The following is a 71,656-nucleotide window of genomic DNA, read 5'->3' as shown; positions in this document are numbered from 1 at the left end:
TAGTACATCAAAATCCAGGATTGACTTCTGGCTAATTTCTGCTTCAATGATGTGTTCTGTCTCAGACTGCTGTATGTCAGCAGCTCCTCTGTCTGATCACTCGGTCATCAAGTTGGCCTTTAAGCCTCCTGGTGGCGGCTGCAGAAATAAGGGCTATTGGAAATTCAATTCATCTTTATTAAATTGTCAAGCATATTGTGATGGCATTAAATCTCTAATTACTGAAGTGATGACTGACAACACTATAATGTCCTATGTTTCAAAGTGGGAGTTTCTAAAATTCAAATTTCGAGAATTCTCCATTCATTTTGGGAAATCATTTCACAAAAATAATAAACTAGCAGAACTTAATTTAATTAAAGAAATAAACATTCATTGTAATAAGGCATTACCAAATGATAATGATAAACAGAAATTACTAACTCTACAAACACAACTTGATGAGATTTATCTCAAAAAAGCAGAAGGGGCCTACATAAGATCCAGAGCTAAATGGATTGAAGATGGTGAAAGAAGCACAGCTTATTTCTGCCGATTAGAAAAAAGATGGCAAGAGAGAAATTCAATTAAAACTTTATTAATTCAAAACGCCTCGGTTACGACTGTAACCTCGGTTCCCTGAAGAGGGAACGAGCGTTGCGTCGAGAATGACGCTATGGGGAACGCTTTGCGTGATGACGTCTTGAAGCACATGTAAAATCAGTCCAATGGTGTAGCGGGACGTCAGAGGCGGGTGACGTCACGTACCAGGAAGCTATAAAAGCCGGCCCGAAACAGAAAACGAAAGCTTCGTAAAAGTCTGAAGTCGAGCTGACAGGCATGAAGGAGATATGGCAAGGCGACGCAACGCTCGTTCCCTCTTCAGGGAACCGAGGTTACAGTCGTAACCGAGGCGTTCCCTTTCAAGGGAACTCCCGTTGCGTCGAGAATGACGCTATGGGGAACGTCTATACCAACGCCTCCATAGCTACGAATGTCTGTCCTGTGTGTAATCTAATAGAGCAGCACTAGGATGACAAAACATGAGACCCTGGAGCAGAGTCTAGATCCAAAGAGTAAAACCTGACGAAAGTGTGCGGTGAGGACCAGCCTGCCGCATCACAGACATCCTGTAGTGAAACTCCTGAAATAAGGGCCTTAGAGGCCGCCATACTCCTTGTAGAGTGCGACCGGACAGCCAAAGGAGAAGGCTGCCCAGCCGCCTCATAAGCAAGTGAGATAGCCTCGACCACCCACTTGCTCATTCTTTGCTTAGACACCGGCCCTCCCTTGTTAGGGGAGCCAAAGCAAACAAACAACTGATCACTTCTGCGCCACAGGGCAGCTCTGTGGACGTAGGCGTCTAACGCCCGAACTGGGCAAAGCAAATTATTAGCCTCCTGGTCCGCATTCTGGAAGGGAGGAGGACAGAAGGCCTGCAGAATAATAGGTCTGGCCACATTAGTGGGGACCTTGGGGACATAACCCGGTCTGGGATGGAGAAAAGCTTTCACCATACCCGGAGCAAACTCTAAGCAGGACGGAGCAACCGACAATGCTTGAATATCCCCAATTCTCTTAAGAGAAGAAATGGCAAGAAGGAAAATAGCTTTCAAAGTCAGAAACTTTTCCGAAACCTCCTCAATGGGCTCAAAGGGGGCCAGGGACAGGCCTTGTAGAGCAATGGACAAGTCCCATGGCGGAACCCTAGAGCGGACTGCAGGCCTCAGCCTCCAAGTGCCACGAAGGAAACGAGATACCAGAGGGTCCTTCCCCACAGACATTCCACCCAAAGGAATGTGGTAAGCACCTATGGCCGCCACATAGACCTTTAAAGTGGACGGGGTCAGACCTGCAGTGAACCGGTCCTGCAGGAACTCCAGCACTGTACCAATTGGGCAGTGGACTGGGTCCAACCGACGGTCACTACACCAAGAAGTGAATACTCTCCACTTCAGGGCATAAAGTTTCCTCGTGGAGGGAGCTCTGGACTGTAGAATGGTCTCAACAACCTCAGTTGAGAGACCTGACTCTATGAGCTGGGCCCCCTCAGAGGCCAAGCCCACAGGTTCCACAGTTCTGGGCGGGGGTGAAATATTGAGCCCCCTGCCTGGGACAGAAGGTCTCTCCTGACGGGTAACTCCAGAGGATGCCCGTCGAGGAGGGAGACCAGATCGGGAAACCATACTCTGCCCGGCCAACGCGGGGCTATTAGAAGCAGGCAAACCCGGTCCCTGCGAACTCTCTCCAGAACTCCCGGGAGCAGAGCAACTGGGGGAAAGGCGTACAGACGTAGCCTCGGCCACGTCTGAACCATAGCATCCAGTCCCAGAGGAGCTGGATGCGTGAGGGAGAACCAAAGTGGACAGTGAGACGTCTCTCGAGACGCAAACAAATCCACTTGTGCTTGGCCGTACTCCCTCCATATCAGCTCCACCACCTCGGGGTGGAGCCTCCATTCCCCGGGCCTCGGCCCCTGCCTCGACAGAGTGTCTGCTCCTATATTCTGAACCCCGGGGATGTAGGCTGCTCTGAGTGACAGCAACTTCCCCTGGGACCACAAGAGGATATGGCGTGCCAGATTTGATAATGGGCGCGAGCGCAAACCCCCTTGGTGGTTGATGTAGGCGACTACCGACGTGTTGTCCGTATGCACTAACACATGGTGTCCCCTGAGGTCTGTGACAAAGCTCCTCAGAGCCCGGAAGACAGCTAACATCTCTAGGCGATTGATATGCCAGGAACGATGATGGTCTTCCCACAGACCTTGAGCTGAGCGACCCTCCAGGATCGCTCCCCAACCCGTGAGGGAAGCATCCGTCGTTAGCAGTCTGCGACGACAAGAAGCTCCCAACACTGGGCCCTGGGACAGGAACCAAGGTTTCTTCCACATAACGAAGGCACGTAGGCATCGCCGCGTGACCTTGATTGTGCGAAATGGGTTGCCCCTCGGGGAAAACCCCCTGGTCCTGAGCCACCACTGCAGGGGCCTCATGTGCAGCAGTCCAAAAGGTATCACGTTGGAAGCTGCTGCCATGAGACCCAACAGTCTCTGGAACTGTTTGACAGTGAGTAGCTGGCCTAGCTTTACACTTTTCACAGCTGCAAGGATGGACTCTATACGTGGCGGTGACAGGCGCGCCTGCATCGACACTGAGTCCCAAACCACGCCTAGGAAAGTGGTTCTCTGGAGTGGAGAAAGCACACTCTTCTTGGCGTTCAGCCGTAACCCCAGCTCTTTCATGTGGGCGAGAACAACATCTCGATGTTGAACCGCCAACTGATGCGACTGAGCTAAAATCAACCAATCGTCGATGTAGTTCATGATGCGAATCCCCTGAAGGCGCAGAGGCGCCAGAGCTGCATCCATACATTTCGTGAAAGTGCGGGGTGATAAAGCTAGGCCGAATGGAAGAACACGATATTGGTATGCTTTGCCCCCGAAAGCAAACCTCAGGAACTTCCAATGACACGGACGGATGGAAATATGGAAATATGCGTCCTTGAGATCTATCGTGACAAACCAGTCCTCGGACCTGATCTGTGGCACGATCTGTCTCAATGTCAACATTTTGAACTTGAGCTGCATGACTGACTCGTTCAGAACTCGAAGATCCAAAATGGGACGCAATCCCCCGTCCTTTTTTGGAACTATGAAGTACCGGCTGTAAAACCCGGTTTCCCTGTCGGAGGGAGGTACATATTCTATGGCCCCTTTCTCTAACAGAGTGTTTACTTCCTGTTCCATAACCAGAACCTGCTCGGGGCCCACCACTGTGGGTAGGACCCCCATAAACCGAGGTGGGCGTTTCTTGAATTGTATCTGATACCCTTTTTCTACGGTCTGCAGGACCCAACGAGAAACATTTGACAGTAGCTTCCACGCTGTCAAAGATTCTACTAGAGGTACCAGCCTCTCGAGACTGGTTTCTGGATTTTGTTGTTGTTGAGCAGTCAATTCGACGCCCTGTAACGGCGCACCGGCAGGGAGCGACCGAACAGACTGCTCTAACACCCTCCTCGGAGGGGGCGGGCATCCCGAGGCCACTACGTTTCCGGGTGGTCCTTGAGATATGTGCTCGCCGGAGACCGCTGCGCCCTGTAACACCGATGGCGGCAGGGTTGGCAGAACGGTCCCCTGAGGGTACCGAAGAGAGACGGGCACCGTAAAAAGAGGTGTTAACCGCTCTGCTTCGGGGGGGACTACCCTCATTAATCCTGAGCCCTCGGACGTCAGGATTTCTTCCCAGCAGCCTTCTTGGCGGTAATAACGGTCCGCAGATCCGTTCTACCCCTCGAAGACTGCTGGGTTTGAGCGCGCCCTCCGTGTCCCCGAGATTTTTGTGGGGGAGCACGGGAGGACACGCTCTGCTTCTGAGTGGCACGATGCTCAGCACCCTTTTTAGAGGAGTGAGGCTGCTCCCGCTCAGCAGCCTCATAGAAAGAACGGCGGGGAAGAAGCTTTTGAAGAGCAGATGCTTGTTTAGCGGCTTCTTGTGATTTTGCAACCGCAATATTTACTGCATCCCCAAATAACCCGGCAGTGGAAACCGGAGCGTCTAACAGAACATGCTTTTCTTTGTCCTTAATATCGCTCAGGTTGAGCCACAGATGCCTCTCAGTAGCCACCAGGGCTGCCATAGACCGCCCGATAGATTTAGCGGTCTCCTTGGTGGCTCTGAGAGAAACATCCGTGGCTCTGCGCAGTTCAGCCACAGTGTCGGGACCGATTCCCCCGCCCTCCTCTAAATCCCCCAATAATTCTGCCTGATAGGCTTGTAAAATAGACATCGTATGCAGACACGCTGCAGCTTGACCAGCGGCTGCATACGACTTATTAATCAGGGAAGATGTCAACTTTACTGGCTTTGAGGGAAGTGTAGGAGCCTTCAGGGAAGATGCCGTTGCTGGAGAGAGATAGCCCGCGAGCGTCTCTTCCACCTTCGGCATCTCCCCATAACCATGCTCTTTATATTGTGAAATAGTGGAATATAGAGAGGTGTGTGGTGTGTAAACTCTGTAAGAGACTGGTCTCCCCCACGATCTCGACACCTCGGTGTGGAGATCGGGGAAAAACGGCAGGCTCCTACGCTGGGGCTGAGCACGAGATGGCAGGAAGCGTTCGTCGAGTTTGCTTTTTGAACGAACGTCCTGCCTATCCTCTGGCCACTCAATAGACAATCTGTCAACTGCTCTCGTGATCACATCGAGCAGTTCTTCAAAAGCATGAGACTGAGGTGGCGAATCCTCAGACTCAGCATCAATACTTACAACATCCAACTCCTCAGAGCTGGATAGTTGCAGTATTGGTGCCTCTATCGGGGGGGAAGAAACCGCAGCGCGTGCTTCCACACCCTGATGAGAGGCACTGGATCTGTCAGTAAGAGGCTGAGATAAGGCAGAGCCCGCCTCAACATCCACTGACAGATCCATTTGCGAACCCCAGGTCTGAGATCGCCGCCGAGCCTCAGCCGCGGCGGGACCCGAGCCCTGGGGAACGTGGTCGGGATTGAACCGAGCCAACCGGGATCGGAGCGTCCGCAATGGAAGCGCACAGCAATGCACACAGTCACCACCCTCGAGTGCTGACTGGGCATGCTCCTCTCCCAAACAAACAACACAAAGAGTGTGTGTGTCACCTCCCGTTAAATAACGCGGGCAGGGATGGACACACACTCGATACTGCTGCTTGCTCGCCATATCTGAATAAATATATATATATATAGACAGACAACACCAAATAACAAGGACAGATTTCAACACAGAGCGCGACTGAAGACTCAGAAAGCTTTCGTTTTCTGTTTCGGGCCGGCTTTTATAGCTTCCTGGTACGTGACGTCACCCGCCTCTGACGTCCCGCTACACCATTGGACTGATTTTACATGTGCTTCAAGACGTCATCACGCAAAGCGTTCCCCATAGCGTCATTCTCGACGCAACGGGAGTTCCCTTGAAAGGGAACCAACTATGTACAGATCCAACCTTGATCAAAAAGGAATTGACTTCTTTTTACAGTAAGCTATACTCGTCTACCTTCTCTGCGATTGATTCAGACTCTTTTTTCAACCATATTAAGGATCTTATACCCTGTATTGATGACGATTTTGTAGAGTTATGTGAAGCTGATATCACTATTCTTGAACTAGACAGAGCTGTAGAAAACCTGTCTTTAAATAAATCTCCCGGCTGTGATGGCCTTACTTCCAATTTCTACCGACACTTTTGGGATCTATTAAAAAATCCGTTCATTCTCATGTTAAAGGAAGCAACCAATAATTTATCTTTTCCGCCCACTATGAAACAAGGCATAATTACTTTAATCCCAAAACCCGGTAAAGACTCCAAAATATTGGATAACCTTAGACCTATCACGTTATTGAATACTGATTATAAAATTGTAACCCTTGCTTATGCTAATAGATTAAAAAGTAAACTAGATACAATTATAAGTGACTCCCAATTTGGATTTATGAAAGACATAAAGTAAATAATTTTTACTGTTTGGTGATCGATCTCCTAGATTATAATCATTTAATAGAGGATGATGGTTTTATTTTATTTCTCGACTTTTATAAAGCCTTTGACTCTATCGAACACCCTTTTATTTTTCAGTGTTTAAAACTTTTAGGCTTTGGGAACAAATTTCGAGCCACCATAGAGTCTCTTTATGATAATTCAAATAGCTCCATTTCGTTACCAAGTGGTACGTCACCAAGATTTGCTATTAAACGGGGGGTCAAACAAGGGTGTCCTATCTCTCCTTTTCTCTTTATAATTGCCACAGAAATGCTTTCTATTTTTATTAAAAATTCAGACATTGCTCCATTGAATGTTATGGGGCTACCTGTTGTCATTAGCCAGCTTGCAGATGACACGACCATCTTTATGAAACACCTAACTGAGACCCCTAAGATAATACAAGCAATTAATACGTTCTCCAATGCCCCTGGGCTTAAACTTAATTTGAACAAATGTGAATTAATGCCAATTCATCAAAGTGACTTAACAGAAGCATACAACATTCCTATAAGATCTGTTGTCAAATACTTGCCTGTTGCCTTTGGCTTGCTAAGTTGGGGATATTTTGGGGATATTTAATTTTATTCTGTCAATCAATAAATTCCACTAGAAACAAACTTTGTTGTATTATTTTATTTTAATTTAATACTGTGAAGCTGCTTTGATACAATCTGTATTGTGAAAAGCGCTATACAAATATACTTGATTTGATACTTAGGAATTCACATATCCAGAAACCCAGCTGAAAGTGAAAATTTGAATGTGTGGAGAATAATAACCGAATGTCAAACTAAACTTAACTCCTGGTTATTGAGAGACTAAGAAGGAGGCCTACAGGCTATTGATTTTGATTTCATTAATGGAACACTGAAAATTAACTGGTTGAAATCTTTCCTTAACAATAAGAGCTTTTGGTATCATATCCCCAGTGAAATCTTCAAAAAGTTTGGAGGTATCGACTTCCTGTTAAAATGTGATTTCAATATCCAGAAACTTCCGGTCAAATTGTCCCTATTTCATCAGCAAGTCCTTTTATATTGGAAACTTTTGTACAACCATAATTTCACCCCGCACAACACGCCGATTTGGAACAACAGATACATTACAGTTAAAAACAAATCATTATATAAAAAGGACTGGATGGATAAAGGTATTTGGTCCTTAATTCATTTCACTGATGGAAATGGGCGTGTGATGACATACGAAAATGTTTGTCTTAAATATGATTTTTTAGTTGATCGCAATTCCTTCCCTTCCATAATGAGAGCCATTCCCATTCCTACATTAAATTTGATTCAAGAGATTGTTTTGAACTCAACTCAAATTTCCCCTAATCTTCCACATCTATTAGTTGGAAACTGTGATTTCAAGAGTATGAAAATTCCTAATAAAACGATTAGAAAGATGCTTGATGATATTACACACCCTTTATTGTCTTTTCGAAACTCAATTAAACACATCTTCACCAAAGATACTATATATTCATTACGCTCTAAATACTTAAAATTTCCCATAAATCCAAAAGCGAAAGAAATCCATTTCAAGGTTTTAAATGGTGTGTATCCATCTGGTGAACTATTACGACAGAGATGTGGTTTTGAAACGAACAAATGTGTTTTTTGTGATGATATTGAAACTTCTGTTCATTTATTTTTTCAATGTATGCACTCTGAAGATCTCTGGACTGATATCCACGACTGGCTGCACACAAAGATCCGTATTGAACCTTTTTCTCAGAATGACATTGTTTATGGAGTTGTATTGGACAATAATGAATGGGACTTCCTGGTAAATAATATAATTATTCTTGCAAAATTTTACATTCACAAATGTAAATATATGAAAGTGAAACCTAGGTTCTATGTATTTCATAACGAGTTTCTTTCTTTCACCAAAGCCCTTAACATAATGGAAAGTAAACAAGCAATGAAACTTCTTAATTTATTTGAAAAATATACTATGCGATCAAAGCCCTAGCTATAATTTTATTTTATTATTTACTTATTTTAATTATAATTTATTTTTATTTATTTATTATTATTATTATTATTTTTTGTTGTTGTTGTTGCACCTGCTCCTGTGGAATGTTGAAAAGGATGTAAGCCATATTGTTTGTACATGAGTTTGTTGAATAAAAAAAAAAATAATGATAAATATTTCTCTCTGTCGCACTCTACTGTGCGACAGAGAGTCGCGTGGTTATGACGCAATCGTTAGCCTATTTTTACAAAAACAGCTTCTACGGGGCCATAACGTAAGATACAAGGTAATGGAGCCTTTTATACATTGTCGTGTTTATAATGTGTGTAAATAATGGACAAATGGAGTCTTTAAACGTCTCAGATGTAAAGTTATTCGCTGTCAAAGTGACGCCAAAATGAATGGGAGTCAGTGGCATGCTAACAGCAGGTGATGGTCTGCTAATCAATGGCGGCGCCCGGGGAAGCTTCAATGTTTTCTGAATGATTGCCCCCCTGGTTCTCACCGATTTAAAAATAAAATGATGCTCAACTAAATCAAAAGCTTTATAAAACTCCAGGAAAATAATAAAACTGTTATGTTCCACCAAATTGCTATAATCAAATAAATCTAAAACTAATCTAATGTTATTCATTATGTGTCGGTCTCTCATAAATGCAGACTGAGTCTCATCTATAATGCTATCCAAACATTCTTTAAGTCTTTTAGCAAATATTATGGAAAAAATTTTATGATCGTTGTTAGCATAGTCTCCTTCATTGACTGAAGGAGCTTTAATGGGAATGTGGGTTCCATCAATGCACCCAATCACATTTGGGAACCCTGAAATTGAAAGTTATATAATTAGAAACATTTAAAATTATTGTGACTGTATACAGTATGGATAGATTAAGTAGTGCTATGTAACTAAAATGGTCTGTCATAGAATATCATAGAATGGACAAACCCGCCACTCTGTGGATTTCCTCTTTAATGACCCTCAGTGGTTTATGGCCAGGGAACTGCACAAAAGTGTGTAGGAACCGTTTGAGTGCAATGCATTAGAGCCCTGCATTTCAGCCCGAGCCCGACGGGCCCCGACTTTTTTACGCCCCTAGGGCCGGGCTTCGGGCCAATTTTCACGTCATAGTTCACATGCGGGCCGGGCCTCGGGCCTCTTTTGAGTTATCCTTCTTTTTATATTTTTAGACATTAATAAAAAAAATATGAGAAGTTGACGTCGACGATAGAAAAACAAACATAGAAAGACATTTAATAACCTCATAACTTTCATAATCTTATAATTACACACACTGACATATGATTGACATGACAGTCGCACGCACGCACGCACACACACACACACAGAAGGTTTCCCGTCAGCGGAACCAACGATTCACCTCATGTGCAAATAATGGAGAATATTAAGAGAAAAATCGCAAGTGATAGAAGAGAGGACTGGGTTAAACTCTTCCACTGTGGATGCTATTCTTTTTCTCCACGATGCTCTGTAAGAGACTGTTCTAACTTTTCGTTTGATTGGACTTTATTTTCGTTTAACTGTTGGAAACTACTGATGTTTTTCGTTTTTCGTTCGATTGGACTTTATTTTCGTTTAACTGTTGGAAACTACTGGAAAAAAGAATGGCCATGTTCTGTGGTGCATTTTTGAGGTAAGATAACCTGCAAGTTTGTTTTTGATTTATTTAATTTAATTTGTTTAGATTGACTATTGCTCATTTCGTTTGCGAGCGCTGTTGCGAGCAGCCTGAGCCTGCCTCAGTAGGCTATTTCAAAAAAAATTACTCACTGTGGTTTAATAAATAAACATTAAACTAACTGTCTGTGTGATATGCTTGTAGTGTTTTATATCTATGGATTTTATTGTAGCTAAGTAAAGTATTAGCGTTGATTTGAGAGGCTAAATTGATCAAACATGTTTTACTCGCTGTTGGCTCGGCTTGCTTGGCCGTCATTTTTTTTTTTTAAATGCTTCAAACATTTGTCTAAATTAGCTTAATAAAGAAATGAAATGAAAAGAAAAGAAACATAACTAACAAAACAGACATATTTTAATGGCAGTCTGCCGCTGTAAAAACAAAACAAAAAAAAAACGGGCTCGGGTCGGACTCGGGCTGATAATTCTGATGAGCTGTCGGACACGGGTCGGGCTAGGGCCTGAGCGTCTCGGGCCAGGGCCGGGCTCGGGCCTAGATTTGAGGCCCGTGCAGGGCTCTACAATGCATACTGTATGAACAGCCCTACACACAGTTGCCTTTCCCACATACTCTGCATCGCCTATTGTATACAAAAAACTCCCCGTCGCAAAAAAGTGAAGGGCAATGCACAAAATGTGCTCTGTGTTAAGCGCTAATCCGCGATGTGTCAAGTTTGCTATGTATGGTTTCAAAATCTTCGTTAAATAAATTAACGATTCTTTTGAAAAACGGTAACGCTCCCGCAAATATTCATTTGTATATGAAAACACATCGATACGTGGTCGTATCACCCTCTCACGGCGGAAAAGATTACGTATTATCTGTGCTTCCCTATCCACTGGATCGTCTTCAAAAGGGCACGCCATGCTCCGTCACCTCTCTGAAACAAACTAACCCTGGAACATAACCTGCTCCGGAGCAGGTTAAGTTCAGAGAGTGAGTTGCTATGACTACTAACATACCCTGAAAGTTACCTCCGTTTTTGGAACCGAAAGTTGAGGTTATCCGCTTACTTACTCTTAAACATACCCGGGTATGTCACATAACCTGCTTTCTGGAATACCCCCCGGCTGTCAGAGCAGAAACATAAGCTGCTGCTCTCCGTATGTTTTTCATTTTCAAACGTCCCGCTACCTTTCGGCACGCCAATTACACTGACTGCAGAGACCCACACTTGAATTAAAGTGCAACCAAAAACATTGTTTTAAATTTTTATTTGATGTATTTTATTCTGCACATAGTGCAAAATAACATCTCAGATTTACATGCTCAGTAATGGTTTTCCCTCATTTACAGATGCAGCAGGACGTCCTGCTAACTGGGCCCCAGGGAAAAAGAAGAAAGACTTCTCCTGCAGTGACAGACTGGTAATGACGTTAACTGCAGGCTTCATTTGTGGCCTCTGCTTATGAGAGATTGAATTTGTTATTGTTACTAAGAGTTACTGCATTTTATAATAAATTATATTAATGTAAATGTAAATCACGTGTAATAGCTTTTCTCTGGTTTGGCCACAAGAGGGCATGGTAGTGTTTTTCTTGCTCCATTTTAGAATAACAAAAAAGGGAAACTTTACAATTATGTGGGCTTTTGACATAATACAGCTTTACAGGTTTGTATCCCTTATCTCTTGTGCCCTCAGTTTGCCCTCAACATTGGTCTTCAGTTTCACACCCCAGAGGAATACTTCTTGGGCTGGAAACCCGCTCAGTTCAGCTTGCCAGAGTTTGAGCCTGTAAATGATTTTATTTCACTTGCAAGTTTTCCACAGTCTGTTGTGTTATTTATGTATTGTGTTATTTACATGTATGGTTATTTATGTTTTGTACCTTAGTTGGGTACTTCACACTGCCATTCAAAAGTTTTGGGTCAGTAAGATTTTTTTTTTTTAAGAAACAAGTACTTTAATTCAGTAAAGATGGATTAAATTGATCAAAATTGGCACTAAATACATTTATAATGTTACAAAAAAAAATCTTTATTTCAAATAAATGCTGTTTTCATTCATCACAGAATCCTAAAAAAAAGTCTTATGGTTTCCGCAAAAATATTAAGCAGCACAACTGTTTTCATTATTAATAATAAGAAATGTTTCTTGAGCAGCAAATCAGCATATTAGAATGATTTCTGTAGGATCATGTGACACTGACGAGTAATGATGCTGAAAAGTCAGCTTTGCATCACAGGAATAAATTACATTTTAAAATGTAGTCAAATGGAAAACTAAATTACTTTAAATTGTAATAATATTTCACAATATTACTGTTTTAGTGTTATTTTTGATAAAATAAATGCAGCCTTGGTGAGCATAAGAGACTTCTTTTAAAAATCTTACTGGCCCAAACTTTTTGGACATTACTGTACTAAACATCTGTAATAATGTTTTGTGTTTTTGTATCATTGTCCAGAGGAAATTAGACTCCAAAATGCATCTTTACGATCCTCCTGATACATCCCTCACATCTACCAAACAGGAAGTCATCGTAGCAGTGGGATTCCCTGGATGTGAGCCTTTTTTCAGTGTTTGTTTTTTCTTCTTACTCCTTACAGGTGACCAATTATTATGATATAACCCTTGTTTTTTTTTTGGGTGCAGCGGGCAAATCCACATTCTTCCAGACACACATCATTCCAAAGGGCTATGCATATGTGAACAGGGTGAGTTGTTACATTGCTAACACAACAGAGAACCGAGAACCCAGAGACAAGAAGTAGATCTCAAGAGCAGGATCGGGCAAATTTGGTTCAGAAGATTTTTAGGATTTAAAAGTGTATAATATCTTCTTTTAACTGCCTTTGAATGCTGTGACATCTGCACATGAACTCTAGGACATGCTTGGCTCCTGGCAGCAGTGTGTGTCAGCCTGTGAACGCGCTCTAAAGGAAGGCCAGAGCGTAGCGGTGGATAACACTAACCCTGACCCCGAGTCGAGAAAAAGGTGCCTACCTCTGTTTCCGAAGCAGATGCTTATTTATCTTTGTCTTTTCAACTGAAATGGCACCATCAATGATTTTCTCCACAGATATGTAGATGTCAGTCAAAGCGCTGGAGTCCCCTGCAGGTGTTTCAACTTCTCAACCAGTCTGGAACAAGCAAAGCATAACAACAGGGTATCTGTCTTTACTGTAGTTTTTTACATTAAAGTTACCACGAAATCAAAATTAACAATACTTATTTATTATTGCAGTATTTACCGGTATTATACTTTCTTTTTTTTTTAATTAATGTGAAAATTCACTTCTCTTCTCTGATGATGTGTTTACTGGTGCGAGGGCGGGACAACCTGTTACTCACATGAGATCAACCAATAGCAAACCACAACCATCTAATCAATTCCCCATGAACAAAATCAAGTCCCGCCCTACATTTATTTATTTATTTTCCAATTGGAGAAGCCCTTTCACTCAGATATATGCCACCATAGGGAAGAAAAGACTATCTCAACTTATGTTGCATGGTGAAATTCAATGGTAAAATTCTGTAAAAAAAAATTATACCATTTTACTAACTGTAAACATGCAAAAAGTCCAGAAATGCAATGTCAGTCACTGATAGATGTTATCTTGTTTTTTTTGCTGTAGTTTCGTGAGATGATTCCTTCTGCCACAAAGCATGTTCATGTCAATGACATGGTGTTTCACAGCTACAAGTGAGTGAACAACAGCAAGCTGAGCTTATTCCACTACCAGATCTTATTGCCAGGAAATCACACCTTTGAACGAGCTTCTTTATCTTTTATCTTTATTTGCTAACTTACATCATCGTCATACAAGCAGCTTGGTTTCTGACTTTTTCTTGTTCTCTGTAGGAAAAAATTTGTGGCACCCAGTTTGTCTGAGGGCTTCTCTGAAATCCTGCAGATTCATTTTGTGCCTTGTTTCAGTGACAAAAGATCAGAGTTCCTCTTCAGGCAGTTCTCTGAGGGCTGAGTCTGACGTTTGAGCAAGAAATGAAGAACAAAAAAAAAACAAAGGCTGAACAACCCAACTTAGCAGAAGAAAAATTCATTGAAAATTCGGAACATGATTGATAATACAGTGCTAATTTAAATATTGTGTTAAATTGTCGTCTTCTCTCATTTTTACACTTTTCACTGTCTTTAATTTGTTACTTTTTAAATGTTGTTTGGTAAATTTATTCATAGCTGCTAAAATCAACCTGCTGTTATAAAGACACTACTAATAAAACTGTCTTGTAAAAAAAAAATTGAGATCAAAATTTGATAAAAAATAATTAACTTGCTTAAATATTTTCCAGTGTTTGGGCGTGATTTAAGTTTTTTGGGTTTTTCTTGTCTGTAAAACAAGACTTTATTTATAGCTGAGATTGTTTTCTAAATCTCAGAAAGCTTATATTCTAAATGTTGTGTTTGTGCGCTATAAATCTCTGCAGTCCCAGCTTAAGGCTGGCCCACACAAAAAGACTTTTAAAATCTCATAAGATTTTCAAAATGTAAGAGACCACAAACATGTTGATAAAAATAAAATCATAGATTTAAAAGTTTTGTTCCTGTAGTGTGAGAAAAGCCGAGATGTGACGACAGGCAAGAAAAAAATCACAATAATAGTTTTAGGATTGCTTTTTACAGAAAATTCATGGAAAAAAGACTAAGGTTTAGAAGTAGTCGTGTTATGCTTCCGTCTTCTGTCAGCTCGCTATCTGATCAGGGTTCCCCTCACACAACCCCAATAATATCCAACTGCAGAACTGAAAAATCTGGATTATTGGAAGGGGAGAATTGGGCCCAAAATCAGAATGATTATCTTGTATTGTCAGTGGGTGTGTGCCTTTAATGCATTAAACTTTTTTTTGTGATTGCCACAAAAAGTGTGGCAATAGATTAGGCCCTTATCAGTTTAACCCTCTTGCAACGTTTCTTAAACTTTGTTGAGTAATTATGGCTCAACAGCATCAGAAATGAGTTAGCATCAAGTTGAATGTGGCTTAATAGTTTGAAAACGGACAGAAACTTCTTCACTGTAAGAATTAACTTTATATATATATATATATATATATATATATACAATTTCAAATAAATGCTGTTCTTTAATACCTCAGTATTCTTTAAAGAATCCTGGAAAAATGTTAAATAACTATAACTGTTTTAAACATTGATAAGAAATGTTTCTTGAGCAGCAAATTAGCTTATTACAATGATTTCTGAAGGATTATGTGACTGAAAATATATATAGTACAATAGAAAACGGTTATTTTAAGTTGTGATAATATTTAGCAATATTACTGTAGTTTTGTATAAATGCAGCCTTTGTGAGCATAAGAGACTTCTTTCAAAAAACATATATACATGTAAATAAAATATAGGCTATATTAATACGTTAAATGTATTCATATAACATTTGAAACATATGGCATAAAAGTATAGTCATCTGTGTTTTTAAATATTTTGGACATAAGGGGCCTCATTTATAAAACGTTGCGTAGAAACCGTCCTACATTTGATTTCTCAAATGTGACATTTGATTTCTCAAATGTGCGTACGTGTGATTCAGACACCGACCGTACACACAAAAAACTGGAGGGTGAGTGTAACAGGCCAGTAAGAGCTGCGTGTGTGTAAACCTCACTACCCTGGCTTCAAGAGGCGCTCTAGAGGGGAGTAGGACTGGTTACACTAGTACATTTGCACATTAAGACTGATTTTATAAATATGAACGTTGGCTTGGATTTTAGCGTACATGCACTCATAGTACACGTTTTATAAATAAGGCCCATGGTGCACACCCCCCTTTACATAACTTGTGTTATACTACCATGAGGTTTATTGTGTCTAATGACTTAATGGCTGAAAATCTTTTGTCTTTTTCCAGTAGTTGCATTTTTATTTAGACTATGATTTTCCTTGTACAGCATAACTTTATCTGTATAACTATATGACTGCATAGTTGCCATATAATTACCACAGAAAGAAAGCACAATAACAGTTGAATGATCACAATGAGATCTAATGACACTATAAAACCTCATAAACAATGCCATGACTGAACCCAAAGGGCCCTTATGATTTTTCAAATGCCACAATCAGCCCATCCATAAAGCCATACAGGAAAATTCCTACAAAACCATAGAGCTCCTCAGACATGACAGTGTTAAGGACACGACTAGGACACGAAAGGTTCAGTAGATTATTTGCTCTAAATGAATGGTTAATGTCATGGTGTAATGAACAGAGACTGCTCTTTGTAAATAATTGGAATCTTTTCTGGGAGCGACCTAGGCTCTTCCGTGCTGATGGCCTTCACCCCAGCAGAATCGGAGCGGCTCTTCTGTCGGACAACATCTCCAAGATGCTACACACCATATGACTAGTAAGTCAAAGTCCAAATCACACTCTTTGCTGTCCAAACTTAATTGATATAAGTACCAATGTAGAACATTATATTGAAACTTTGTCTATTCCTCGTTTAGTGAGATCAAATAATAAATCTACTGCAGGATCTAGGAAAAATCTAATTGTGATTAAACCAGAAAATCTCAATATTAGTGAACAAAAACAATTTATAAAGCTAGGTCTTTTAAACATTAGATCGCTTACACCTAAGGCGGTTATTGTAAATGAAATGGTCACAGATAATAGTTTCGATGTATTTTGCCTTACTGAAACCTGGCTTAAACCAAATGATTATTTCGGTCTTAATGAGTCTACTCCATCAGGATACTGTTATGAGCATGAGCCCCGTCTGATTGGTCGTGGCGGTGGTGTTGCTATAATCTATAAAGATATTCTTACTGTTACTCAGAAAACAGGTCACAGGTTTAATTCGTTTGAAGTACTTGTGCTAAATGTTACTCTCTTAGATGTAAGAAAGAAATCCCTATTATCTCTAGCCTTGGCTACTGTATATAGACCGCCAGGGCCTTACGCTGATTTCCTAAAAGAGTTTGCAGACTTTCTCTCAGATCTTTTGGTCAATGTCGATAAAGCATTAATTGTTGGAGATTTTAACATACACGTAGATAATTCAAATGATGCGTTAGGGGCTGCGTTTACAGATTTATTAAACTCCTTTGGGGTCAAGCAAAACGTAACTGGTCCCACTCATCGTCTTAATCATACGCTAGATTTAATTATATCACATGGAACAAATCCAACCGATATAGATATTATACCGCAAAGTGATGAAGTCACTGACCATTACATGGTCACTTGCATACTACGTACCGCTGAAATTTGTCATGTTGCGCCACGTTATCGACCAGGCAGAACAATCCTTCCAACAACTATAGATAGATTCTCAAATAGCTTACCTGATCTATCTCAGCTGCTTAGTGAACCCAAACAAACAGATGAACTAGAGGAAATGACTAGCACTATGAGCACCATTTTCTCTAGTACATTAGACATCGTTGCACAAATTAGATTAAAAAAGGTTAGAGAGAAAACTAAAGCACCATGGTACAACAGTGCTACGCATGTTCTAAAGAGAGAAACTCGTAATTTAGAGCGTAAATGGAAACAAACTAATTTAGAGGTTTTTAGAATCGCTTGGAAAGACAGCATGTCACGTTATAAAAAGGCCCTAAAAGCAGCCAGGGCTGAGCATCTCCGCAAACTAATAGAAAACAACCAAAATAAACCTAGGTTTTTATTTAACACCGTGGCTAGACTAACAAATAAACAGACGTTACCTGAGCAAAATATTCCGTTACAGTGTAGTAGTAATGATTTTATGAATTTCTTCACTGAGAAAATAGAAAGCATCAGAAATACAATTGTAAATGTACAATCTTTAATGGTGTCTTATGATTCAGCCTCAATTATCGCCCCTCAAGAAAAACTACAGCGCTTTGCAACTATAGGACAGGAAGAGCTAAATAAACTTATCATTGCATCTAAACCAACAACGTGTTTATTAGATCCAATACCAACTAAACTACTGAAACAAGTGTTACCTGTAGTGGAAGAGCCTCTTCTCAATATTATTAACTCGTCTTTATCCTTAGGTCATGTTCCAAGAATATTCAAGTTGGCAGTTATAAAACCTCTCATTAAGAAACCACAATTAGATCATAATAACCTAGCAAATTATAGACCAATTTCAAATCTTCCATTTATGTCTAAAATTCTAGAAAAAGTGGTGTCCGCTCAACTGTGCTCTTTCTTACAAGAAAATGACATCTATGAAAAATTTCAGTCAGGATTCAGACCGCATCATAGCACAGAAACTGCGCTCGTTAAAATCACAAATGATTTACTTCTAGCTTCTGACCAAGGCTTTATCTCAATATTAGTTTTACTTGATCTTAGTGCTGCGTTCGACACTATAGATCACAAAATACTCTTAGACCGACTACAAAACTACACTGGTGTTCAGGGACAGGCATTAAACTGGTTTAGATCATACTTATCAGACCGTTACCATTTTGTCTGCTTAAATGGGGAAAAATCGAAGATAACGTCAGTAAACTATGGAGTGCCGCAAGGATCTGTGTTAGGCCCTCTGCTATTTTCAATATATATGCTACCACTTGGTAATATTATAAGAAAACATGGAATTAATTTCCACTGTTATGCTGATGACACTCAATTATATATTTCATCACGACCAGATGAAAACAATAAATTATCTAAATTAACAGAGTGTGTTAAAGATATAAAATACTGGATGACATGTAATTTTCTGCTATTAAATTCAGATAAAACGGAGGTATTACTTATTAGTCCAAAAAACTGCCCACAAAACCTCTTACAATACAACTTTAATTTAGAAGGGTGTCCTGTTACTTTATCCTCTACAGTAAAAGACCTGGGTGTTATATTAGACCGCAACTTGTCTTTTGAAAATCATATTTCATATGTTACAAGAACAGCCTTTTTCCACCTTAGAAACATTGCTAAGCTACGTAACATGCTATCTGTTTCTGATGCAGAAAAGTTAGTTCATGCATTCATGACCTCGAGACTAGATTACTGTAATGCTTTATTAGCAGGTTGTCCTGCATCCTCAATAAACAAGCTACAGTTAGTCCAAAATGCAGCTGCTAGAGTTCTTACTAGATCAAGAAAATATGATCATATAACACCAATTCTGTCGTCTCTACATTGGTTACCTATAAAGTTCCGTATCAATTACAAAGTATTACTACTGACCTATAAAGCCCTAAATGGTTTAGCTCCCGTGTATTTAACGGAACTTCTATCGCCCTACAATCCATCGCGCTCTTTAAGATCACTAAATTCGAGGCTTCTGGTCATTCCTAGGATATCTAAGTCCACTAAAGGAGGGAGGGCGTTTTCACATTTAGCTCCTAAACTGTGGAATGGCCTTCCTGATATTGTTCGAGGCTCAGACTCGCTGTCCAAGTTTAAAACTAGATTAAAGACGCATCTCTTTAGCCAAGCATTCACATAATACCTACCTTTTATACTACAGTTGAATCAGATTGAATGCATTAATATTACGAACAGCAGCTACGCTAATTATTTCCCATCTGCTTTTCTGTTGTTATCTCGGGACGCCAGTCCCGAGGTAAATACAGATCGTCAGCTCCAGTTTGTATCCAGCCTCTCATGGAAACTACAGATTCTCCAACACCCGTGCAGAGACGACTCGGCGCCTGTGAAGAGACGACTCGACGCTGGCGATATGTTTATGCCCTAAATCAATACATGATTAACTAACTGTATTTCTCTATGTACATTTCTGAAATGCACTTTCTGTAAAGCTGCTTTGAAACAATATGTATTGTGAAAAGCGCTATACAAATAAATTTGAATTGAATTGAATTGAATTGAATTAAGATGCTGTAATGTACATTACATGATGTCTTATTAGCTCTCTCACAGGATCTCATGAAATATATTGAGCAGCTTTCAATGACATCAAACATAACTTGTCAAGTGGAAGGTGGTGAAACACTTCATGATTAAAAAAGGTTAAAAAAGACATTCTTAACTGATATATCAGACATACAGTATTACTGATATTATGTTAATATGTACACACAGGCTAGTTAATGAATAGGAATATATATATATATATATATATATATATATATATATATAAGTAAGCGAAATCCTCGTAAGCAAGCAAAATAATTTTACTCAGTAAAATTCTCTACTGAGTAATATATCACTATTTATTCATTTTTATTTATTCATTTATCATGGGAGTGCACAGATCATTTTGTTCATATGGACATAATTTAAACTTGTGGGAATCATAATGTTTTTAATCAGGTTAGACAATCAATTATACATTTCCATTATGAACAAATCTAAACAAAATTTAACAAACTGTATTTTGAATTTTATATTTTTGCCAAGCATGTGGTGTACAACTAAATTCAGTAAAGTAATTGTACAACAGAATGATTTTCTTTCCTTCAGTTATTAATGTTGGTTGTAGTCTAAGAAACAGAAAGTTTTCTTTGTTTCAACGCCCATGATGTTACCGCAACAATACCAATAATCACCACAGTTGCCAGACAAACAGAAATTGCAATAAACATAAACTTCAGGTCTAGATCTGCCATTTTTTGGGGTTTTGGACCAGGGAGGATCTTTGAAGCTTGAGCAATGTTGGAGATTTCAGATTTCAGATTTACTTTGTCCTCAGACTGAACTGCAAAAAATATTGTGGTGCCATTTTGGATTGTGAAACTGAAACTGAATGAATGCTGTTCAACTGATCCAAACTCCTGCGGTGAGACGGCAGTTGTGTTGAATACATGAGCATTGCTGAAGTTGAATCGAAGCACTTTGAGGTCAAAGCTCCACCTGATCTCATAGGATTTCGCTTAAAAGGAAAGAAACACCTTGTGAGGCCTATACAGTATTTTGTGATCCCGACATTTATTTAGTATTAATTGTGTGCTTTACCTGTCCCTTGGTCGAGGTCCTCACCAGGAGCCGTCCAGCTGAGAAGCACAGAGTCCTCCTGGATCTCAGCACTCAGATCTGTGATTTTGTTAGGTGGGAAGTTTGGTGGGGTTGAGCCTGTAAGCGTCACCTCAAAACTCTCTCCAGTGGCTGTTCTGGTAAAGCTTCCGACCTCAAGTGATTCCTCAGAAATTGGAGGCTTTGGAGGGTTCAGCTCTACCACACCTGAAATTAGAGGAACAACATGAAAAAAATTAGTAGTTGAGGAAAATTGAGAAAAGTTGGAACAGTTTCCTTTAGGAGTCTCAATCTCGCGGTTTACCGTTTACCACATATCCAGGTACGTATGGGGCACCACCCCTTTTTTGGAAAGTAAATCTGGCTTGTCCATCTTTATTCTTCACTCTTACTTTCAAGCTGCTTCTCCCATTTTTCATCTGTGTGAAATATCTGGAATAGACGCCATCATCTTTGAAAGCATCAGCTCCTGTAAAACAATAAAGCACTTTTGGATAAATAGTGTACTGTAAATCTGGGTTGAGTGCACACTTCAAACAAAAATGATGGGTAATTTACCTGCTCCATTGTCCAGGAGTTGTAATTCTTGTGCAGACCCAGATTCAGACTCCAGCGTAGCCCACACTTCAGCCTTTATTACAGGCTTGTAATTCTGACTGACCTCAGCAAACACTATCATGGGTTTAGTGCCGTCACTTGACTGCTGGTTCATGTGGGCTTTGACTATGATAGGGGGAACATCAGCACGCGCCGCTTGACTCGTTACTGTTATAGTCAGAGACTGAAGTGTTGGACTTTGGATGCTGTACTTCCAGTCCCCAGTCTACCAAACACACAATAGTATTATTAGATGAATAATTCATGAAAAAGTTTTAGGAAAGTTAATGAAATCTTTGTAATACCTGTGCAGTTCCTGGAATTTTTAAATTGACTGTTTTTGTTGATTCATCATGACGCATCTGTGCTTGATTGTAGATTGAGCCACTTGGTGACTGTATGGAAATGTGAGGTAAACTTTTTTCATAGATTATTGTAAAGGTGGTTTTGGTACCAATGGTCTGATCCACTGATATTGTCCCATTGAACCAGTCTGATGTTTTTTTTCCCACACTGTCTATCTAAAGCGGTGATACAAATTAAATATTAGCATATTTATAATTATCTTAAAATCATTTTCCATGGGCAAAGTGTGATCACTTGTCAAACCTGAACTGGGTCTTTTGTTTGATCTCCTGTTGGTATTGTAAGTGAAGAAAATCCATTCAGTAGCTGATTAGAGAGAATGTCATCACTGGCTGTGATAAATTTCCCCCCTAATTACAACATAGAACATAAGAAATATGCACTGGATAAACAAGCATTCATAATATGAATAATATGATTTAGGCCTACTATATCAAGTGACGGATAAATTAGTTACAAGTTACTAATTCTCAGAAAAGTAACATTAGTTCTGAGCTCATTTGTTATTGTACTAGCATCATATGTTTGTAGATTTGTCATTGCTTTGATGCTTTGTTAGTTCCCAAACTTATTCATGTTAAGATCCACCTAGAAGTAGACCTGCTATAATAAAACTCGAAACCACCCAAAAAATTCATTTACATGGAACTTGGAGTTCAATTGAGTGAATCATACGTTGATTCATTCAGCTGCTCTGTCGGATTCGGTGAGGATTCAAGGATTGAGCTTGTGAGTTTTTTTAAACTGTTTCATTAGAAGAACCGGGTTCATAAAAGTGAAACTAACTGTAATGGATGTTTATTTTCGGATGCTGTGTAGATTGTGCAGCATGCAGCCGCTAATCTACGAAACGCTTGTGGGTCGATATCAGAAATATGTAAGTTTTGCAAATTGAAATCAGTGTTGATTGAATTTCAGAACTTATATTTTTCGTATTTCTGACACAGCGTTAACACAACACAATTGTCACACTTGAGCGACCTGCAGTTTGAAAACAGCTGGTCTAAGTAGGCATCGTGAAATTTTTAATTGCGACTTTTTCTGGAACATTGCACGTCATTATGCGACAATGTTACTTACCAGTTTTGTCAGCCATTTCCCTCAGTGCTTTATCTGCTTTATTACCCAAAGCTATTGTGTGTATAATGGCGCCACTTTCAATTGCGGACGGAACACAACTATTAAGGTTGTCCGTCGCTTCACCATCTGTCAGAAAAATTATTTCATCCCCTATCACATCCCCATTGTCTATTCCGAGTACCTTTAAGTTTTAAAGACAAATACAGAACATTAGCGTAAAACAAACTGTAGGCTTTATTTAACACATCATACATATAATTAATATGGTACCTGTAAGCCTTGATTGAGGCCTTTACACATGTACGTCCCTCCATTTGCTCCACTTGGCAACAGTTTGATGAGATTCTCTCGTGTGGACTCGTTGTCAATAGTAGTCAAGGGGCTCAGGGTTGAAGCTTCAGAACTAAAGGCCACAATTCCAACACTGGCTTGATCATCAATGATGTCCCGCAGGAAATATGTGGCAGCCTGCTGTAGTCGAAGGATTCTGGAGCCCTAGAAAATATGATACCAGTTTTTAGGCTTTCTCAGGTTTCAAAATGATTAAGCTCATATCAGAGCATTGAAAGTTATAATAATGGAAGCATCTTTGTTTTCAAGTGAATGATGTTAATGTTTTTTTCATACCTGCATGCTTCCTGAGACATCAAGGACGAGACAAACAACCCGATGCATTCGCTGGACAACTTTGAAAGATGGTGCTGGTGGAGAGGATTGCATTGGTTTCAGAGAACGAAGTGCGTCTTTATCCACAGAATCCTCAAATATAACAGTCCATGTTGCTTTGTTGCCACATTTTTTATTTTGCAAGTTTGGGGCTTCATAATTGTGCTCGTTTTCACGACAAAATGAGATCACCTGAAATCAAATATATTTTAAATAACTTCATTCCATATGTTTGCATGCAATGCACTGCAAATGACCAAAGATAAATTTTGCATGTCTGGAAACATGTCAAATCTATACTTACAGAATCCAGGCTTGGTATGAACATTATGGAGCTGTCTGTTTTTTGATATTTGTCAGGAAAAAACTTGCACCCCTTAGTCGGTAGTAAAGTTTGTGGATCGATGTGGCACGTTTGAAGTGATTCATCATAAAACTGACCTTCAATGTTGTTGCTACACCTAAAGATAAGCAGGAAATCAATGGTTGAAATAATTTCCGAGGAGATTTTAATAATACGCTTTCTTTTTGTTAAAGTTTTATGACCTTGTAGCTTCAATACGGCCATTTGAGTAGTAGAATGGCTTTGTTTCACTGTATTCATCATAAACGCCCCATCTCAGATGAGCCCATTCATGAACCAAGACCCTTCCTGCAAACAAACAAACAAACAAACATTCTTGTTAATACAACAAACAGATTACTGCATTAATCTGGATAAATGTTAAAGGATAACAAATTACATTCACCTCTTGACCCATAAGACTTAATGAGTGTGTCGTCTCTGAGAAAGTTTGGGGTGAAATGAATGTACTGACCCTCAGCTCCACATTCAGCATACTGATGAGTATAGGGCTCATCACCATATGCTGGTTTAGCATTATCAATTATTATTTTTGCCTGCATTTCACATAGAAATTGCGTCAGCAGTATGTTAATGAAATGATCGAATTGATTAATATTTAACACGTAATAAAAATGGCATAATTCTCTGTACCTTTTCATAGGACTCTGTTCTTGCTCTAGTAAACTCCTTACTATTCCAGTGGGGTGGAACTAGTATCGTAGCTTCTTTGAAATAGACCTTTTTATCCAATGCTTGATGAAGATGAAACGACCCTTCAATGACCATGTCCTGTTAGAAGGAAAAACGAGAAAAACTCAAAATGTGTGTTTTTTATAAAAATAAAAAACACAGTTTTTATAAAAAGTAATTATACGTTAATTTGTTCATTCAAATACTGTTAATGAAACTTGATTATATATTTCTTTCTAAATTTTCTTTAAAAACTGCAAAAAAATATTATCTTTCACTAAAGGCACTAAAACCATGAATGCATTTTTTGTTAAATAGACAAACTATATATTCACCTTGATTTTATCAATGAGCGTGTTATCCTGTGGTACTTTTGAACTGATCGCAATGGTAATGTCAACATAACCATTTCCATCTAGTTTGATTCCAGTGGAGGTGGACGACAGCAACGTCCATAATAAGACAAACACCGTTCTTGAGTCCATAGCTGTAGAGCTTAGATGAACAGCAACTCCTGAAACCCCGTTTTGAACAATTTCACAAATGATCTTAATGCTGATCAGAGATAAGTGGGTGTGTGCTTCAGTGTCATGCAGGGGTGTGACTATTCTGCCAACATCATGGCCCATTTAAAACATAAGATGGATATACTTCATATACTAAATTTGCTCTCAAGGCTGGTACATTTGTAAAATGTTGGCTGACTCTTAATTAGTTTACTTGGTGCAATATAATCTTGTAGTGCATTGATATTGTAGGGAAATTTACAGTTAAGGGACCAGATATGATGAATGAAGACCAGGAGTCAGAGATGCAATCAATTGAAGAATATTTTACAGAAGAATAGTTTGCAGCTTTATCAGCAGAAGTTAGCTTCAACACTCGTAGGCGTAGGTCTAGTTCGTACGCCGCTCTGCGTACACACACAATACAGTAGCAATTACACTCTAACACAGGTCACTGAACAACCATCACTTGAATAATTGAATGATTTTGATTGTTTAAGGCATAGGTAACATACAAAATTTTCACACACAAGTCAGAAGCATATTTCCATTGATTATCAGGATGACAAGCAGGATCCCGGTTTAGGCACAAAGTGACCAAGGTCACGAATCTTGAGTTTCTAGACTCCAGTTTGTCTATCAGGTGGTCATTTCATCTCCCCTGGGTGTCGGTTGCTCACCTCACGAACGTCAGGTCCTGTAACAAAGGGTACTAACACACGCGCGCGCGCACACACACACACACACACAGTTTCATCAAGGTTGGAGTTGGTCGAGCTCTAGCTCTGATCAGGAAACGTTTCCAAAACATACTGATAAGATGTACTTTCTCTTAGTAAGAGGTTCAGACAATATTTGTCATTATTCTCTACAGTGACTGAGGATGAAAAGTAAAGTTAATGCTTTGACTTTGAACTGGTCCCATACGAGACATGCCTGAGTGACTCCAGTGACCGGCTTTCATTGTCAGCTAGACGTTTTGGGTGGGTGCTTCTCTCAAAAACAAGGAGAGAGCATGTTACAGTGAACAGACGTAATTCTACTTAAATCTCATAAGCTTCATTCAAATCGTTTAATATTTGGAACGATAAATATTGATTCATAACTTGATTACAAACCACTCAAAAGGACATATATTGAAGCAGCAGTGGATTCAAGAATCCACCACTTCAATATGGGCTCAAAAGAGTGCATAGAAAACAGGAAATAAGGTTTCCTGTTAAACAGGAAGCAGGTTAAATGAGTGTGTGTGTTAAGTAAAAACTCAACTAGAGACTTGAAAACAATTATAAAATTAACTTTCTACATCTATTATTATTGTTTTATTTTTACCTTGTCATTATTGTCAAGTATTAAAGTGGGGAAATGATGCGAATGCTCAAAGTTCATAATTAAGTTGAACTGCTTTAAAATACAAGCTCAACACGTAATATGTGTACTCTAGATTGCACATTAAATCAACCCAATTGCCACTACACTTTCAAAAATGACAAAATACCATATTGAAAACAAACAAAAACAATACATTAGGGACTATTATTAGCTCAAGTCATGCCCCTGCTTATGGACTGATGATGCAAATATAATGATGTTTTTAAATGTATTGGCCTCAAGGATTATGTCAACTTCTCAGAAAGCAAAGTAGTATTCTATAAAACCTAGAGAACTGTACATCCGCCAACAACTATATACGTCCTCTGGATCCCTCACATTCAAACCACCTTCTCTTGCTGTCTGGCCGGCACCACAGAACAGCCAGACACAAGAAAAGTTTCTTCCCCCAGGCAATCTGCCTCATGAACAGTAAATGCTCTTCCCACTGTGCAATGACAACAATATGCAATATCACTTATATTTATTTGACAATACCCTACTTCTTATTCTAAATATATATATATATATATATATATATATATATATATATGTGTGTGTGTGTGTGTGTGCGTGTGTGTGTGTACCTTATTCACATATATCTGCATTTTTTGATTTACTATCTCTGTACTGTTGTTGTCTCTGTGTACTGTAACCAAAAAAAATAAAAATTCCTTGTGTGTGCAAACATGTTTGGCAATAAAGCTTTCTGATAATCTCAATAGATACTGCTTCATTGTAATATGGTGTTACAAGGTACGCAATAAAATATTGCATAATTTTTTTAAATAAATTAAAATATTGCACCAACCCTCCAAAAAATTGTCTAGATTTTGAATGGACTCTTTTCACATTTCCAGGGTTCTCAGAACCGTGAGTCATCACAGTTTGGTAAACCTAGTTCAAAATTAATCAAAAGTGCCCCTGTCAACATTATCAACAATAATAATGTGGTCAATAAAACAAAATCCATTTGAATTATAATTAATATGACAACATGTACAAAACAGTAACAAATCGCTCAAAAGTAGGAAAAACCCTTATCTTTACATATCTGCCATCAGACAGTCTGAGATGTCATTAGGCTTTAATTCACATAGAAACATTAATCCACGCAGACATCAGTTGTGGTAAACAGAAGCTCAAGCATGTTTGCTTGACGTGCAAGAACCAGTGAGGTTCATTCTCGTGTTATACAGCACATTTGAACTTCCACAGGAACCAATGAGGTTTGTTTGAATCGAAGAATAATACATTAAGTTGAAAAGTCTGCATGTGTTGGTGGATGATAGTCTACCTTTAATGAATGATCCAGGTTGTATAATGTTATAGTCCAGTTTTGTAACGGGAGAAAATGTGAAATGGGGAAAAAAGTGAGTGAAAAGAGAGAGAAAATGATATCTGAAAACTTCGAAGATCTTGGAGCTGTTTACAGTGTTGCAGTCTATCAGCCGGGAGCCACCATATTGGATCACGCACAGAGTCTGTTTTCAAAAGGAGGGGCTTCATAGAGACAGGAACTAAACTGAGTGTTACTGACAGTCTGGGAAGAGAGGTGCTGCAAAAATGTCAAATAATGTGGAAAAATTAAGTGTTTTTTGAGCATTCAAGCATGACGACCTAATCTAGTAGAGCCCACAAGTTCACTTTAAAAAGTAGCATAATAGGTTGCCATTTAAAATTCAAAGAATGAATTAACTAAAAATGTGCTTTAAATCATCATGATGAAAGTTTAATACCTGCCTTTTATTGTACAGAAATGTTTTTGTTCATTTGTATTTAAAGGTGCTCACATTTCAGAGGAAGATAAATCGATTGAAAATCAACTATAAATGGGAATTCTAAATGAGATAGCAATGCATGTATGCAAAAATATTCAGAAAGTTAGAAAGTCTGTTTGATAGAGATGATTATTTTAAGAAATGTTCTAAAGTTGCTGGATGTACATAGTTATGTTCAATTTACACATAAGGATTGATTTGATTGTGTGCATCAGATTGTTAATTCCAGATAATGCTTTAACCAAGGCATTTTCTGCATCTCACTGCCCATGTGGTTACAGCAACAACAAAACATATGACCATAGTTACCACACACAAAGAAATGACAAGAACTGTCAAATTCATGCCTGGGTTTGATTTTCCTTGGGGTTTTGGATCAGGGAAGATCTTTGAAGCTTGAGCAATGTTGGAGGTTTCAGATTTCGTTTTTTCTTCGTCCTCAGACTGAACTGCAAAGAACATTGTGGTGCCATTTTGGATTGTGAAACTGAAATTGAATGAATGCTGTTCAACTGATCCAGCCTCATGCGGTGAGACGGCAGTTGTGTTGAATACATGACCATTGCTTTCTTAAAGCATTTGAAGGTCATAGCTCCACCTGATCTCATAGGATTTCGCTTAAAGGAAAAGAAACATGCCACGAAGACAATAAAATTTACATTATTTCATGATCTAAATTTGAAACTACTATTTTATGTTGTCAGTGAAGATGTTAAAGAAATGAAAAACCTTGTATTTTAAATTCTGGTATAGTAATTGTGTGCTTTACCTGTCCCTTGGTCGAGGTCCTCACCAGGAGCCGTCCAGCTGAGAAGCACAGAGTTGTCCTGGATCTCAGCACTCAGATCTGTGATTTTGTTAGGTGGGAAGTTTGGTGGGGTTGAGCCTGTAAGCGTCACCTCAAAACTCTCTCCAGTGGCTGTTCTGGTAAAACTTCCGACCTCAAGTGATTCCTCAGAAACTGGAGGCTTTGGAGGGTTCAGCTCCACCACACCTGAAATTAGAGGAACAACGTGAAAAAAATTAGTTGAGGAAAATTGAGAAAAGTTTCCTTTAGGAGTCTCAATCTCACGGTTTACCATTTACCACATATCCAGGTACGTATGGGGCACCACCCCTTTTTTGGAAAGTCACTTGACTGCTGGTTCATGTGGGCTTTGACTATGATAGAGGGAACATCAGCACGCGCCGCTTGACTCGTTACTGTTATAGTCAGAGACTGAAGTGTTGGACTTTGGATGCTGTACTTCCAGTCCCCAGTCTACCAAACACACAATAGTATTATTAGATGAATAATTCATGAAAAAGTTTTAGGAAAGTTAATGAAATCTTTGTAATACCTGTGCAGTTCCTGGAATTTTTAAATTGACTGTTTTTGTTGATTCATCATGACGCATCTGTGCTTGATTGTAGATTGAGCCACTTGGTGACTGTATGGAAATGTGAGGTAAACTTTTTTCATAGATTATTGTAAAGCTGGTTTTGGTACCAATGGTCTGATCCACTGATATTGTCCCATTGAACCAGTCTGATGTTTTTATTCCCACACTGTCTATCTAAAGCGGTGATATAAATTAAATATTAGCATATTTATAATAATCTTAAAGTCATTTTCCATGGGCAATGAGTGATCACTTGTCAAACCTGAACTGGGTCTTTTGTTTGATCTCCTGTTGGTATTGTAAGTGAAGAAAATCCATTCACTAGCTGATTAGAGAGAATGTCATCACTGGCTGTGATAAATTTCCCCCCTTATTACAACATAGAACATAAGAAATATGCACTGGATAAACAAGCATTCATAATATGACTAATATGATTTAGGCCTACTATATTATGTGATAAATCAATTTGTTACAAGTTACTAATTCTCAGAAAAGTAACATTAGTTCCATTTTGTTCAGTCACTTCGAGTTACGTCAGTGACTGATGAATGGAGGTTTCGCTTAGAAGCCTATCACCTTTGAGTTCTTAAAAAACGAGTCAATGGCAAAACAATGCCATGGGTCTGTGGAATTTGCATAGCACAACTCCGCCCCACTGCGTGGGTATAAAAGGTGCAGCGCGGCAATCTCGCATTATGTTTTTGCTTCGGAGCCGAGTGTTTCTTCACTTCCCACTGCAAGCTGTCTACGAGTTCTGAGATACAAGATGATCTTCAACGGTGTTGGTATGACGGCGTGTTCCAGCAAGATCTCATTCCTGCTGTTGGTCTGTGCTGTGATCTGCCAACAGTGTGTGTTTTCTCCCTGGGCGCTTCAGCACTGCTGTTGAGTTTTATCCTCTCTAAAAGAGCTGCACGCGGTGCATCTTTTTAAAAATGTCTCATCCGTGTATTTCTGGGTGCGGCAGACAGATTAATTCTGCTGATGGGCATGAACGCTGCTTAGCGTGTTTGGGCTTAAATCACACTCAGACAGCATTCGTGGATGCGTCATGTTCTCATTGCAGGAACATGACCATCTCAATGTTGCGCTCGAGATTCAATGACCTCTGTAGAGGTAGAGTCCCCTCTGCCACACCCCAATCTATTCCCTCCACGAGAGGGGATACTTTGGCTGGTGGCCAGGGTGATTTGAGGCTGGCGGTGTGGAACAACCTGACGGCCTCTTCCGCAATCTCTGCCCTCGATGAGGCCGCGGCCAAAGGGTGCGCTGGGGTCCCCCCGGTGGAACGTTCTGTGGCAATGCAACTGTGTCCCCAGAGCGCCTCCACCTGGCGTGGAGACCCTAAGCACCCCTCCAAAGCCTGTAGGTTTTCGGCTACTCTGGTGGCAAAGAACTATAGAGCTGCGGGGCAGGTTGCCTCCTCACTGCATGCTATGGCCATCCTCCAGGTCTACCAGGCCAGGGTGCACTGTCCTCAACACAGAGCTGAATGATGTTGTGGAACGCAGCCTAGATGAGATGGTCAACTTACTTCAGCCATTCTCTGATGCACCAGTGAATGAGCTGTTCAGCGGCCAATGCAGAGCTTAGATTAACACTTTCAAATAAACTTTAGCAATAAGGCTTAATTCTGTATTTTCAAATCACATCAACATTACGCACCATTCAGTATCTTTGAAAATAATATGTATGATTAATTTGCTTGCATAAGAAAGGAAAGTACACCAATTCAAAATGCCATGCCATACTGACAGTATTTTAATTATTGTACATACATGTAGTTTTTGGTATTTGTATATGTATATGTTGTGTTTTTAACATGCATGTTCAGGATATAAAACCTTAGCCCACTTGCCCAACAGCCATTCAGAATATTTAAATTATATGTACAAGTTTGTGCCTTGTATTGATATGAATCAATTGCTCATCTACACACTTCACTACACACAATTCATTCAAATGAGAGACATGAATACAATAATGTCCATGAAACTCCAGATAAGCATATATCATCTTGTATACTTAATCTAACCCCTCAATTATATTAAAACTGAGACGTTCTTATGCGTACTGGCTCATAGGATGGTCATTCCACTCAGGGAGATGAGAGATCTTCTCTTCTGTGCTGGGCTGGATGGGCCAACCCCACGCTTTGAAGAAGGGGGACAAATTCATGTTGACAACCTTGGAGAAGGTCTCAGCATACAGATTCATCTTGCCTGCATTGTCATTTGGCACTCCACTCATAGTATGGTAGGCAGTAAAAACTTTCTTAAAAGCATCCCAGCCAAATTTTTCCTGAAGCTTAAAAATAAATAAATAAATAAGATGATGGAAGATTACACACAAAAATGGGTATAAATATATGTTTTATATTTATATACTTATATTTTTTATAATAATTACATAAACAATTACATTTTTACATTTATTTATTCCGCATAAGACATTATACACAGTCTGTTCTTACCTGCATGTAAGTCTCGAGTGCCGTCCACATTCTCCAGCTTTTTAAATCCTTTCCGCCACTGTGATACATCTTGGCACGAGCCTGACGCTTTTCTAGAGTGATGGCTGGATGAGCATTAGCTCTATTAAATCGCAGAACTTCCTCATGTACGTACAAGGACCACAGGTTGCAGGTGCACTCAGTGGTGTGTGGAGGGAACTCCCAAACTCGACGCTGCTGGTTATGACCCAACTCATGAATGGCTCCCCAAAGACCAGTTTTATAGGCTTCCTTTACGTTTATTAGTGCTGGGGCAGAGTTGGTTTGCATCATGATGGGGTATCCAGCATGCATGAAACCTGAAGGGGTGAAAGGGGGGACGTGTTATCATCAGAATTGTGAGAATATAATGGGTAATAATGGCATGATTCTGTTGTAATAGTAATGTTTTTTTTCATCACAGCAATAGTACCACTGACCGTGAGAGATCTGAACATCTGCAACAAACCGCTCCTTGCGGGGCAACTTGGCAGGCCTTGCTGCCAGGTCAGTTATGCTTCTCATTATGGTATCCCAGAGTGTAGCCACCTCATCAGGGCAGTCCAGATTCCTTATAATTTTTGATTCTAATGTGATGATGATGTTCTCAAACTCAAGTTCTGCCCAGGGGGCAGGTGCCAAACGGATCCCGCTCACCCAGTCAGCTACACTAGTCTCTCCTGTGGGACAGAACAAGTTTTATCATGTACCTTTAAAGAAAATCTAAGTGATGTTGGTTGACTTCACTTCTTGTTCACGTTTTTTTTACAGTGTGTTCAGGGGACAGGCAGCTAGCGGATAGTGAGGAGATGATTGCTGTGTGTGACAAAAAATGTTTTGGCCTAAAAAATGTCTATTGTGTGTGTAAATGTGTGACATCGCTTGCACCTTTAAATGTTCTGAATAGAAACCTCACTGTGATGCTCACTGAATATTAATTCAGAATTCTTACCAGATTTGAAGTATGGAGCCTGTACTGAGACCTGCACGACAATTTCCACCCCATCCACTTTGCTATGGGGAGGTGCTATTAGGTAGATGAGCCCTCCCCACAAATTCCAGACCTGGACCATTTCTGTGTCCAAAGGGAATCGCTCATGGACCACAGGAGCCCGTTTCAGGATGTTTGCTTCACCAATGTTATCTGTCTGGCAACCAAGCTGCACCTACATAGAGTATCTCCTCATGTTAATAACATGCTCTCCAAGCCCTATGTGTAATATGGTTGTATCTAGAATGACAAGTATAACTATTACATACAGCACCATTCCTTGATTGGAAACATGTATACGAGTAGACTTTATTGATTACCTGCCAATTTTTCCCAACGGTCTCTGGAGGTACTGATATGTACGTCTTCATACCATGAGAAAGATATAAGCCTGTGCTTATCCATTCTTCACAACCTGAAACAAGTAATGTTATAGTGCTTAAAATAGTCAAACTAAACAAGGAATAACATTTTTCCTCCTTCATTTGGCAAGAAATCTTTCATACCCGCAGTGTTAGCACTGATCCGAACTCTTGCATTAGACACAGTGGGCAAGTTGGGTCTGTCCTTGATAATGTATGGAAATAGGGCATCAGGATTAGGTGACACTTTGTATAACTCAGATCCAATTTGGAGCAGCAGGTGGTCTTTAGCACATTCGACAGGACAATTACTGCACACCTGTGGAACACCTACCTCCTTCACTATGTCACTAAGAATTGCTACTACTGAGGTGTAGGCGGCACTGTCATGAGAACACAAACGAAGGTAACTGGCACAGTCACTGCCCAGCTGCTTCAAGCAGCCCTGTTCATGAGCAGTCAATTCTTTCCCCAGGTTTACATGTTCAGCAAACCGCTGCAGCATTCTACGAAAGTGGTACCCCTCTCTACAACTATGCTCTATATCTAGGGCCTTATATAACCCTCCACCCAAAGTATTGCTTAAGAGACACAATCCCATCTTGTTAAGAATATGATTTCCTGGGTATTCGGTCATCACATTGCAGCCACAGTGGGTCTGAGCCCAATACCAGGCATGACCCCCAATCAGAAGTCCTCCACCTTCAGCAACAAATTCTTGGATCTCTGCACATTGGGCATCACTGTAGGAAGTGCAGACGTAGACGCTTAGATCTTCTCTGAAGCCAGTCAACTGGCAATCTAAACCGGATTTTCTCAGTACCCCATGGGCTGCTTTGAGGCTGGGTAGGATCCCAATAACACCCTTCCGACCCTCATCAAGCCACTTGATAGCATTGATCATGAATGTGGACAGAGAGTCCCGGCCCAGGTAGCCTTCATGGGATACCAGAATTACTTGACCTTGTCCATAATAAGCACCAGCAATGAATGCTTTTCCAGCAGGAGTGACTGCAATGGGGAATGCTAATGGTCCATGCACCATCACTTCAGATGCTATAGCCCCTCCTTGGGTGTCAAACTCAGACACACCTTGTAGCAGGAACTCTAGATCATCTTTGAAGTCTTTGCCTATTCTGAAAAAAAGACAAAGACAAATAGTGAATGTTTTTTTAAAGAATGGGTAAAAAGCTAAAATTTGTGCTGAACTTACGATACAGAAAGCCAACTAGAAGGGATGTTTCTTGGAACAGGAAAGTTGCCAAATTCTCCTGGGAGTTTAGAAAAATAAATTCCTGCAACACTGCACACCTTGTTTCCTGGAAAGTTCTTTAAAGTGTTTTCTTGTGGATGGTCATAAGACCAACTCCATGCTTGGCCAGCAATGATCAAACCACCTCCAGCTTTGAGGAAAGCAACCAGATCCTTTGCACAGGTCTCGACACAGTAAGCATCTGTGATATATATAGCTAATTCATTACGGAAGTCTCCTAGCTCTGTCTTGATAGGGCAATAGTTCAAGTTTTCAGCTACTGAACGTAAACTCCTTTGAATTCCTACAATGCCGGCATCCCCAGTATATGGCATAAGCCACATTAAAGCATTCTTGATGAGGCCAGGAAAGCGTGTTAGGTATTCCTCATGTCCCAACACCACTATACGTCCCTGACCGTAAAGAGATGCAGCCATCAGCACCTGACCTCTTGGATTCATGGCAAGTGGAAAGGCATGTTCACCTATTAGTACAAGATCACTGGGCACTGCTTTTCCTTGGAAATCAAGCTCCTGCAGCCCATACATGAGACTGTAGTAGTCCTCTTCACGTGCCATGGTGAATTAGTTCTGTTTTAGTAAGTCAATTCAAAACACACACAGTTTTAAAGGGTCTGAACACTGGGTCTGTTCAACCAGAGTGCATGCAGAAAAATGACACCGATTGGTTTTCAGTCCTACACAAAGACAGAAAATGAGAGAGAGAGAGAAAAAAACAAGTTTCATATATTTAAAAACAAATAAAAATGTAATTTTGTAAATGTTTTTTTTTTTTAACGAATTACATTTATACAGTAGTATACACAAATCTGAAATAAACACACAATTGAAACTTTATTTCCCATCCAATCCCAATTGTGACTACAGATGTAAAAATTGCAACTTGATATTAAATTGCACACACTCACCTTTATCTGTAGATACAAGCAAGCTCAAATTACTTTCCTTCTTAGCTTTGTGTAGCCTAACTACTGTGGGAATGTTTTTGTGGCTATGAGTATGGCTCACCGATAAGGAGCATGTCCATAAATACACCTTTTTCATTTTGTTTGTTTATCTAGAAACCACCATCACCCACTCCCTACAGCATTTGTAGTTTGTATCCTGTGTGAGACGAGTAGCTTCATACAGAGCTCCCCAAATGACGTGTGTGATATAACAAGATATCATGGCCACAAATTAATAATTATTAATTAATATTTTGTCCAGATTTACAGTCAAGAGGAATCAACACTAGTTGTCAAAAGTCAAAGCCAGTCTGCAGATTTTGAGCATTTACATTTATGCATTTGGCAGACGCTTTTATGCAAATCGACTTACATTGCATTTCAAGGTACACATTTTACATTCTTATCAGTTCTCAGTTCTTGCTTTCCCTGGGAATCAAACCCATGACTTTGGCATTGCAAGCGCCAACACTCTACTGTTTGAGCTACAGGAAAGCCATAATTGACAATTTTCACAGAAAATCAATAAGCGTATTTTTAGCAGTATTTTTAGAAGTCCAAATTAAACAATTCCCCATCGTAAGTACACATTGATGGCCTAAGACACGAAACGAGCGGTTTGTGTGAGAAAATGAACAGTATTTATATCGTTTTTACCTCATGTACACATCCGAGATCACGTCCGGCGCTTTCCGACGCTTGCGCAGACTAAGCCAGAACGCGCGCACGTCACACACCAGGAAGCGGCCGCGCCCTTAGATCACTTGGACGTGGTTGTGTAGAGGTAAAAATATAAATACTGTTCGTTTTCTCACACAAACCGCTCGTTTCGTGTCTTAGGCCATCAATGTATACTTACGATGGGGAATTGTTTAATTTGGACTTCTCTGTGCATGCTCTTTGAGGTGGTGACCATAGACCTGCATTATATGACTGACAGACAAGAACGGTTTGACCTAAAAATATCAAAATTGAAACTACTGTGGAAAAAAAGACACCTACATCTTGGATGCCCTTGAGGTAAGCTAAAACATACCAAAATTTAATTTCAAAGTGAACTATCCCTTTAAGTTTTTAGAGAACTCAATAGTCTCAAAATACATTTTCATTTCAAGTTTAAATCTTAAAAAAAGAGGATTGCATTTAGAAAATTTACATTTGTGAATGTGAAATTTAGCTAACAGAAAAATAAGGTTTATAAAATAAATATCACTTTTCTTTTCGCATCCAAAAATTAAATTTCTATATGTAAATTCAAAGTTAGGATTCACATAACATTTGATAAAAATCACAAATGTCACACCAAAATGTCACTGTGAAAGAGCAGTTCCAAAATAAATGGAGAGTAGTTTCAGGTTCTTAAGTCTTTTGAGAGAGCACTTATCTGGGTAAAACCAAGCGTGCCACACAAGCCCTGAAAAGTGAAGCCAAAACGTCTCGATCACCCCCCGGTGACTGGTCCTAGTATAGGTCATAAGCCCCGCCTCCCTGTGTTATTCAACAGGACGTGAGACCAACTAAACAATTAAATTACATTTCAAATATCTTTTTTCCAAAGGTGGTTTCTGTCATTTACTGTAGTTATTATCACGCTGATGTAAGTCAAAGTCCTTTTAGGCAAGTCGTGCCACTCGGCCGCCATCTTGGCAACGCCTCCCGGCAGCTATTTCGGACTAACAAGACCAGGCTCCTATCTAAATGAATGGGCAGAGAGTCAGAACTGCACTTTCACTGGTCACCGGGACATAAAAACTGCATGTATAGAAACAGCAGTAAAATATGATAAAAATCGCTGAAAAAGTTTGATGACTTTGCCCCAAAATAAGGTTTAAAACGCCTTTTTCCCCACAGGTTGTACTTTTACTACGCATGCGCAAGGGTTCACGACACCAACTTCATTTATGTCTCTATCCAGAATGCCGGTGTTGTGCAATATTCAATGTCAATATTGTTCTCCATTATTTAAATATAAGCAGGTTTGCACTTTATCAGTAATAACAATGTATTGTATAGATCAGTTGTTTTAACTATTCATTAAAATGAATCGGTTCAAACTAAGGAGTCATTAGTTCGCGAATTGGAAGCGTCATACGGTTGTGTGATTATCCCAGCAGTTATGACATGGACATGCCACAAGGTTAGTGTCAACACAGAAAACATTACATCACTGGATAGGTTTTTTCGTTTATTTAGAGAGTAATTATATGTCAGCTGAATGTGCGGAACGCATTTCAGAGGAGATAAGGCAATGTATTTTAGCATAATTCACACCCAGCGGTAATTCAGGAAAAAAAATCTCTGAATGCTCCACATGAAACTTTGTTCTTCCGAACGTTTACCATGATGTCGTTTTATTTTGATTAATATGCGTGCGGGAGAGAGAGCAAGACAACGCTTAATTTGGAGACGGTGAAGTCTTGTTTACACTTTCGCCTGGCTCCGAAGAGAGAGAGAGAGAGAGAGAGAGTGCGCGCGCGCGCGACTGGGGCTCTCTCTCTCTGCTTGTTCTTTCAGTTAAATATGCGCCCTGTCACAAGCGCGGCAGTTCATCTACATTACTCACCGATCAAATAAGACATATTTTGTCTTTTACTTAGAATGTAAGGTAACATATTTGTGGTCGATATAAAATGCTTTAACTACATTGGTAGCTGTCGCAAAACCTCAACTGTGCGCATCCGTCAGTGGAACCAGACGATAGGCTTAAATGTTTCCTGGCTTGACTGTTAAAAGCAGATGATTGGCTTTCCAGAGGGAGGGGCGGGACATGTGCATACAACCGCCATCTTTGCCGTTATGGGTTTTCCTTATATAGTTGTATTGAGGATTGAGGAAGTGGCACGTCTCTTATATAAATTGTCTCTGTGTAAGTTCAAGTGTTTTTAAAGTAAGTTTGTTTTTATTTAGTTACGCGATGCTATAAAAACGGTGGTGTAACGTCATGATTGACAGCTGTGATTGACAGGTTCTCTGAGCGAAGTAGTCACTGAAGCACCAACCGACTTTTTTTCGGGATCTTTGGAGGACTGAGGAGATTGTATTTACTTTATTTTAACAAGCCTCTTGTCGTACTGCAATCAACAGACATCAAAATTGGAGCAGAACGGAGGAACGGAGCAGACATAGCAGGCCACTTAAAAAAGTGCAGGGAGAGTGCAGGGTGGGGCGTTGATATCGCGGCTTTACTTCCTGCTCACTACTGCGAAGGTCTGGTCCCGAGATCGCTACTGCGCAGATTCAAGTCCCAAGATGTCAGCGCCATATCGGGACACTGGTGGCTTCAGTTCTCACCAATGGAAGAGAGCGAAGGGGCGTCGTCCACCTTTTTTTACAGTCTATGGGTAAAACCTATGAATTAATTTAAAGGTAATTTCTCTCATTTTGTTAGTTATCAGGTATTTGTAAGGTAATGTCCAAACTTTTTTCCAGGGAATGTCACTAACAAAACCATTCCAATAAGAAATTACATATGATATAGAAACAGACTTCTCCTGAAACAAGACTCAAATTTTCTTATTGTTTTTTTATTTAGATGAAGAAGAAAGGCACTGTTTACCTACAAATGTCTTACACAGATCCACTGAGCGACAAAGAGATGAAAAAGAAAGCTTTAAAAAGCATGAGAACTCCTTGTGGCACTGCATCAGCCACGATTGCAAACTCTTTTGGAGTAAAAGGAATTCCATGCTTTACCAAGAACTCAGAATAATTACAAATTGAACCATTTTGATTGAAAAGTTGAGAAACAAAAATAATTCCATTTTTAACCCAATTATCAAACAAAAGAGATTTATGTTTATACAGTAGGTCCTTATTATTCCAAATTATATAAGAGTGAGGTGTAAAACTGTGTTTAAAGATGAGGGACCAAGCTAATAACATTTGCCCATGAAAAAGGGATAATTTGACAGGGATTTTCATTATTACAGGTTAATAAGAATTTTAAACCCCCTTTGGAAAAAAATAACATTATGTATCAGATTCCAGATAGATGCGGGCTTAAAGTTCTTTAATAAAGTTCTTTATCCAATTTATTTTAAAGGTGTTGTTTAAAGTGGTAAAATCAAGAAGGTTTAAACCCCCTTCTCAATGGTGTTCATTGTACAGATTTTCTGACAAAATGAGTTTTATTCTTCCAAACAAAGTTGAGGAGCATTGTATAATTTTTTTTAAGAATGGCAGTGTGGACACTCAAAGAAAGAGCAGCGTATGTTAACCTTGACAAGCCCTCAGCTTTGGCTAGTAAAATTCTTCCCTTTAATGACAGATCTTCGCTGGAGCCATAAAGTTTTTTCTGTGTACTCTCAATTAGTGGATTCAAATTTACAGGGCATCTTTCTAGTTCATTTTTTGTTATAATAATACCTAAATATGATACCTGATCTCTAATTTGAATATTACAAATTTGTGACAAATTACACTCTTTGATGGACATCAATTCACATTTCGAAAGGTTCAAGACTAAGCCTGAAGCTTTGGAGAATTGCTGGATATACTCTAGTGCTAACGGAACTTGGTTAGCATCATGCAAAAAAAGTGTGGTATCATCAGCCAACTGACTGATGAGTATCTGTTTGTCAGCAATAGAGATACCACGAAGACCACTATTAGAAACAAAAGATGCAAATATCTGGGAAACTAGTAAAAACAAATAAGGGGATATTGGACATCCTTGTCTAATACCACATGACAAATAAAACCTAGGAGAAGTACCGTGTTTTGATTTGATTGTATTACAATTGTAATAAAGAGTTCTTACCGCCTTCCAAAAGTATTCACCAAAACCAAACTTTTGCACCGATTTAAAAATAAAATGATGCTCAACTGAATCAAAAGCTTTATAAAACTCCAGGAAAATAATAAAACTGTTATGTTCCACCAAATTGCTATAATCAAATAAATCTAAAACTAATCTAATGTTATTCATTATGTGTCGGTCTCTCATAAATCCAGACTGAGTCTCATCTATAACGCTATCCAAACATTCTTTAAGTCTTTTAGCAAATATTATGGCAAAAATTTTATGATCGTTGTTAAGGAGTGTGATGGGTCGCCAAATGTCCAAATTGGTAAGATCTTTCTTTGGTTTAGGAATTAGTGTGATGATACCCTGCGTTAACGTAGGAGGTAAAGCTTCTTTATCAATACTCTCTTTAAAAACATTTGTTAAAAAAGGAGAAAGTTCATTGGCAAATAATTTGTACAGCTCAGCTGTAAGTCCATCACATCCTGGGGATTTATTGTTTTTCAAGCTCTTAATTGTGCTTAGTACTTCCTCATGAGTAACAATTCCATCACAACACATTCTATCACTTTCAGAGATAGCTTTAACATTAATAACTGAATCCAGAAACAAAGTCGATATCTGCACTGCACATTTTGAACTATAAAGATTTTTATAAAAACTGCCACTGAAAATGGCTATATCCTTTGGATCTTTTACAATTTTGCCATCAACACATACTTTCTCAATTGTTGAAAGGGTAAAATTTCGTTTTTCAAGCTTAAAGAAATATGCAGAATTGAGTTCTCCTTCTTCAAGCCATCTTTTCCTGGATCTTTTCCACCCCTAGCCTTCGATAAATATAAATCATCTAATTTAGTTTGCAAAGCTGCAAGTTCAGATTTATCCTCCAAAGACAGATGACTAAAGTTACGGGTTTGAGATAATTTCATGATCAGGCTGTCCTCAAGAACTCTTCTCTTTTTGGATAAGAATGCTCCAACTTTCCTTGAATAAACTCCAATCTGAAATTTTAGAAGCTCCCAATTGGTACAAAAATAATTTTGAATTGTGGTTGCTTTCCAATAGTTAGCAATTAATTCTTTCATTTTATCATTTACATCTGGTAATTCTAAGAGTGAACTGTTAAGTTTCCATAAAGAGGCTTTGCTATGGCCTGAAGCATAATCTGCTGTTAAAGGGGTATCAGTAAAGATAGTTTTATGGTCGGTCAAAGGGGTATATTGAATGCCTGAATGGACATACATTTTGATATGAGCCAATAATCAATTCGAGATTGCCTAGATCCATTTTTGTTGGCCCAGGGTATTTTTCTCTCCAAATGTCCACCAATTCAAACTTATTTATTTGTCCTAACAGTGCAGGGCTAAGACACGCAGTCCCCTTTGGCAGATATCTATCCAAATAATTATTAATAGATACATTAAAGTCTCCTCCTAGTGTGAAAAAAGCATTAGGGAATTTATTCGACCAATATGTGAGTTTCTCATCTAACTTGTCAAAGAAACATTTATTATCCTGAGAAGTATTGTTCCCATATATATTTCCCAGAATTATTGTTTGTTGGTTAAGTGAAATCACTAATAAATGAAAGTGGCCCAAACTATCTGATCCTAATATATCCCCCTCAAATGTTTTTCTCAAAATGCTTACTCCAGCAGAGTGTTCAGTGCCACGTGAACTCCAAATATCATTACCCCACTGAGATTTCCACCATATGAAATCATCTTTAGTAGAGTGACACTCCTGAAGGAAACAAAAATCTGACTTGTGTTTTTTAGCAAACAAAAAAAGAGCTTTCCTTGTTTTGACACTTTCCCTGAGCCCTCTGGCATTAAAAGATACTAATGACAATGACATAAACAATGAACAATATGATATTTTGTATTTCTAGGGCAAAAAGAAACCCCAATAGATTTGAATTTAAGCATCCATTCCCCTTAAAAAAATTAAAAATAAATAAATGAAACGTAACACGGATCCTAAGCAGATCGCACGCTAATCACTGAAAAAACGGTTGCATATGAATAAACGGTACTACTAAGTAGGCCTGTTGGCTATATCTTTAGCGGTCAGTCTTTTACCCTCAATGACAGCGAAGGGACCGTGAAAGCCAGCCCTCTTCCCTTCCCTCCTCACCTTCTCTACTGTCGGCCACAGGAGAGTCCTTGCATTCTTGTCTTTCTGCGAGAGCTCCTCGAAGACCTTAATCTTCTTCTTCCTGAGCAAGTCGGAGGTTTTAGCGTCTTTCCAAACTGTGTCCCGCTGAGAACGCGATGAGAACAGGACAATTATGCGACAGGAGGATTTATCCGCAGCAGAACGAGGCCCCAGTCAACGAGCGATGTCAATTCCGCGTTGCAGATCAGCAGCGATGCTTTGGGGAAACCTGGCTAAAGAGGTCGATGATCATCTGCTTCACGTTCTCTCCTGATTTCTCCGGAATACCAGCGACATGCAGATTCCACCTTCTCTCGTAAGCATCCAAATCGTTACATCTATCACGAAGTTCGACGTTCTCTTTCTCCAGTTTTCCGATTTTCCTTTGCATTTTGTCAGATTTTTCATTCAAACACTTCACCTGTTCACCGTGAAATTCGAGAGAGCTGATTATCTGTTTAATAGAGTTCGCGTTCTCAATCACCGTCTTTTCAACTCGTTGAATTCGGCGCAAAGTTTCTTCTTGCATGGCTTCCATTCTCTGCATGAATCTCATTAGCATAGTATCACTCACTACTGGACTATCAGAACTCGGTTTGCTTTTTTTGTCGGGATTGGGTTCAGGTGTATCGGATAAAGGCACGAAACCATCAGACTGTCCAGCAACTGTCTCCATATCAGTGCTTAGAGTTCTCCTTGCATAACTGTGCATAGCAAGATGAGTTTCTTCTTTTTCTTCCATGTTCTCAATTCAGTGCAGCAGTTGTAGCAAAAGCACGTGCTAGCACGTTGATAACTAACTATAGCTTGCAAAAAAAAAAAAAAAAAAAAAAAAAGTGCGTCTGCAGAGCTTAACAAAAAAAAAGTACAAAGAAAAAAAGGCTGTTAGTGGCTATTCAAAAATCTCTGAACATGACTAAAGTAAAAACGGGATTTGAGCAAAAGTTTTTAAGAGCTACAGCAAAACCGTCTTCTCACGACGCCATCTTGGCCTCCACCCTGGGGCATTTCCTATTAGCCTGGCTCCGCTCCAATCAGCGAACAGAGGGAGTGGCTGAGAACGATGACGTTGAGATCATGCGCTAGTTTGAGTTGACATACGTCACGACCAAAAGTTAGCGATTGGTTATGGCAGATCCAGAGTGACTCTGGTCAGATCCAATAGTTTTAAACTTCAACAGAGTACCCGCCTACAAGGAAGTTAACGCTTGTCAATGGAGAGAGGCCAGACTCTCTGTACAAATGAAATGTACGAGAGTCTGGTAGAACCAGGCTAATTTCCTATGTCTTTGCACACCAGAAACGTGTCTGATGCGGCGCTGCTGCTGCTAGGTGAAATATGATAAGCCTCATTGGTGATATTATTCAACATATGGGGAGAGAGTTGTGGAAGGCCTATACTTCATGTTAAACATAAATATATAGCAGCAAAGACAACGTCAGCAGTATTGACGGCAAAATAGGCTACAGAATAACAGGTGCAATATTTGAAAATCGATAATAGTTTTTTTAACCTAGAGACTTTCAAACATCAAAATGTAATTTAGTAATATGTATTTGTGTCAAAATGACATATAAACATATATTCATACCTATTCTATTTTGCCCGGAAACGCTTCCAACACGCTTGCGTGTCACGTGAAAAATAGGCGTCGGTTCTATTTCTAGCATGCACGCGTGAGGTACTATGTTAGTTCATAGTACATTAACTAAGGTATTAACAGAAAAAAATTAAAATGTATTACTAAATGTTGAAATTAACAAACTAACAGTGCATAATACTTATACAACATTTATTAACATTAGTTAATGCTAAAATTGTAATATTATTGTAAAGTGTTACCATTTCATATAAATCCAAAGAGTCATGCTTAAAGGAGCTGTATGTAAGAAATGTATTTCAGTTAATCATAAAATGGCCCTGATATGTCACTAGACATTAAGAAATCATGTTCATTTCAAATACTTATATCACTGACAACAGTAGTCCGGCCAGGATATTGTCATTTAAAAGTGATAGTTGCAGCCCTCAACTGATGTTGATGTTGTCATGTTGTGTTTTGGCCTGAAGCGCCACCCTCCACCTATCTACCAATCATGAAGTCAGTAGTGTTTCGGCATCCGGGTTGCCAGCTCTGCTCTAGTTACCACAGCTACGAAGCAGCCTACGTTCCTGCTTGATCCTGCAGCCTATCTGGCAACCTCGAGTCAGGGGGGAGGGGGAGGGGATACACCGCTCTACAGTAATTTGAAAGTGATTGCAGTACCAGTTTTGGCCACAATCTTACATACGGCTCCTTTAAAGATGGCCATTACAATTACATAAATGTAGACCTATATTACATGTATAGTCTCTCACTTTATTTGCTTATATTTTAGAACACTTGATGATTATCTAATCAAAATAACAATATGTATTGTAGTGATAAAAAAAGAACTGAATCGAATGCGTTTATGGCTGCATGAACATATCAATGTTGAGAAAGCAATCACGTCACTAGCTTTAAATATGCAACTTCGCCAGCTAATGAATGGATAAAACTGGCCAGCTGGATATAAACTAATGGAAATAGATGGTAACAATTGCGACATAAAACATTTGGGTCAGGTTTGCGTGTGTTTTTGTCACATTGCTTTAATCGCTTGAGGTAGCTAATGTTATTCCTCTCAGACTCGACGGCAAACATACTTCTGTTCTTTCTCTGCTAATGCAGCATCTAGTCAACAAATTAATTACTTTATAATGACTTGGCAATATGTACTTTAGTGTTCTGTATGCATACCGTTTCGCTGTCAGTGTTTTAAATGCTGAAGTGTCAGCGATCTCCGTGAAGCGTGATTTCTCCGTGCTGCGCGCAGCCTCACGTGTTAAAGGGTTAGTTCACCCAAAAATGAAAATTCTGTCAGTAATTACTCACCCTCATGTTGTTCCAACCGCGTAAGACCTTTGTTCATCTTCGGAACATAAATTAAGATATTTTTGATGAAATCTGAGTGCTGGATCACTTCTCCATAGGCTGCTAGGTGACCGAAACTTGCTGGCCCAGAAAAGTTATTAAAGAGATCGTTAATATAGTCCAAGTGACTACAGTGGCTTAATCTTAAGTATATCAAGCGACGAGAATACTTTTTGTGCGCAAAAACAAACAAAAATAACGACTTTATTCCACTATTCATTTCCTTCTCTCTGGGCCTCGTAGTGTTTTTGCGCTGCGCGTCTGTGTTACACGTCATCACGCATCACACACATGACCAGCATCGGCCAATAGTGAGCCTACGTGGTGACGTGTAACACAGACGCGCATCGCAAAAACACTACGTGAACCAACTAGAGGTCCAGAGAGAAGGAAATGAATAGTGGAATAAAGTCGTTATTTTTGTTTGTTTTTGCTCACAAAAAGTATTTTCGTCGCTTGATATACTTAAGATTGAGCCACTGTAGTCACTTGGACTATATTAACGATCTCTTTAATAACTTTTCTGGGCCAGCAAGTTTCGGTCACCTAGCAGCCTATGGAAAAGTGATCAGCTCTCAGATTTCATAAAAAATATCTTAATTTGTGTTCCGAAGATGAACGAAGGTCTTACGCGGCTGGAACAACATGAGGGTGAGTAATTACTGACAGAATTTTCATTTTTGGGTGAACTAACCCTTTAACGTTAACAACTCAGCCAGTGATAGTTGTTATACCGCCTCTAGAGGCCGCTCTCACTCTGTATAATGCCAGCAGTCTCTTCTCAGCGCGCTCGTACTGTGTAATGACAGCGCACTCTTCGCACAGTCATCCTCCCAAATTGCTCTTGTAAACACATTTCTTCTCAGCCGCTCCAGCAACGGACGCAACCCGGAAAAACTATCGGTGTGGATTTTTTGCTGATAACGATAGTTCCACCAATCAACTATCGGTACCAATATATTGGCAAAACCGATGAAATGGTCGACCTCTAATATCAACATATTATTTTCCATCTCTCAGTATGATTTAAAAAAAGTAAAACTACAACAAATTGCATTGTTGAAATTAAAAGTGTTTAAAAAAGCCAATAAATTATTATTATTATTATTTCTTTCTGTTTTTGGATTATTTTATTTTTTTTGAACTGTCATCCTCCCAAATTGCTCTTGTAAACACATTTCTGCACATTTCTTCGACAACAGTATTTTTGCTGCATTTTAATAAGTTAAATATACTTTGATAATAATAGATAAAACTTTATCTAACAGTTTTACAGAAGGAAATATAAATGTTGGCACATGGCAGTTCTGTATCACAATTGAATGGCTATAATGCATTTCCTCATTCTGAATTTATATAGATGTCATCAATTGTATTACTGCAGTTATTTATTTTATTTATTATTTTATTTATATTATTTTATAATAATTTTGTATTTATGCTTTAGAAACAATATTGAAGAATACATTAATAAAGATAAAAGGTTAGTTAATTCAAGTCTGCAGGAGTGTATAAATTCATAAAAGAAACATTTATTTTATATTAGTGGGAAATTTACATTTTTAATTTCTGTGGTACAGACATTTTCAAACACTTTCAACCCATTTTTTCCTTTTAAATTATTATTATTATTAGAGTTATTTTATGACATAAAATCAAATGAAATATCCCATAAAACCTTGGCTCTTTTTTCTCAGGCAACAAAACGACCTCGCAGCCCAGAGAAGGACGTCCCTCGCATGAAACGAGGGCGTGACGATGAGGATGATGAAGATGAACAGACCTCATCTGAGAAAAAGCTTAAGCAGTTACAAGCATTTGCTGATAGAGAGAGTGATAAAACCCTGGACTCACCAACTATCAAACCCAGCGCTCCGTCTTCCACTTGCTCTCAGAGTCACTGGCAACAAATCGGCAGCCTTATGCTGTTCACTGCAGCAGGGGTTCCAGAAAGCTCCAAAGTAAGACATGAACTTTCACATAGTGTTTATTCAGCACATAGTGTTTATTCAGCATGTAGTGTTTGTTCAGCATTTAGTGTTTATTCAGCACATAGCATAGTGTTTATTCAGCACACAGTGTTTATTCAGCACACAGTGTGAAAAACTAACTTGTTTTATTTCTAAATTTTTATTTTATGTATTTTATTTCCTGCACATAGTGCAAAATAACATCTCAGATTTACATGCTCAGTAATGGTTTCCCCTCATTTACAGATGCAGCAGGACGTCCTGCTAACTGGGCCCCAGGGAAAAAGAAGAAAGACTTCTCCTGCAGTGACAGACTGGTAATGACGTTAACTGCAGTCTTCATTACTCATAAGCAGATTCAATTAGTTACTGTTACTAAGAGTTACTGCATTTTATAATAAATTATATTAATGTAAATGTAAATCACGTGTAATAGCTTTTCTCTGGTTTGGCCACAAGAGGGCATGGTAGTGTTTTTCTTGCTCTGTTAGTATAACAAAAAAGGGAAACTTTACAATTATGTTTGTATAATGACATAATTTGACATAATACAGCTTTACAGGTTTTTATCCCTTATCTCTTGTGCCCTCAGTTTGCCCTCAACATTGGTCTTCAGTTTCACACCCCAGAGGAATACTTCTTGGGCTGGAAACCCGCTCAGTTCAGCTTGCCAGAGTTTGACCCTGTAACCGATTGGTCTTTTTGAATGTTTTTATTTCACTTACACGTTTTCCACAGACTATTGTGTTATTTATGTATTGTGTTATTTACATGTATGGTTACTAATGTTTTGTACCTTAGTACTTCACGCTGTCATTCAAAAGTTTTGGGACAGTAAGATTTTTCTTTAAAAGAAACAAATACTTTAATTCAGTAAAGATGGATTCAATTTATCAAAATTGGCACTAAATACATTTATAATGGTACAAAAAATATATATTTCAAATAAATGCTGTTCTTTACATTCATCAAAGAATCCAAAAAATAAATAAATAAAATGTCTCATGGTTTCCACAAAAATATCAAGCAGCACAACTGTTTTCATTATTAATAATAATAAATGTTTCTTGAGCAGCAAATCAGCATATTAGAATGATTTCTGAAGGATCATGTGACACTGACGAGTAATGATGCTGAAAAGTCAGCTTTGCATCACAGGAATAAATTACATTTTAAAATATAGTCAAATGGAAAGCTAAATTACTTTAAATTGTAATAATATTTCACAATATTACTGTTTTAGTGTTATTTTTGATCAAATAAATGCAGCCTTGGTGAGCATAAGATACTTTTTTCAAAAATATTTAAAAATCTTACTGGCCCAAACTTTTTGGACATTACTGTACTAAACATCTGTAATAATGTTTTGTGTTTTTGTATCATTGTCCAGAGGAAATTAGACTCCAAAATGCATCTTTACGATCCTCCTGATACATCCCTCACATCTACCAAACAGGAAGTCATCGTAGCAGTGGGATTCCCTGGATGTGAGCCTTTTTTCAGTGTTTGTTTTTTCCTCTTACTCCTTACAGGTGACCAATTTTTATGATATAACCCTTGTTTTTTGGGGGGATTTTTTTGCAGCGGGCAAATCCACATTCTTCCAGACACACATCATTCCAAAGGGCTATGCATATGTGAACAGGGTGAGTTGTTACATTGCTAACACAACAGAGAACCGAGAACCCAGAGACAAGAAGTAGATCTCCAAGAGCAGGCTCGAGCAAATTTAGTTCAGAAGATTTGGAGGATTTAAAAGTGTATAATATCTTGTTTTAACTGTTTATCTAGATATCTTGTTTATCTTGTTTTGGGGTTTTCTTGTCTGTAAAACAAGACTTTATTTATAGCTGATATTGTTTTCTAAATCTCAGAAAGCTTATATTCTAAATGTTGTGTTTGTGTGCTATAAATCTCTGGAGTCCCAGCTTAAAGCTGGCCCACACAAAAATACTTTTAAAATCTTATCAGATTAGAACAATTGCTTGATTCAGTTTTCAAAATGTAAGAGACCACAAACATGTTGATAAAAAAAAAATCATAGATTTAAAAGTTTTGTTCCTATAGTGTGAGAAAAGCCAAGATGTGACGACGGGCAAGAAAAAAAAAAAAAAAGGTTTAGAAGTAGTCGTGTTATGCTTCCGTGCTTTGTGATTGCCACAAAAAGTGTGGCAATAGATTAGGCCCTTATCAGTTTAACCCTCTTGCAACGTTTCTTAAACTTTGTTGAGTAATTATGGCTCAACAGCATCAGAAATGAGTTAGCATCAAGTTGAATGTGGCTTAATAGTTTGAAAACGGACAGAAACTTCTTCACTGTAAGAATTAACTTTATATATATATATATATATATATATATATATATTTCAAATAAATGCTGTTATTTAAAACCTCAGTATTCTTTAAAGAATCCTTGAAAAATGTTAAACTACAACTGTTTTCAACATTGATAATAAGAAATGTTTCTTGAGCAGCAAATTAGCTTATTACAATGATTTCTGAAGGATCATGTGACTGAAAATAGAAAATAGTAAAATAGAAAACGGTTACTTTAAGTTGTGATAATATTTAACTATATTACTGTAGTTTTGTATAAATGCAGCCTTTGTGAGCATAAGAGACTTCTTTCAAAAACATATATACATGTAAATAGAATATAGGCTATATATAATAATCAGTTAAATCATATAACAATTTGAAACATATGGCATAAAAGTATAGTTATCTGTGATTTAAAATATTTTGGACATAAGGGGCCTCATTTATAAAACTTTGCAATGAAACCGTCCTACATTTGATCTTTTCTCAAATGTGCGAATGTGTGATTCAGAGACCGACCGTACACACAAAAAACTGGAGGGTGAGTGTAACAGGGCCAGTAAGAGCTGCGCGTGTAAACCTCACTACCCTGGCTTCAAGAGGCGCTCTAGAGGGGAGTAGGACTGGTTACACTAAGTACATTTGCACATTAAGACTGATTTTATAAATATGAACGTTGGCTTGGATTTTAGCGTACACGCACTCATAGTACACGTTTTATAAATGAGGCCCATGGTGCACACTGACTTCATCATGTTTCCTTTGCATAACTTGTGTTATACTACCATGAGGTTTATTGTGTCTAATGACTTAATGGCTGAAAATCTATTGTCATTTTCCAGTAGTTGCATTTTTATTTAGACTATGATTTTCCTTGTACAGCATCATTGCCCCCTTATATAACTATATGACTGAATAGTTGCCATATAATTACTACAACAAGAAAGCACAATAACAGTTGAATGATCACAATGAGATCTAATGACACTATAAAACCTCATAAACAATGCCATGACTGAACCCAAAGGGCCCTTATGATTTTTCAAATGCCACAATCAGCCCATCCATAAAGCCATACAGGAAAATTCCTACAAACCCATAGAGCTCCTCAGACATGACAGTGTTAAGATGCTGTAAGGCATAGTGATGTGTTTATATCTAATATACATTACATGATGTCTTATTAGCTCTCTCACAGGATCTCATGAAATATATTGAGCAGCTCTCAATGACATCAAACATGACTTGTCAAGTGGAAGGTGGTGAAACACTTCATGATTAAAAAAAGGTTAAAAAGACAAAAATTCTTAACTGATATATCAGACATACAGTAAACCATAATATACAGTGAGGAAAATAAGTAGTGTTGGGTCCGAGTCCACCATTGTCGAGTCCGAGTCGAGTCCAAGTCCTTAACAATCGAGTCCGAGTCCAAGTCCGAGTCCAAAGAGGGCCGAGTCGCACTTGAGTCCGAGTCCTTAACATCCGAGTCCGAGTCGAGTCCGGCCGAGTCCACAAAGATTTAAATAGTTTTAAATTGACCTTTCACAAAGACCCGCCCCTCTTACTGTCGCTACGTCTGACAAGCCATTCTGCTCTCACTCCACATGTTCTCACTCAGTGAAATATATATTGCGGAGCAAAGAGTACACTGACAATGCGCCAACAGACAAGACAAGGCTACTTCTGGTATGAAATAAAGTCTCAGCTTTCAAATTTTGTAATTTTTATGAAATTAAAACAATACACACCGTTTTGTGGTGCTTTAATATAGGCCTCAACTCAAGCAGCACATGAACTGATAATATCTTCTAGTTATAGCACGAATTAAACATGAATGAACATCAGAACTGCAAAAAGAATTCAATACACAACATTTTTCAAGTTCAAGTCCAATGACTTTAATCTACTATCTGGTTTGGTTTGTTTGTCGGACAAAAATGGCAGGTATCTGCATTATGATTGGTCAGATCGCATGTCAATCAAATTCTGGTGAAAGGTCTCAACATTGAGCTCTTAAATTAATATGTTAAACCTTACAAAATGATTCCAATGTATAGTTACAGTCATACGTTTACCTATCGTACATCTTTCAGATTCTGCAAGGTAATGCTCAAGAATATAACACGATGCATTAAGAGCCAGGAGTAAACTTTTGAGCAAGATGACGTTGATTTTTTAATTTTTATTTATTTTGATTATCTTATTTTGTTTTACATGCTAATATCTTATTTAGCCTCTAAATGGCAGGACTAAATTAATTAATGAATTTTTAAATAAAATAAGAGCAATTTACACCAATGATCCAGTTAAAAAATGTACACCCCCTGGCTCCTAATGGTTGCTTCCTTCTTGAGCATCACTAAATGTTTGCAGGGTTTGTAATAGTTGTGTATGAGTCCATCAGTTGTCTTCAGTGTGACAAGATGGATCTCACAATCATAGTCACTGCTAGTAAGGAGTCAAATATGCAGAAGATGCTGGAAAAGCAAAGAATGTGCAGGAGCTGGAGGATTTTTCCTCATGAACAACCATTAAAAAAAAATAAAGAATCAGGTAATGAAACACAATATTAAAATCAAGCCTATGTAATTTGTCTTGTATTTTTTCTTGTGGACTAGGCTATTAAACATCCATTATGTGAAAAAGATTTTTCAGGGCAGTAATAAATAGAAACAATGTTTTTATGATCATCCTCATTAAAAAATAAATAAATATTACATTTTGGAGATTCTGCAAAGTGTATGTAAACTTATGACTAAAGTGTAGGCTAAATCAATGTAACAAAAATCATAACATTATTAGACGCCAAAATGTTGCTTTGGTTATCACGTTCTCATGTTGCTATGGTTACTGTGTCAATCATCGCAATTTCATGACTAACAGGACTAAAATTCTGCGGATTCTCTCCCACATTTAAATGCAGTTATCACTCTTTTTAATTTACAGTGTGAACGTAACCACTGGTCCTCTAGAAGTATGAAAAAATATATTATTTAGATTGTCAATAGCGCTCACTTTAAGCCATCACTTAGCCTACTTACCGCGTTCTGCACTCTCACTGAAACTCTCGTCATAAACACTGAAGTTGTCCGCACTGCAAAGCGAATCTCTTATTTATATCGCGCCAAGACTTTGTTGTTTATGAGGAGATTTGCGAAAGGATAAAACTCGCGCTGATTCTGAACATACGTTTTGAGCGACTTCTCCGCATGGTGACTCAAAACGCCTCTGATTGGACACTGTGTTCATGCGCTTAATATACATATCTGTGATTGGCTACAATGCTCAACACTGACACAACACAATGTAAGCAGTTTCGTTTCGTTTCGTTTTTGAATAATATTGTGTCCTTCAGTGCCCGGACTCGACTGTACTCGGCAAATTTTTCGAGTCTAAAATGTCCGAGTCCGTGTCAAGTCCGAGTACAAATTCATCCGAGTGCGTGACAAGTCCGAGTCCGAGTTCGAGTACCCCAACTCTAAAAATAAGTATTTGAACACCCTGCTATTTTGCAAGTTCTCCCACTTAGAAATCATGGAGGGGTCTGAAATTGTCATCGTAGGTGCATGTCCACTGTGAGAGACATAATCTAAAAAAAAAAAATCCAGAAATCACAATGTATGATTTTTTAACTATTTATTTGTATGATACAGCTGCAAATAAGTATTTGAACACCTGAGAAAATCAATGTTAATATTTGGTACAGTAGCCTTTGTTTGCAATTACAGAGGTCAAACGTTTCCTGTAGTTTTTCACCAGGTTTGCACACACTGCAGGAGGGATTTTGGCCCACTCCTCCACACAGATCTTCTCTAGATCAGTCAGGTTTCTGGGCTGTCGCTGAGAAACACGGAGTTTGAGCTCCCTCCAAAGATTCTCTATTGGGTTTAGGTCTGGAGACTGGCTAGGCCACGCCAGAACCTTGATATGCTTCTTACAGAGCCACTCCTTGGTTATCCTGGCTGTGTGCTTCGGGTCATTGTCATGTTGAAAGACCCAGCCTCGACCCATCTTCAATGCTCTAACTGAGGGAAGGAGGTTGTTCCCCAAAATCTCGCAATACATGGCCCCGGTCATCCTCTCCTTAATACAGTGCAGTCGCCCTGTCCCATGTGCAGAAAAACACCCCCAAAGCATGATGCTACCACCCCCATGCTTCACAGTAGGGATGGTGTTCTTGGGATGGTACACATCATTCTTCTTCCTCCAAACACGTTTAGTGGAATTATGACCAAAAAGTTCTATTTTGGTCTCATCTGACCACATGACTTTCTCCCATGACTCCTCTGGATCATCCAAATGGTCATTGGCAAACTTAAGACGGGCCTTGACATGTGCTGGTTTAAGCAGGGGAACCTTCCGTGCCATGCATGATTTCAAACCATGACGTCTTAGTGTATTACCAACAGTAACCTTGGAAACGGTGGTCCCAGATCTTTTCAGGTCATTGACCAGCTCCTCCCGTGTAGTTCTGGGCTGATTTCTCACCTTTCTTAGGATCATTGAGACCCCACGAGGTGAGATCTTGCATGGAGCCCCAGTCCGAGGGAGATTGACAGTCATGTTTAGCTTCTTCCATTTTCTAATGATTGCTCCAACAGTGGACCTTTTTTCACCAAGCTGCTTTTTTCACCAAGCTGCAATTTTGTCTCTAGTGTCTTTGGACAGCTCTTTGGTCTTGGCCATGTTAGTAGTTGGATTCTTACTGATTGTATGGGGTGGACAGGTGTCTTTATGCAGCTAACGACCTCAAACAGGTGCATCTAATTTAGGATAATAAATGGAGTGGAGGTGGACATTTTAAAGGCAGACTAACAGGTCTTTGAGGGTCAGAATTCTAGCTGATAGACAGGTGTTCAAATACTTATTTGCAGCTGTATCATACAAATAAATAGTTAAAAAATCATATATTGTGATTTCTGGATTTTTTTTTTTAGATTATGTCTCTCACAGTGGACATGCACCTACGATGACAATTTCAGACCCCTCCATGATTTCCAAGTGGGAGAACTTGCAAAATAGCAGGGTGTTCAAATACTTATTTTCCTCACTGTATATATATATAGTGTATAGTGTTCCTATTCTCTACTGAGTAATATATACTGTAACTATTGTTACTTTGTTGCCACATTTTTTATTTTGCAAGTTTGGGGCTTCATAATTGTGCTCGTTTTCACAACAAAATTAGATCACCTGAAACCAAATATTTCGAATAATTACTTCATTCCATATGTTTGCATGCAATGCACTGCAAATGACCAAAGATAAATTGCATCAGCAGTATGTTAATGAAATGATTGAATTGATTAATATTTGACACGAAATAAAAATGGCATAATTTTCTGTGCCTTTTCATAGGACTCTGTTCTTGCTCTGGTAAACTCCTTACTATTCCAGTGGGGTGGAACTAGTATCGTAGCTTCTTTGAAATAGACCTTTTTATCCAATGCTTGATGAAGATGAAACACCCTTCAGTGACCATGTCCTGTCAGAAGGAAAAATGAGAAGAACTCAAAATGTGTGTACAGTATTTATAAAAAGTAATTATACATTCATTTGTTCATTCAAATACTGTTAATGAAACTTGATTATATATTTCTACATTTTTTCTTTAAAAACTGCAAAAAATATTATCTTTCACTAAAGGCACTAAAACCATGAATGCATTTTTTGTTAAATAGACAAACTATATATTCACCTTGATTTTATCAATGAGCGTGTTATCCTGTGGTACTTTTGAACTGATCGCAATGGTAATGTCAACATAACCATTTCCATCTAGTTTGATTCCAGTGGAGGTGGACGACAGCAACGTCCATAATAAGACAAACACCGTTCTTGAGTCCATAGCTGTAGAGTTTAGATGAACAGCAACTCCCGAAACCCCGTTTTGAACAATTTCACAAATGATCTTAATGCTGATCAGAGATAAGTGGGTGTGTGCTTCAGTGTCATGCAGGGGTGTGACTATTCTGCCAACATCATGGCCCATTTAAAACATAAGATGGATATACTTCATATACTAAATTTGCTCTCAAGGCTGGTACATTTGTAAAATGTTGTCTGACTCTTAATTAGTTTACTTGGTGCAATATAATGTTGTAGTGCATTGATATTGTAGGGAAATTTACAGTTAAGGGACCAGATATGATGAATGAAGACCAGGATTCAGAGATGCAATCAATTGAAGAATATTTTACAGAAGAATAGTTTGCAGCTTTATCAGCAGAAGTTAGCTTCAACACTCGTAGGCGTAGGTCTAGTTCATACGCCGCTCTGCGTACACACACAATACAGTAGCAATTACACTCTAACACAGGTCACTGAACAACCATCACTTGAATAATTGAATGATTTTGATTGGTTAATGTACAACATTTTCACATACAAGTCAGAAGCATTTCTCCGTTGATTATCAGGATGAAAACCAGGATCCCGGTTTAGGCACAAAGTGACTGAGGTCACAACGAATCTTAATTTCTAGACTCCAGTTTGTCTATCAGGTGGTCATTTCATCTCCCCTGGGTGTCAGCTGCTCACCTCACGAACGTCAGGTCCTGTAACAAAGGGTACTAACACACACACACACACACACACACACACACACACACACAGAGACAGCTTCATCAAGGTTGGAGTTGGTCGAGCTCTAGCTCTGATCAGGAAACGTTCCCAAAACATACTGATAAGATGTACTTTCTAAGAGGTTCAGACAATATTTGTCATTATTCTCTACAGTGACTGAGGATGAAAAGTAAAGTTAATGCTTTGACTTTGAACTGGTCCCATACGAGACATCCCTGAGTGACTCCAGTGACCGGCTTTCATTGTCAGCTAGACGTTTTGGGTGGGTGCTCCTCTCAAAAACAAGGAGAGAGCATGTTACAGTGAACAGACGTAATTCTACTTAAATCTCATAAGCTTGATTCAAATCGTTTAATATTTGGAAGGATACATATTGATTAATAACTTGATTACAATCCACTCAAAAGGACATATATTGAAGCAGCAGTGGATTCAAGAATCCACCCCTTCAATATGGGCTCAAAAGAGTGCATAGAAAACAGGAAATAAGGTTTCCTGTTAAACAGGAAGCAGGTTAAATGAGTGTGTGTGTTAAGTAAAAACTCAACTAGAGACCTGAAAACAATTATAAAATTAACTTTTTACATCTATTAATATTATCTTATTTTTTACTTTGTCATTATTGTCAAGTATTAAAGTGGGGAAATGATGTGAATGCTCAAAGTTCATTATTAAGTTGTTAAGTTAAATAAATACAAGCTCAACAGGTAATATGTGTACTCTAGATTGCACATTAAATCAACCCAATTGTCACTACACTTTCAAAAATGACAAAATACCATATTGAAAACAAACAAAAACAAAACATTAGGGACTATTAGCCCAAGTCATGCCCCTGCTTATGGACTGATGATGCAAATATAATGATGCTTTTTAAATAAATGTATTGGCCTTGAGGATTATGTCAGCTTCTCAGGAAGCAAAGTAGTATTCTATAAACCCTAGAGAACTGTACACCCGCCAACAACTATACCGCCAAACTATACAGAGTGAGAAAAAGGGTTCAGAAAATCACTCTGGATCCTTCACATCCAAACCACCTTCTCTTGAACTTTTGCTGTCTGGCACTACAGAGCAGCAAAGACCAGAACAGCCAGACACAAGTAGTACATATTTATTTATACAGGTAAGTTGACTGAGAACGAGTTCTCATTTACAGCAACGACCTGTGTAGGTCAACACAGAAAAAAAGAGAAATACAGCCAAAAGTGCAATATACAGTAAAACAAGCTAAATAAATTAAAAGCAATTAAAAGGAAAGCAAAAACAATCACAGGAAACAAACACAATCAGTAATAAAATGATCCTTAAGCAAACGTCTAAAATGGCGTAAAGGCATCAGATCATCCAGTTTAAAAGTACATTGTAATTCATTCCAAGTGTGAGGGGCATACAAACTGAAAGCAGATCTACCCAATTCAGAGGAGATCTTTGGGATCTGTAGTAATAGCCATCCCTGAGCTCTGGTCTGATAACCAGACCTTCTAACAGATAAAAGTGAATTAATATAATATGGTAATTTGTGCAAAAGAGCTTTGTACACAAAAAGTGCAAAATGCATTTCTCTACGAGATTTTAAGGGCAGCCAATTTCCTTTCTGATAAAGTGTGCAATGATGGGTACTAAACCTGTCCCCTGTAATAAAACGAATGGCACTATGATATACAGCATCGAGAGGTTTTAGAACAGAAGCAGGGGCATGCATATAGATTGTGTCTCCATAATCAATGACAGGTAAAAAAGTGGATTCAACTAATTTTTTTCTATTATTTAGAGTCAAACAAGATTTATTTCTATAAAAGAAACCTACTCTAACTCTTAGTTCCCTTTCGTCCTGGGAACTCCAACGTGTCGTCGGGGGAGTTCCCTGACGAATTGGGATCACGCTAGGGAGACCAACTGCCTACGAGTGAATTAAAACGAGCCAATGAAATTGGCATGCAGGATTTGCATTCCGCAGCCCGCCTACCAGCGCGGGTATAAAAAGACGGAAGCAACGCATGCATAGTGCTTTTTGCTTCGGAGCCGACTGATTGTGTCCTCTCTGAGTGAATGAGCTTTAAGATTGTATCTATCTTACGCTCTACGAGTCTGCTGTTTCGGGAAGGGATCTCTCTGTGTTGTCGTGACGGCGTCTCAGCGACCGCGCGATTTCCTGTCTGCCGGCTGAGTCTACACACTTGTTAATTCAAAAGCTGTTTTCACAGCTGGTAAACGGTTGAGTGCGCACAGCGGGCTTGCAGTTTCCCCGCTGTGTTGCCGCGTTGGGTCCCTGTGTGCTTCAGCACAATAAAGAGAGTACTTTCTTCCTGAAAGAGCAACACGAGTGAAGATCGCGTCCTTTTCAGGATGACGTTTCACTCGTGTGTTTCTGGATGCGATCGTTTCCTGTCCTCATATGACGGCCACGTTCATTGTTTCACATGCACTAATCACTAATCAGTGTGTGAGACTACGTTCGTGGGTGGTTCATGTTCTCTCAGGAGTGCATGACCACGTCGGCACGTTCTTCGTCTCCCCTTTTTAAAGGCTCGAGCCGCTCAGCGTGCCGTGTGCCGTCGAGCGCCGGTTGACAGCGTGGGTTGTCACGGCAAACCAGCGCGCGTCATTCGGCGCTCAAGATGCGTGGTCAAGATCAAGACTCGCGTGCCTCTATGAGGTGAGTCCCTTTGCTTGTTTCCCGATCTAGTTTCTCTTCTGGTGCACCAGGAGAGGGCTACTTTGGCAAATAACATTGGTGATCTGAGAGTTACAGTGAGCACGAACCACTCACTCCTCTAGCGCATCACAAACATGCTGAGACTGTGTTTGTGGGTGGTTTGTGCTCTCTACATGAGAGCATGACCACGTCGGCACGTTGTTCATCTTGCCTGAGGGCTTGAACGCTCAGCGTGCCGTGTGCCATCGAGGCGATGGCCATGTTCACTGTCTTGCATGCCTGGTTGACGGCCATGATCGCTGTTTCACATGCCTAATCAGTGTGTTGAGACTGCGTTCATGGGTGGTTCATGTTCTCTCATGAGTGCATGACCACGTCGGCACGTTGTTCGTCTCCCCTTTCTCGTAAAGGCTTGAGCCGCTCAGCGTGCCGTGTGCCGTCGAGGCTTTGAATGGGATTTTGGTCCTTCTCATGAGGGGCCAAGCATTTCATTCGGGGCCCCAGGGGAGGACAGATGTCGATCGCTACATCGGAGAGAGGGCTGTTATACTCTGAAAATGATGCTGAGTTCCTACTGTAATGGTGTGTTCTCATGCTGAAGATTCAGACTTGACAGCCACACTTCCTGGGTCTAAAGTACCTAGATGCGTGTGAATTTTTTTTGGCAGTATGGAAGCATTTTGGTGCCAATGTGGCAAGCCAAACATGCCTAAATCTGCAGAAGTTTTTCCTCTCTCACTACCCCTGCACATTCAGTGCACGTGGGTAGTTCTGATTCGGATTCGGAGCTGTGCTTAGTGACTGACCGTGATTAGTCACAGCGCTGGCCCTCGGTCAGACGATGTCCACACTGGTGGTCCAGAAGCGCCTCAAAACCGCCCGCTCGGAGTTCGTTTCCCCCCCGCAAAGGGTAAGGGAAACGACCCAGAGAGGAGTGACCCGGAGTATGTGATGTCTGCTCTTCGGGAGTGTGTGTCATCACCACTCCTTCCCCCGGGGGAGGGCCGGGTGGAGAATTTCATTTCTGTTCCGTCGCTGGTCATCCAGTCAGCGGTACCCAAATTTGAGCAGTCCACTTCCTCTGAGACACTCACGGGCCCCCAGTGATCAGATGACAGTGAGGGCTTCGGCCTTGTCACTCTCGTCTCTCGCTGGGTGAGGAGGTGGAAACCAGGACTCGATGCCCCCGGGCCTCGCTCCTCGTTTCCCCTCACGGTCGAGTCTGGCAGACCAGTAAGACCAGTCTCCTCCGTCCGAGAGGGTCAGAATGGCAGTGCGTGCCGCCCACGAACGGCGCCTCTCCCGTTCCCCTCTCTCCAGCTCGCGGATAGCAGTGACGCAGCCGCGGCTGCGTTGCTCCTGTCTGCAGCTGGGCCCGGAGGCGCAGAGACCAGGTCACGAGGAGTCAGGGCCTCGTTCCTCGTCTCTCCCCCTCCCCTCGCCACCGGGCAGACCGCAGCAGAATGCCCACGGGCCTTCTCTGCCGTCTGCCCACAGGTGGAAGCAGGTTGGTGTCAAGTTAAAACGCCCAGACCCCGCTCTCGGTCGCTACAATGCCACCAGAGCTGGGTCCCTGTCTTCCACCTCGCTGCCCCTCCGCGGGTACGCCGGTGGTTCGGGTGGTTTGTTGGGACGGTATCTGGAAGCCTGGCTAGCGCTTCCAGGTCCGTCCTGATGGCTTATCCGCACCATTCGGTTCGGCTATGCAATTCAGTTTGCACGCCGGCCTCCCAAGTTCAGGGGCGTCCACTTCACCCGTGTGCAGTCAGTGGGTGCCCCTGTCTTGCGGAAAGAGATCGATGTCCTGCTGGCGAAGGACGCGATCGAGCCGGTCCCTCCTGCCGAGATGAGGTCCGGGTTTAACAGCCCATACTTCATTGTACCCAAGAAAGGCGGTGGGTTACGGCCAATCCTGGACCTGCAGGTTTTGAATCGGGCCCTGCACAAACTCCCGTTCAAAATGCTCACGCAGAAGCGCATTTTCGAATGCATCCGTCCCCAGGATTGGTTTGCAGCGATCGACCTGAAGGACGCGTACTTTCACGTTTCAATTCTTCCTCGACACAGACCGTTTCTAAGGTTTGCGTTCGAGGGTCGTGCATACCAGTACAAAGTCCTACCCTTCGGGCTGGCCCTGTCGCCGCGTGTCTTCACGAAAGTCGCGGAGGCGGCCATTGTTCCCATGAGAGAACAAGGCGTTCGCATTCTCAACTATCTCGACGACTGGCTTATTCTAGCTCACTCGCGAGATGTGTTGTGCGATCACAGGGACATGGTGCTCCGGCACCTCAGTCGGTTGGGGCTTCAGGTCAACTGGGACAAGAGCAAACTCTGCCCCGTGCAGAGGATCTCTTATCTCGGTATGGAACTGGACTCGGTCGCCCAGACTGCGCGTCTCACAGAGGAGCGCGTCCAGTCAGTGCTCACCTGCCTCAGGTCTTTTCGAGGCAGGACAGCGGTTCCACTGAAACAGTTTCAGAGGCTCCTGGGGCATATGGCAGCCGCAGCCGCAGTAACGCCGCTCGGCCTGTTACATATGAGACCGCTTCAGCGCTGGCTTCACGATCGAGTCCAGAGGTGGGCGTGGCAGAGCGGTACGCTCCGGGTCAAAGTTACCCCGCGCTGCCGCCAAACCTTCTTCCCATGGTCGGACCCTGTGTTTCTACGGGCCGGAGTGCCCCTAGTCCAGGTGTCCAGGCATGCTGTGGTGTTCACGGATGCCTCTGCCATGGGTTGGGGGGCCACGTACAACGGGCATGCAGTCTCGGGTCTGTGGACGGGGCCCCAGCTGCATTGGCACATCAACTGCCTAGAGTTGCAAGCAGTACGTCTAGCTTTGTGTCGCCTCAAGGGGTTTCTCAGACACAAGCATGTACTGGTCCGTACGGACAGCACTGCGATCGTTGCGTACATCAGCCATCAAGGTGGTCTACGCTCCCGTCGTATGTCGCGACTCGCCTCCCACCTCCTCCTATGGAGTCAGAAGCATCTGAGGTCGCTTCGTGCCGTTCATGTTCTAGGGGAGCTCAACTGTGTGGCAGAGGAGCTCTCACGGTTGCCTCCCCTGCCAGGAGAATGGCGACAGATACACAGGTAGACCTGTTTGCTTCTCCGGACACGACCCATTGCCAGTGGTTTTACTCCCTGTCCGAGGGGACCCTCGGCACGGATGCCCTGGCTCACAGCTGGCCACGGGACCTACGCAAGTATGCGTTTCCCCCAGTGAGCCTTCTTGCACAGACACTGTGCAAGGTCAGGGAGGACGAGGAGCAGGTCCTGTTAGTGGTGCCGTATTGGCCCACCAGGACTTGGTTCACGGAACTTATGCTCCTCACGACAGCCCCTCCTTGACCGATTCCTCTGAGGAAGGACCTTCTTTCTCAGAGACGGGGCACTCTATGGCACCCGCGTCCAGACCTCTGGAAACTCCATGTCTGGTCCCTGGATGGGACGCAGAGGTTCTAGATGGCCTGCCACAGGCAGTGGTAGATACCATCTCTTCAGCTAGAGCCCCCTCTACGAGGTGCCTCTACGCTCTGAAGTGGAACCTGTTCGTCGGCTGGTGTTCTTCCCACGGGGAGAACCCACGAACTTGCCTGATCAGAGTCGTGCTTTCCTTCCTGCAAGATGGGTTGGAGCGAAGGCTGTCTCCCTCCACCCTCAAAGTGTATGTCGCCGCAATAGCAGCGCATCACGATGCAGTAGAAGGTAAGTCCTTGGGGAAGCACGACCTGATCATCAGATTCCGTAGCCTAGCTGGTGCTAGGAGGTTAAATCCACCTCGTGTTTTGCACTCTGTACCCTCTTGGGACCTAGCTCTGGTTCTTAGATCTCTTTAAAGTCCTCCCTTTGAGCCCTTGTCAACAGTCAAGTTGAATATCCTGTCCATTAAGACAGCGCTCCTGTTCCGCGCTCACTCTACTAGAGGTGTTGCCGCTTCCTGGGCTCTGGCTCAAGGCGCCTCGCTGTCAGACATCTGTAGAGCTGCGGGCTGGGCGACACCGAACACGTTCGCTAGATTCTATAGCCTACGTGTGGAACCTGTTTCCTCCCGAGTACTCGCTACGGCCAGTGGTGCGAGGGAATAGGTTGTGTCGGCTTGCTACGCCACTCCGTGCCTCGGCCGGATACGTGCGTCTTTGCTCCGTTGGCGCCCTACGTCGGTGAGCCTCGTGAGTTCCTCCATCACCCCTCCGGTGCCAGGCGTGGTGGACCGCCTGGCGCCAGGTCTGCTACCTCTAGTAGGAGTTGTTAGTAGACTGGGTGTCTTTCCAGTGGTCTCTACGGTGACCCATGATGCCACGTGCAGTTCAGCCGTGTCTTCCCCTTGACAGACTCGTTCTGTCGTCCCTGTTGAGTACGCTCCCACTCCCCTCGGATTGGGACTACCTCAGGGACTGCCATATGTTTCACTACCCTAAATGGTTAGTACATATGTGTATTCCAGGGCTTCTTCAGGCAGGCTAGCTTCCGCAGCGTTCCCCCACCCCCCCCTGGGGGTTAGGGCACGCTTTCCCAGTGTTATCCAAAATCCACTGTGCGGGTCTTGCGGAACAGCAGTGTGATTACCTAGCTAGCTCCCGCACTTATTCAAGAAACTGCTGCAGGGTAGCTTAGCTGGGCGCTGGAAGGGGCCAGCACCATGGCGTTTTACTTGGGATCCCAATTCGTCAGGGAACTCCCCCGACGACACGTCTCGGTTACGTATGTAACCCTCGTTCCCTGAGTACAGGGAACGGAGATGTGTCGTCCCGTCGCCATGTTGCTGTACCTTCGCAGAGGACTGGACACTGTTCGGCTCCTCAGCGAAAAGCACTATGCATGCGTTGCTTCCGTCTTTTTATACCCGCGCTGGTAGGCGGGCTGCGGAATGCAAATCCTGCATGCCAATTTCATTGGCTCGTTTTAATTCACTCGTAGGCAGTTGGTCTCCCTAGCGTGATCCCAATTCGTCAGGGAACTCCCCCGACGACACGTCTCCGTTCCCTGTACTCAGGGAACGAGGGTTACATACGTAACTGAGACGTTTCTTTACCAACTCATCAACATGCGTTTTAAAGGAGAGCCTGTCATCAATCCAAATCCCCAAATATTTATAAACAAACACGGTCGATAGAGGCACCATCCAATGTGGAAAAACATAAATCATCACCTATTTTCTGTTGTTTATTTGAAAAAAGCATGTACTTGGTTTTACCTTCGTTAACTACCAGTTTCAATTCAACAAAGACCTTCTGTAGCTGTAAAGGCAGATTGTAGCTCAAAATGGGCCTGGTCAGCTGTAGGGGCAATAGCATAAATAACTGTATCATCAGCATAGAGGTGGAGTTGGCAATTTGTTATAGCTGAACCAATATTATTGATATAAATAGAAAAAAGAACTGGACCTAAAATCGATCCCTGCGGAACGCCCTTCAAAAGCTCAAGAAAACCAGATTTGACACCATCAGTGGAAACACACTGTGTTCTATTTGTCAGATAATTTTCAAACCATCTGCAGGCCACCAAATCTAGTCCAATTGATGACAGTCTATTTAGAAGTAAAGAATGATCCACAGTGTCGAAAGGCCTTAGATAGATCTATAAACAGGGCTGCACAATGCTTCTTTTTATCTATACCACTTATAATGTCATCCAGTACCTGAGTAACAGCAGAGGTGGTGCTATGACCAGGTCTGAAACCTGACTGATATGTTTTCAAAATGCAATGTTCGTCTAAAGAGGAGCGCAACTGCAGATTTACTATTTTCTCAAATATTTTCACAAGACATGAAAACCTTGAAATAGGTCTATAATTGTTTAAATCTTTGGGATCACCACATTTAAAAAGTGGACGTACCAGGGCCGTCTTCCAAACCTTAGGAATTATTCCTGTTAACAAGGATAAATAAAAAATGTGGGCAAGTGGCTCAGCAATAATAGTTGCAGCAAGCTGCAAAAGACAGGGATTAAGATCATCTGCTCCAGTAGCAGTTTTTATATCAATAGTTAAAAGAGCTTTGAAAACTTCCTCGTAGCTAACCCGTTGAAATGAAAAAGATGGGTTCATAACTTCATCTGACAAAATATTGGAAGAGAGAGCTGTTTCTCTTAACTTGGTTCTAGCTACACAATCAGACCTTTCTGGGAGCACCACATCATTACAAGTTCCACCCTCAAACAAATTACCAGCTGTAACAAAATGTTGATTAAACGCATCACATATTTCAATTTTGTCATTTACAGTTTTAGAATGAAATGTAATCGTATTAGGCAGAGAGGAGTGGCAACTTCGTTTTAGATATTTTATGGCTTTCCAAAATTTAGTCGGATCACCTTGACTACTAGAAATTGTATTTAAATAATAACTTGATTTTGCCTTTTTCACAGAGATGGTGCACTTGTTTCTGAGTTGTTTAAATATAAGCCAGTCACTACATAGTCCAGTTTGCCTAGCTTTAGACCAAGCTTTATTTCTTAACTGCAATAATTCTGAAAGTTCTGTAGTGAACCATGGGTTTATCCTGTCTTTAGTTCTATATGTCTTCATAGGAGCATATTTGTCTGCCACTGAATTAAAAATACTTTTAAATGTTTCAACAGCCAATTCCACATCTGAAATATTAAAAACACTTGATAAATCAGAATAATAAAGATCACAGAGAAATCCTTCATTATCTAGATTTTTTAAACTCCTTTTTGTAACGAGTCGGGGTTTGGTTTTAATTAATTTAGTATTTCTAACACAGACTATAGGAGAGTGATCACTAAGGTCCATAGCAAAGACACCACTATGAGGGTATTTATGAGGATTATTCGTAAGGATTAAATCTATCAAAGTTGATCTTGAAGGGTCTTTTAAATTAACTCGAGTAGGTTCCATGATCAATTGTGACAAGTTCATATCAACACAAGCTGTTCTAAAATAGGCAGAAGAAGGGGATAACCAATTTAAATTAAAATCACCAAGTATCACGATCTCATTTTCTAAAAAAGGGATAAGTAATTCAAAGATAGAAGTGACTGCTTCATGTGTAGCAGATGGAGGGCGATAAACTCCAACAACAGAGACAGACACATTACAAAAGATTTCAACATTAATAACAAGAAGCTCAAATTGTTTAGAAACAGACCTACTAAAAGATTTTGTGGCCTTAAAATCTTTATGTACATACATACAGACACCTCCACCCTTTTTTTCTCTATCACATCTAAAGACATTATAATCATTAATTGCAATAACATCATCACCATCAGAGGATTTAAGCCAGGTTTCAGAACACACTAAAATGTCAGGTTTAGAATCATTTACCCACAAGTCTAGCATGTCAAGTTTAGGGATAATGCTTCAGACATTAATGTGCATTAACCCAAGACCTTGTCTTGTTTTAAAATCAGAGGGGCAATATGATGTTTGTAAAGGAGCTAATATAGGCAAATTACAAGTGCTTACATTGCTAAATAAATTAATAAGTATGAGATTATTATGCCTAGCATAACTAGAAAGCCCAAATGTATCTGTAGGTCTATGAGAAAAGCGCTTTGAAATTATGGTAGGGATTACTTGCCCAGGATTTGAGGTGTTATCCATTGTAGTACCACATCTGACCATTTGTGTATTGATTAATGAGCAGCTAATATTGTCAATATCCACCTTTGATTTAGATGTCCTAACAATGTCCCTTCAACTGATATTGTTCAGAAGGAAGTCAATATGAGAAGACAGTAGGTGAGCCCCTTTTTCATTTGGATGACACCTATCACGACTAAAAAGTTCATATTTTCCCCAAAAAGAATCGAAATTATCAACAAAGGGAAATCCATTGTCTTGACAATAATTTTGTAACCATACATGGAGAGACCACAAACGGCTGAATTTCTCACCTTCTGTACGAAGAGAAGGAATAGGACCGGAAACAACAGGTAGCATCCCTACTTCTTGGATAAGGCCAAGTGGATTTATAAAGTCTTTCTTTAGACTCTGTGAGTTTCTGTCCATGACGTCATTAGAGCCAATATGAATAACAAATCGTTCTATGTTAGGGAGTTGCTTGTTTATTGTAGGAAATACTGCAATTAAATCCTTTACCCTTGCTCCAGGATAACAGAGAATTCTGGCATTGGGGACTTTAACTTTGCGAACCATTGAACTTCCAGCAATAACTGTGCTTGGTGTAAGTTGAGTGCGACGAGGCATACCAGCTGCTGCAATTAACGTGTTGTTGATATTTTCTTTGGGCCGAACTGAGCAATCAACTTCACGAAGCCCAGGAGAAACACAAGACGAAAACAAACCTGGGTCATCTCGCTCTCGCTCTCCACTGCACAATGTGTTTTCCCTGGATATGGCCGAGGTAGGATCCAATGGACCCATGTTCACTTCCTGAGTATCGCACAGCGAAGCAAAGCGGTTATGAACTGGGACAGGATCAACCTCCGATATTGGAGATGGACGAAACAGGGACTTTCCAGGGGGTATTAAAAGAGAATTGCCAGCTTTACGTTTTCTCCTTGTAACGTTCGTCCAGCTGTTGACCAACGGAGTGGAAGAGACAATTTTCTCCGGAGGTGAATCATCATCTTCAACCAGCGTAGAATTAATAGTAAGCAGTTGTTTCTGATGTCCTCGAAGTCTTGAAATTATAATGTCTCTTTCTTGTATCTTTTCCTGTAGCCCGATTACCAATTCTTGTAGTTCAGCGATGCGTTTGCAGTTCTCACAAATAAATGTTTGCCCAACGGCAATTGGGCTATGTTCAACATGATTAAAGACTTTGCCCATTTGGCAGACGCCACAAGTAATTGCTTTAAAATCATCCAAAGTATTAAAAAAGTCATCCTCGTGGCAATGAGAGCCATCAGACAGGCAGCTTCTGGCTATATCACAATTCATGCTAAGTCAGACAGAAACTTACTGAGTGAAGAAAAGTTTCTTCCCCCAGGCAATCTGCCTCATGAACAGTAAATGCTCTCCCCACTGTGCAATGACAACATATATATATTTGTGTGTGTGTGTGTGTACCTTATTCACATATATCTGCATTTTTTGATTTACCATCTCTGCACTGTTGTTGTCTCTGTGTACTGGAAGCTTCTTCTGTCACCAAAAAAAGAAAAGAATTCCTTGTGTGTGCAAACATGTGTGGCAATAAAGCTCTTTCTGATAATCTCAATAGATACTGCTTCATTGTGATATCGTGTTACAAAGGACACAATAAAATATTGCAGAATTTTTTTTTCTTGCCAGCCAGTCATAAATTAAAATATTGCACCAACCCTCCAAAAAAGATCTAGATTTTGAATGGACCCTTTCCACATTTCGGGTTCTCAGAAGTGTAAGTCATCACAGTTTGGTAAACTTCTCAAGCCCCTGCCCTAGTTCAAAAGTAATCAAAAGTGCCCCTGTCAACAATTATCAACAATACTATTGTGATCAATATAACAAAATCCATTTGAATTATAATTAATATGACAACATGTACAAAACAGTAACAAATCGCTCAAAAGTAGGAAAAACCCTTATCTTTACATATCAGACATTCTGAGACGTCATTTGGCTTTAATTCACATAGAAACATTAATCCACGCAGACATCAGTTGAGGTAAACAGAAGCTCAAGCATGTTTGCTTGACGTGCAAGAACCAGTGAGGTTCATTCTCGTGTTATACAGCACATTTGAACTTCCACAGGAACCAATGAGGTTTGTTTGAATCGAAGAATAATACATTAAGTTGAAAAGTCTGCGTGTGTTGGTGGATGATAGTCTACCTTTAATGAATGATCCAGGTTGTATAATGTTATAGTCCAGTTTCGTAACGGGAGAAAATGTGAAATGGGGAAAAAAGTGAGTGAAAAGAGAGAGAAAATGATATCTGAAAACTTGATCTTGGAGCTGTTTACAGTGTTGCAGTCTATCAGCCGGGAGCCACCATATTGGATCACGCACAGAGTCTGTTTTCAAAAGGAGGGGCTTCATAGAGATAGGAACTAAACTGAGTGTTACTGACAGTCTGGGAAGAGAGGTGCTGCAAAAATGTCAAATAATGTGGAAAAATAAAGTGTTTTTTGAGAATTTAAGCATGACAACCTAGTCTAGTATAGCCCACTTTGAAGAATAGCATAATAGGTCACCATTTAAAATTCAAAGAATGAATCAACTAAAAATGTGTTTTAAATCATCATGACAAGTTTAATACAAGCCTTTTATTGTACAGAAATGTTTTTGTTCATTTGTATTTAAAGGTGCTCACATTTCAGAGGAAAATAAATATATTGAGAATCAACTATAAATGGGAATTCTAAATGAGAGCAATACATGTATGCAAAAATATTCATAAAGTTAGAAAGTCTGTTTGATAGAGATGATTATTGTAAGAAATATTAGATATATATTAATATAAGTAGTTGGATGCATGGTTATGTTCAATTTAGGATTGATTTGATTGTGTGCATCAGATTGTTAATTCCAGATAATGCTTTAACCAAGGCGTTTTCTGCGTCTCACTGCCCATGTGGTTACAGCAACAACAAAACATATGACCATAGTTACCACACACAAAGAAATGACAAGAACTGTCAAATTCATGCCTGGGTTTGATATTCCTTGGGGTTTTGGATCAGGGAGGATCTTTGAAGCTTGAGCAATGTTGGAGATTTCAGATTTCGCTTTTTCTTCGTCCACAGACTGAACTGCAAAGAACATTGTGGTGCCATTGTGGATTGTGAAACTGAAATTGAATGAATGCTGTTCAACTGATCCAGCCTCATGCGGTGAGACGGCAGTTGTGTTGACTGCATGACCATTGCTGAAGCTTTCTCGAAGCATTTGAAGGTCATAGCTCCACCTGATCTCATAGGATTTCGCTTAAAGGAAAATAAACATGCCATGAAGACAATAAAATTTACATTATTTCATGATCAAAATTTGAAACTACTATTTTATGTTGTCAGTGAAGAAATTAAAAACCTTGTATTTAAATTCTGGTATAGTAATTGTGTGCTTTACCTGTCCCTTGGTCGAGGTCCTCACCAGGAGCCGTCCAGCTGAGAAGCACAGAGTCCTCCTGGATCTCAGCACTCAGATCTGTGATTTTGTTAGGTGGAAAGTTTGGTGGGGTTGAGCCTGTAAGCGCCACCTCAAAACTCTCTCCGGTGGCTGTTCTGGTAAAGCTTCCGACCTCAAGTGGTTCCTCAGAAACTGGAGGCTCAGGAGGGTTCAGCTCTACCACACCTGAAATTAGAGGAACCACCTGAATCTGCTTGATTCTGAAGTTTTTCTTCAAGCAGCTGTGTAGCTAACTATATTGACATTTATATTCTTAGTTCCAATTTGTGCATGGATTCATTGACACTTTCTGCAGGTTACATAGATACAAGTATTTTTTACAAGTGAGTAATTGAATCATCATCTTGATGATCATCAAATTATTCGTTCCAAACAATCATTCACTCAGGAACTAAACTCTGAGTCAAGCTACATAATCAGGGTCCCTACACAGTGTTCACTTATCTCTATTCACTGAGCACAAGATACCTGTTGAAGATCACTTCACTTGACTAAATGCAACGTCATGAAACAGTTTGAGGTATGATGGCCAAGTAATACGTATAAGTATATGGTAATATAAATTTCCATACGTTTGTGTAATATAGCCTACATGTGTATATAATACATCCATATGTATTTGTAAAAATGTGTTATTAATTTAATGAATATAAATTGTCATATTTGACTGTGAAAAATATCTGTTGCGATGTTTAATATGAAAATAATGTAAGTTGGTTTTATGGATATGTCTTATCTTATTTGATAGTAATCATGGAAGTTGCATTGTGATTTTTGTGCTTTGCACACTTTATACCCGGGAACAGCTGCATGTGTACAAAACACACATTGGATTAATTAAACACAATAATAAGATCCTCAACTTCTTTTTCCCACGGTTTCACAGACAAGGCTTAAGTAAGTCCCAGAATAAAATAAATATTTGAGTTGTTTAAACTGAAAGCAACTTTAACTGGCATATCTTAAAATATGTCAGTGCCATTGCTTTGTCTCAACATGCTCACTCACCAGTAATGTTTTTTTTCTTCTTTTTCTAAGGCATGTTTATAAAAGCTACTTAAATGCCCTAATTGAACTAAAGCCTAATCCTGGCTTTATCTAAACCCTGTCTGTGAAACCAGGTCTTTATTTTATATTTTATACAAACTTTAAAGTGCTGGAGAGATGCGCAATAACTGGTGGGCACATTTTGTTTTCCACTTCCTGTAAAGTATTGTATTGGTGTAACCCTTATAATCCGTAGATGCCATTTGCAGTGCCCTTCGAACTGATCATGGAGCATCCCTTTGGAACGGAGTCTCACTTAAGATGGTGGATTAACCTGTGAAA

The 71,656-nt window shown here is 40.1% G+C and overlaps 5 protein-coding genes and 1 long non-coding RNA gene across 7 annotated transcripts in view; 2 read left to right on the top strand and 4 right to left on the bottom strand.

The window, feature by feature from the left end:
* Positions 1-10,837: 10,837 nt before the first annotated feature.
* Positions 10,838-15,161, top strand: LOC311090325 (bifunctional polynucleotide phosphatase/kinase-like; the record flags this gene model as incomplete). The annotated part of the gene is made up of 9 exons (XM_084125587.1): positions 10,838-10,846; positions 11,417-11,542; positions 11,818-11,910; positions 12,584-12,680; positions 12,772-12,833; positions 13,005-13,114; positions 13,199-13,286; positions 13,758-13,825; positions 13,985-15,161. 9 exons carry the CDS (start codon positions 10,838-10,840, stop codon positions 14,103-14,105), a joined length of 774 nt encoding a protein of 257 aa, XP_083981713.1. The 3' UTR covers positions 14,106-15,161.
* Positions 15,162-20,267: 5,106 nt separating this feature from the next.
* Positions 20,268-25,423, bottom strand: LOC311091143 (calcium-activated chloride channel regulator 1-like). The gene is made up of 14 exons (XM_084126930.1): positions 25,115-25,423; positions 24,741-24,878; positions 24,493-24,643; positions 24,290-24,395; positions 24,048-24,204; positions 23,705-23,935; positions 23,348-23,572; positions 23,078-23,258; positions 22,241-22,347; positions 21,937-22,152; positions 21,593-21,857; positions 21,339-21,503; positions 21,017-21,241; positions 20,268-20,933 (listed from the first exon to the last, which is right to left on the bottom strand). The coding sequence occupies exons 1-14, from the start codon at positions 25,406-25,408 to the stop codon at positions 20,545-20,547; spliced, it is 2,850 nt and encodes a 949-aa protein (XP_083983056.1). The 5' UTR covers positions 25,409-25,423; the 3' UTR covers positions 20,268-20,544.
* A 3,874-nt stretch (positions 25,424-29,297) lies between these two features.
* On the bottom strand, positions 29,298-47,840 carry LOC311091145 (TRPM8 channel-associated factor homolog). Of its 2 annotated transcripts, none has more exons than XM_084126932.1 (11): positions 47,601-47,840; positions 34,880-35,615; positions 33,811-34,802; positions 33,625-33,719; positions 33,266-33,479; positions 32,754-32,993; positions 32,296-32,633; positions 30,082-32,129; positions 29,778-29,993; positions 29,517-29,698; positions 29,298-29,431 (listed from the first exon to the last, which is right to left on the bottom strand). In XM_084126932.1, exons 2-8 carry the CDS (start codon positions 35,494-35,496, stop codon positions 31,887-31,889), a joined length of 2,739 nt encoding a protein of 912 aa, XP_083983058.1. In that variant the 5' UTR covers positions 35,497-35,615; positions 47,601-47,840; the 3' UTR covers positions 29,298-29,431; positions 29,517-29,698; positions 29,778-29,993; positions 30,082-31,886. The 2 variants fall into 2 exon arrangements, with proteins under 2 accessions (XP_083983058.1, XP_083983059.1); XM_084126933.1 differs by lacking the exon at positions 47,601-47,840 and adding an exon at positions 42,769-45,694.
* Positions 47,841-47,886: 46 nt separating this feature from the next.
* LOC311091154 (bifunctional polynucleotide phosphatase/kinase-like) lies at positions 47,887-52,035 on the top strand. The gene is made up of 4 exons (XM_084126947.1): positions 47,887-48,033; positions 48,309-48,401; positions 49,107-49,203; positions 49,301-52,035. Exons 1-4 carry the CDS (start codon positions 47,932-47,934, stop codon positions 49,417-49,419), a joined length of 411 nt encoding a protein of 136 aa, XP_083983073.1. The 5' UTR covers positions 47,887-47,931; the 3' UTR covers positions 49,420-52,035.
* A 3,341-nt stretch (positions 52,036-55,376) lies between these two features.
* LOC311091157 lies at positions 55,377-56,019 on the bottom strand. The gene is made up of 2 exons (XR_014608009.1): positions 55,737-56,019; positions 55,377-55,523 (listed from the first exon to the last, which is right to left on the bottom strand). It is a non-coding gene; the product is annotated as an uncharacterized lncRNA (long non-coding RNA).
* Positions 56,020-69,705: 13,686 nt separating this feature from the next.
* LOC311091150 (calcium-activated chloride channel regulator 1-like) overlaps positions 69,706-71,656 on the bottom strand; it is an 8,317-nt gene continuing 6,366 nt past the window's right edge. The window contains exons 13-14 of the mRNA XM_084126943.1: positions 70,268-70,492; positions 69,706-70,125 (exon numbers count right to left, since the gene is read on the bottom strand). Of these exons, the coding sequence (XP_083983069.1) occupies positions 69,740-70,125; positions 70,268-70,492 (611 nt within the window). The 3' untranslated portion in view covers positions 69,706-69,739. The remainder of the gene's footprint in view (positions 70,126-70,267; positions 70,493-71,656) is intronic.

This window comes from Abramis brama (assembly GCF_963993115.1).
Source record: "Abramis brama genome assembly, chromosome: 10".
Taxonomy (NCBI): Eukaryota; Metazoa; Chordata; class Actinopteri; order Cypriniformes; family Leuciscidae; genus Abramis; species Abramis brama.
The sequence above is the reverse complement of the archived record's forward strand: the minus strand, read 5'-3'. Positions and strand labels throughout refer to the sequence as shown.

Coding starts and splice junctions, on each gene's coding strand:
- LOC311091143 (XM_084126930.1), bottom strand. CDS start 25,408: ATGGGCCATGATGTTGGCAGAATAGTCACACCCCTGCATGACACTGAA. Junction 24,879..25,114: donor CGCTCATTGATAAAATCAAG/GTGAATATATAG, acceptor TCCTTCTAACAG/GACATGGTCATTGAAGGGTC. Junction 24,396..24,492: donor TAAGTCTTATGGGTCAAGAG/GTGAATGTAATT, acceptor GTTTGTTTGCAG/GAAGGGTCTTGGTTCATGAA.
- LOC311091145 (XM_084126932.1), bottom strand. CDS start 35,496: ATGGCACGTGAAGAGGACTACTACAGTCTCATGTATGGGCTGCAGGAG. Junction 33,480..33,624: donor CCGTTGGGAAAAATTGGCAG/GTAATCAATAAA, acceptor TACTCTATGTAG/GTGCAGCTTGGTTGCCAGAC. Junction 32,634..32,753: donor AGATGTTCAGATCTCTCACG/GTCAGTGGTACT, acceptor TCACCCCTTCAG/GTTTCATGCATGCTGGATAC.
- LOC311091154 (XM_084126947.1), top strand. CDS start 47,932: ATGCTCAGTAATGGTTTCCCCTCATTTACAGATGCAGCAGGACGTCCT. Junction 48,034..48,308: donor TCTCCTGCAGTGACAGACTG/GTAATGACGTTA, acceptor TTGTGCCCTCAG/TTTGCCCTCAACATTGGTCT. Junction 48,402..49,106: donor GCTTGCCAGAGTTTGACCCT/GTAACCGATTGG, acceptor ATCATTGTCCAG/AGGAAATTAGACTCCAAAAT.